Consider the following 72,089-nt stretch of genomic DNA (forward strand, 5'->3'; position numbering starts at 1 on the left):
GACAAAAGGAAATATCTGGAAATTGATTTCCAATACATAAAGTGATTTTTCTCACAGCTCCAATACCTTCAGAATTCAGACAGTAGCTTGGAATTGGACAGTCATCTACAAGCTCAGGAAGAGATAGAGAATTTGCACTACGTTTGTTCAGAATCTTACCCACTATGTCACGGAAAACACATGCATCTGGAGTCACAGAGCGTCATGGGATATCCTTAATAAGTTTTTTATATACTTTGACTCGTAATGAATGGTTCTTCGCCCAATAACCCTGGCGAGTCAGCTGCTTCAACTCCTGGTAATCTGTACAGTTAAGAACCTTAGGGCTTTGCTCCTGGCCCCCAATTTCCATCTTATCCCACTCCACAAAACTGCCATACTCACTGTCATCCATTATTTTGTAGCTTGCTTTCTTCTCTTAATAGTCAGACTGTGGCATTTCCTAATCATCAGCTGCTCTATATCCAAGTCCAAACCTTTCTTTCTATAACGGTCTTAAAGAGACCCTTCCACAACTCTTTTTGTGTAATTGATGATGTGATATGAGCAGGAGCTAGCAGTCACTGCGATTTCACAATGGGGAAAATTGATCAAACAGAGAACTTGTCTGCCTGCAGACATCACTTGCAATGCTCTATTGCTAGGCGAAATATAAAATTGCAATCCTACCCCCTGCACAATCAATCCCGTAAATGCCGGACCTGTCAATCACCCAGAACAAGCAAGTTTTGGCTGTTTCATTTCTGCCACCTCTGAGGTGGCGGAGACGATTAAAGGCAGAAACTGCCCCTTAGATTTGTGGTTGTGACAATTTCCATGATTTTCATTTATAAATAATCGGGTGTTTGGATCAGCAATTTCATTTTGATCTATCAAATAACTGAAGGACACAGTAATATTTCAGTAGTGAAATGAGGTTTATTGTATTAACAGAAAATGTGCAATATGCATCAAACGAAACTAGACAGGTGCTGAAATTTGGTCACCCTTGTCATTTTGTTGATTTGAATACCTGTAACTACCTAGCACTGATTAATTGGAACACACAATTGGTTTGGTGAGCCCATTAAGCCTCAGACTTCATAGACAGGTGCATACAATCATGAGAAAAGGTATTTTAGGTGGCCAATTGCAAGTTGTTGTTCTCTTTGACTCTCCTCTGAAGAGTGGCAACATGGGGGCCTCAAAACAACTCTCAAATTACCTAAAAACAAAGATTGTTTAACATTATGGTTTAGGGGAAGGCTAAAAAAAGCTATCGCAGAGATTTAAGCTGTCAGTGTCCACTGTGTGGAACATAGTGAGGAAATGAAAGACCACAGACACAGTTCTTGTTAAGGCCAAAAGTGGCAGGCCAAGTAAAATATCGGAAAGGCAAAGGATGGTGAGAACGGTCAAAAACAGCCCACAGACCACCTCCAAAGACCTACAACATCATCTTGCCGCAAATGGTGTCACTGTGCATCGTTCAACAATTCAGCGCACTTTGCACAAGGAGAAGCTGTATGGGAAAGTGATGCCACGCTACAAACAGTACGCACATTTGGACAAGCCAGCTTCATTGTGGAAGAAGGTGCATTGGACTGATTAAACAAAGATTCAGTTATTTGGTAATAACAAGGGGTGTTATGCATGGCCGCAAAAGAACACAGCGTTCCAAGACAAACACTTGCTACCCACAGTAAAATTTAGTGAATGTTCCATCATGCTGTGGGGCTGTGTGGCCAGTGCTGGTACTGGGAATCTTGTTAAAGTTGAGGGTCGCATGGATTCCACTCAATATCAGCAGATACTTGAGAATATTGTTGAGGAATCAGTCACAAAGTTGAAGTTACTCTGGGGCTGGATATTTCAAAAAGACAACGACCCAAAACACTGCTCAAAATCTACTCTGGCATTTATGCAGAGGAACAAGTACAATGTTCTGGAATAGCTATCCCAGTCCCCAGACCTGAATATCATTGAAAATCTGTGGGGTCATTTGAAGCGGGCTGTCCATGCTCGCCAACCATCAAACCTAATTGAAATTGAGATGTTTTGCAAGGAGGAATGGTCCAAAATACCTTCATCCAGAATCCAGACACTCATTACAGGCTTGAGGAAGCGTCTAGAGGCTGTTATTTCTGCTAAAGGAGGCTCTACTAAATATTGATGCAATATTTCTGTTGGAGTGCCCAAATTTATGCACCTGTCTAATTTAGTTTTGATGCAAATTGCACATTTTCTGTTAATCCAATAAACCTCATTACACTACTGAAATATTACTGTGTCCTTCAGATATTTGATAGATCAAAATGAAATTGCTGATCCAAACACCCAATTATTTATAAATTAAAATCATGGAAATTGTCAGGGGTGCCTAAACTTTCACATACAACTGTATATATGTGCATTGGAGCCCTTTGCAGTCAAGTAGCTGAAAACATGAGAAATCCTATTCATGCAATATTAATTTTTTAATAACGTGTTTAACTATGTATGTACCATAAATATTTCACATTCCAATGTTCTTCACATAAGGGAATATGTCTAAGTATTTCTTAATAATAAACCTATATATATATATATCTGTATATGTCTATACATTTATATATTTAATCTTATATATATATATGTATATATATATAAGAATAGATATATATTTTACCAGATATATAGAAACATGGTTTTAAGAATAAATAAAACATATTCTGCTATATGAAGAACATTGGAATGATAAATATAAAAGTAGTTTCTAATGGTTGTTTATTTATCGCGTGCCTGTAAACGTGCAAATTTTCCCCGTTTAGGGCACACGATAAATTAGCGCTCCACTTGTTCTCTAGCCCTTATACATTTTTGGCTAAGGTCAGATTTCAGGACAGTCCCCTTTCAGAGAGGGTCAAGTAATGGAGCCATCAAGCTATAGAAAATATAAAATACATTATAATTTGTTACAGGTACGTTTAGTAATAATCCATTTAAAAGGTTTAAGAACCCCCCAAAATATATTTTTTGATTCAGACACAGAATACAATTTTAAAAAAGTTTCCAATTTAGTTCTATTATCAAATTTGTTTCGTTCCCATGTCATTTTTTGTTAAAGAGATACTTAGGTAGGCTTCTAGAGCACTACATAGCAGGACATATTGCTGCCCTCTAGTGCTCTTGCGTAAACGCTTCTCATCTTTTTTCTGCAAAAGATACCAAGAGAACAAAGAAAAAATGATTATAGAACAAATTAGAAAGTTTCTTACAATTGCATGCTCTATCTGAATCATGAATCATGAAACAAAGAATGACAAATTGGGTTTAAGGTCTCATTAAGCTTGAAACCATGTGATTATTTTCATATCGGACATGACGTGTCTGACACATTTGGTTGCCCATTCATACAAAATAATGAAAACGTATCCTGAGATATCCTAGTCTAAAATATTGCCAGGATGTGTTCTTGATTATACCTTTTGACTTAAAGGGACAGTCTACTCCAGAATGTTTTTTTTTTGTTTAAAGATAGATAATCCCTTTATTACCCAATCCCCAGTTTTGCATAACCAATATATTAATATACTTTTTACCTCTGTGATTACCTTTTATCTAAGCCTCTGCATACTGCCCCCTTAGTTCAGGTCTTTTGACTAGCTGTGAAAAACTGGCAAAATGCACTGAGATAAGAGGCGGCCTTCAAGGGCTTAGAAATTAGCATATGCGCCTACCTAGTTCTAGCTTTCAACAAAGAATACCAAGAGAACAAAGCTAGTGTGATGATAAAAGTAAATTGGAAAGTTGTTTAAAATTGCATGCCCTACCTGAACCATGCAAGTTTTATTTTGACTAGACTGTCCCTTTAACAGTTTTAAAACACTTCTTTTGGACAGTACTGGGCCAAAAATCCTGTCCAGTGATGAAAATAAATTTCCCCCAAGCAATAAATGTTTCTCAAGCCACAATTTTACATTGCTCATCTCACATTTGTTATAGAAATTTATATCCACTTAAGCAATTTAGAGAAACTTCACTTTTAAACTAAAATACTTGTTATAGCAGGATATTAGCATGACACAGAGTTACTCACAGTGCAGGCACCTATCCAGCTCCCGTCCGTGTATGAGTGATCTGCTGGCCTGGAAGTCCCACTCATGTTATCATGGTTTTGTTCTGTAGCAATAATGTCATGTTTGCATTGACCTTTGGCATTTTGCTAATTTGTGTGTGTGTGTATATATGTATATAATATGTGTACATGTAAATTTATACCCAGACATAAAGTTTAAATTGATGCATACCAAATATTTTGAAAATGTGCCTGTTCTTCAGTGATATAAAGATTTTCAAATGATTGGCACTGCTGAGGTCAAGTCATCTAAAACTAGGATTTTGCGTTTTGCATTTATGTTTGAATTGTTTTTATTATTAAATCAATAAATATAAACAACTGACAACATATCTGAACAGCAAAAAGAAGAAAAAATTACAAGAATATAATGGCAAGACATTCCAGTTATTGACCTCTTCGTAAAGCAGCAAATCTAGCAGTCACTGAACTTAGAGTGCTCATATATCACCTAATATCCCAGTGCAATATATGGTCTGAAGTCAGATATATCTCATTATAGGGATTTAGGTCTTCTCGCCTTCTTCTCATTTTTGTAAACTTATAAGAGAGAGAAATAAAGAAAAGACAAAAAGGAGGAGAGGAAAAGAGGAAGGAGAGAGAAAGAAAGAAAAAATCTGTAACCTGTGTTAACCATTAATTGTAAACATCATAGTAGTCAAAAATCATGAACATTAACTTTTGGTATATTTGGTTGTTAGTTGTATGTCTGAGAATGGGTAGACAATCAAGTTGGTGAAAAATTGAAACCATTTCTGTAGATCCAGTAGAACCAAATTTCATTGTTAGTGTTTTTGGTACCCAGAGACCAAGCTGCTTGATCATACATATTATATGTGTACTGTATTTTGCATTTGATTTCCTGCCATGTCGGTGTACCTGTTTTCCAATGTTTTGCAATGCTCGTTCTCACCACTGTGCATAGAATTCTGATGAAAGTGTTAATCGGCCTATTGTATTTAGGTATATATTCGTGTAGTAGAGCTTGAGCCATGCTTATCTGTACCTGTTCGTCTAAAAGGTGGCTTACAAGGGATGATAAAGATTTCCATAAGGTCTGGACCCCAGTGCAGTCCCAAACCATATGTCGGAAGTTGCCCAGCTTCCCGCATCCTCTATAACATAACCTTGAGCTAGTTTGTGACATATGTGACGTCCTAAGGGGCGTTAGGTACCACCTGAATATTGTCTTCAGGGTGTTTTCTCTTAAATCCACACTCAACAGGCCTCTGGTAGCTGCTGCAAAAGTCGTGTACCAAGTGTCTGGTTCTAGGCTAGTCTCTAGGTCTGTTTCCCATTTGAGCATGAGCGGTGTTTTAATCATAGTATTTGGTGTTTGTATGTCTAAATATATTCTGGAGATAGAATGTTTTGGCCTGGTTGGAGATCTACATATATGTTCTAGGATGGATTTACCTCTAGGTTGGGTCGATTGTAGAAATGTATGTACGGATGAGGTTAATTGGAGATATAGATACCAAGGAACTGTAACAGGATATAGTTTGTCGTTTAGTTGGGCTTGGGTCATAATTTTATTTTGTATGAAAAGGTCTGCCACACGATACAATCCCTTGTTCTCCCACTTATTGATTTCTCTTTGTAAGTCTTCATTTAAGAGGTATCTGATAGGTCGCAGTGTTGAGTCTCTGGGGCACATCCCCTTTTTGTATGCCAGTTCTGACCATATATGTTGGGTAGTATCAGTTGTGATTGGTTGGTCCCACAATATCCCGTCCAAACCCCTCCTGCCCTCCATATCTGATTCTAGTTGTATCCAAAGGGCCTCCTCCCTAGCTCTAAGTATTAGTGTATCCTGGGCGAGCCTAGCGGCTTTGTAATAATCGATTAGGTTGGGTACCCCCAAGCCTCCAAAATTTCTATGTTTAGTCATGGTCCGTCCTGCTATCCTGGTCAATTTTTTACCACGGATAAACGCTAGAATCTCCGCCTGGAGCTTCTCTAGGTCTGGGCGTATAATGCGTATGGGTAGGGCTCTAAAGAGGTAGAGCAGTCGGGGGAATACAGTCATCTTTACCGCTGACATCCTCCCCACCCAGGAGAAGTTATGTTGTCTCCAATTTTGAAGATCTTTTCTAATGGATTTGTATAGCGGCAAATAATTTGCTTTATATAGATCCTGTGTCTGAGCTGTCACTCCCACCCCCAGATATTTCATAGAATGTTTAGATTCTCTTAGTTCGAAGTTTATTTCTATTAATTTCTTCGTATGTGGAGGGATACCCAAAGGCAGCATCTCACACTTATGCGTGTTGATGCGGTAGCCTGAGATTAGTGAGAACTCCCCAAGAGTTTCATATAGGCTGGGCAGTGACAGCATGGGTTTGGTTAGGGTGAGCAATATGTCATCTGCAAAGAGGTTAATTTTGTATTCTATGTTTCCCACCCGAACTCCCACTATATCAGGGTTGGCTCTTATCTTATTTGCTAGGGGTTCGATGCACAGCGCAAATAATAAGGGGGACAATGGGCACCCCTGTCTTGTACCATTCAAAATTGGGAAGGGTCTAGATCTATACCCATTGGAGGATACATGTGCCATTGGGCCAGTATAGATGGCCTTGATAGCATCCATAAAAGGACCGTCAAAGTTCATCTGTGTTAGAGTTTTAATCATATACCCCCAGTCTATTCTGTCGAACGCCTTCTCCGCATCCAACGAGAGGAGCAGGGAAGGCGTTCGACTGTCGCATAAATGGTGAACCGTATCTATAATGCGTCTGATATTGTCTGGGGCCTCCCTATCCTTAATGAATCCCACCTGGTCTCTGTGTATTAGTTTGGGCAAAATGTGGGACAATCTATTGGCGAGGATTTTAGTAAAGATTTTTAAATCCTGATTGATTAGGGAGATAGGACGATAGCTAGGGCATTTTTTTGGGTCTTTGCCTGGTTTAGGTATTACCACGATTTTCGCCTGTAACAGCTCGGGGGGGATAGGGTAACCCTGCATAATGTGGTTGCAAAACTTTGTCAGATGTGGAATAAGTTCTTTACTGAAAAGCTTATAGTATTCCCCCGGGAAACCGTCTGGACCTGCAGCCTTACCTGGTTTCAGGGCTCTAATGGCAAGGATTATTTCTAGTGTTGAGATGGGTTCATTAAGTGTTTTTTTGTCCTCTTCTGTTATCTTGACCAGTGTGGGGGAATTTAGAAAGCTATCTGTGATGCGTTCCGTGGTTGGGCTGATTGTTACTTTATGACCGTCATATAGTTTAGCATAGAAGTCCCCAAAGGTGTTTACTATTTCTTGGGGATGGGTAGTCGTTGTGCCATTTGGTCTCTCAATAAGTGGGATATTTGCAGTCTTAAATTTTTCTCTAAGCTTATGGGCTAAGAATTTGTCAGGCTTATTGGCGTAGATAAAGTATTGTGATTTTAGTCTCATAATAGCTCTGTTGGCTTGGGCATTCAATATCTTGGTTATTGAGTCTCTTTTGGTTTGGAGCTTGACTAAAGTGGCAGGGTTCCCTGTTAACCTGTGTTGTTTTTCTAAGTGGGCTATGTCGTTGTGCATCTGTTGCAGGTCTTGTCTCGTTTGTCTGATGTGGGCAAATCTTTCTTTAATGAGCGTACCCCTAATTACAGCTTTGTGTGCTGCCCACACATGTGTAGGGTTATTAGTGGTGTCTGTATTAATATTCCAGTATTCATTGAGGTGTTGTAGAGTGGAAGCATGAACCTGTGGGTTTTTATGTAATGTTGCATCGTATGTCCAAGATCTAATTCTATTCGGATCATTCAGTCCACTCATACTGAGTGTCACTATTGAATGGTCCAACCAGACACAGGGGCATATGTCCGAGGAGTGAAACGTCGGTTGTAGGATTTGGCTAGTGAATATAAAGTCAAGTCGGGAGTACGTGTTGTGCGCTGCTGAATAGAACGTAGTGTCAGTGGTTTTCCCATTTAGTGTGTACCATGAATCTATTAGTGAGTGAGAGCTAAGTGAAACCTGAATTTTCTTTATTGTACTATTGCGTCTTAGCTGTTTGCTCGAAGCCGCTGCCGGCTTTGGGTCGTCTAGTGGTGTAATGGGGATATTGAAGTCCCCCGCCAGGATTATTCTGACTTGTGCCCACTGAGTAAGGATCTGCGAGATATTCGTAAAAAAAAACATGTTGCTGCTCGTTGGGTGCATAGACATTACATAGGATGGTGTCTACATTATCTAATTGGCCCTTTAGAAGTAAGTATCTACCGTCGGCGTCTGCAATAGTGGATTCGTGTACGTAGTTAACTGTAGAATGGATAAAAATTGAGACTCCTCTCTTTTTTGTCTTGGCCGTCGCATGAAAGTGTGTAGGGTATTTCTTGGTCGCATGAAAGTGTGTAGGGTATTTCTTGGTCCAGTAATAAGTTGAGGGGTGACAAAGTGTGTTTCTTGTAGAAACAAAATGTTGGCTTTGAGTGTAGTGTATTGTTTAAAAGCTAGTCTCCTTTTGATATCTGTATTCAAGCCCCTAACATTGTGTGTGATAATAGTTAGTTCACCTACCATGTTTGTGTATGTTGTGGGTTGTTAGCTTACCTTGTCTCGAATAGACCCCCCCATGTGTTCCACCCATCCATGATCCATCCCAACTTAGTATAAGTTTTTTGCTCGTCTTCTCGTTGAGCCCTAGTTGCAATGATGTCTCCCATTCGTCATCTTTAAACAAACAAAAAAACAGATAACAACTGTATACCTCGTCCACATGGAAAAACCAACAATGTGGACCTCTAGTTTTCTCCTTTGCAAGAGGAAGGAAGAAAAGAAAAGGAGGAAAAGAAATAAGGAAAAACATATTAAAGAGTTGCATAAGGTATAGTAACATAAACTTTAAATTGGGCTCGTCGCTTTAGCGACACTGAGCTAAATGTGGTTGAGTCAATAGTCCTATGCCAGGAAGTTAACCGTTGTGGCTAAACTCTGGAGCTGTAGCATCTAGCGTCATTGCTAGCGAAGAGTTGCAGCATCAGTAGAAGGGAAGCAAGCTTTCCCGCTCGCCTTGGTCTTCACAGTCCATGGTAATATTACCAAGTATGTCCATTAGTGAACTATAAGTCCAATTCAGGACCCGTAGGTGCCCAATGGAGAAACGGTCTCAACGAACCGTTGTATCTCATGTTAAGTCGTAACAAAGCAGTGTCAAATTTTTTGCTTCTTTCTAGATGCTTTGGACCATTGTGGTTTCGAGATCTGTTCAGCAGGTTTCACTGGCTGTTGTTGTGAAATTGAGATCGGTATGTTAGGCACCTCAAAGCCCAAAACCTGACAGACCTCTGGAATGTCAGATGGCTCCCTGAGAGTGATTGTTTTAGAATCTTTATTGATATAGAGGGCAAAAGGGAAGCCCCATTTGTATGGAACTTGGTGTTTCCTCAATAGCTGTGTCAACGGTCTCATGACTCCTCTATGTTGAAGGGTTCTGACACTGAGGTCTTGATAGAATTGTATCACGGACCCCTGAAACTTCAACGTGGGGTTTTTCTGTGCAGCTTGCAAGATCTTATCTTTATCCTGGAACAAAGCCATCCTGATGATTATATCTCTGGGAGGCATGCCTTCCTTGGGTTTGGGTTTGAGGGCTCTATGTGCTCTTTCGATCCCCATGTCGAAATCCCCGGCTCCCGCCGTCACGTGGTGAAAGAGCTGTGCTATATAGGAGAGGAGATCTTTATTAGGGATACTTTCTGGAACACCTTTCAGTCTAATATTGTTTCTCCTACTCCTATTTTCAAGATCCTCCAGCTTCTCGTGAATCTCAGATATTTCTTGGTGGTGAGAGGCTACTGATTGAGTCACATTGGTGATGTCCTCAACCAGGGTGTCTGTATGCTCCTCTAATGTATCCATCCTCCCTCCAAGTTCTGCGATGTCTGTTTTAATTGCAGATAGGCTATTGGCCATTGCTGTGTGCATGTTATTTATTTTATTCCAGAGCTTTTCAAAATTAGTGGTTATATCTTGCTTAGATACTAAGCCTTTCAAGTCTGCTTTGGTCACAGGGGTAGAATCTGAATTCGTGTCTGTCTGTTCTGTGTCTGATATTTCTTGTTCCCCTTCTTGTGGGTCATCTACAATGCTTGTTTTAGGGGTTGGGGTCATTTTGAAGAAATTATTGACAGAGGATGACTTGGGTATCTTGTCTCCTTTTGTTAAACGTCTGGCAGACATTGTTAGGATGATTGGTAAAGTGTCCCTTGTTGTAGGGGTAGTGGTAGGTCGTTACCCCTATGAGTCAGTGTCTCCGGAGGCCCTGACCGTTATTGTTTGCACCTAGGATGGCAGGGTGTTTGCAGCGGCCGTGTAGGTGTTTCACTTTTTAGTAGTGTTCCTGTGAGGTTGTCTCTCTGTTTCTCTCTGTACTTTGTCAGGATCCCTAGTGCACTATAGGGACTGTTGCTTAATCTGTTTACTTGTAAGCAAGAGGGGTATACTAGTGATCTACTGTCCCAGTATTAATAAAGTCTAATTCCACAGTGGGGCCCTTTAACTGTGTAGTTGAGGCAAATGTTTATATTCAAATCGGGTGTTACAGCTTTTCTATTGCAGGATGTGACAGTTATGCCATAATATGTTTGATAAAAATGTACCTCTATTTACTTGTTGTACTTCTCTTCATTTCTCATCCTGTGGTTACAGCCATGCGGGAGTTCCGTTTTCTAACTATTCATGCCGTCGGCGCCATCTTGGAAGCGCTCCAACTAACTTGTAAGTACTGCGTAGGGAAATTCCCTCTGTTGTTCTCTGAGTCCATCTCCCTCCGGTAATTATTGCATTCTGGCTGAAGTCGGGTGATCTGGTTGATGACCGTCGCTGGCAGTATAGTGTATTTTAGCAGCCGCGTGGCTTCCGAAGTTATCACCGCTTCCCATGCGGTCAGGAGCCCCAGAGTGTCCGCCAAGTGTTTGTGTTCAAACTTTAATCATTTACCCCTCTTGCGGTTGCTGAGTTCGGCTGGGCTAGGGTATTAGGTGTTCCTCCTTCTGTTTTATTGCAGATTGGCATCAGTTTAGGACTGTATATATAAAGTTTGCTCAGTGTGCTAAGCGGAGCTCTGTAATTAAACGTCCATTCCTCAGCTCGGTCAGGCCACGCCCCCCCTGCGTTTTGCATTTAAAGGGACAGTCTACTCCAGAATTGTTATTGTTAAAAAAGATAGATAAACCCTTTATTACCCATTCCCCAGTTTTGCATAACCAACACTGTTATAATAATACACATTTTAGCTCTGTAATTGCCTTGTATCTAAACATCTGCAAACTGCCCCCTTATTTCAGTTCTTTTGACAGACTTGCATTTTAGGCAATCAGTGCTGACTCCTAGGTAACTTCATGTGAGTGCGCTCAATATTATCTATATGACACACATGAACTAATGCCCTCTAGTTGTGCAAAGCTGTCAAATGTATTCAGATAAGAGGCAGCCTTCAAGGGCTTATAAATGAGCATATGAGCTTACTTAAGTTTAGCGTTCAACTAAGAATAACAAAGAGAACAAAGCAAATTTGATGATAAAAGTGAATTGGAAAGTTGTTTAAAATTGCATGCCCTATCTGAATCATGAAAGTTTAATTTTGACTAGACTGTCCCTTTAAGTAAGAAATTAAACTCTGGTGTGAACATAAGATTTTGCTATTAAGGAAAACAAAGTCCACCAGTCTCTCTGTATATCATTATCTTTCTTTCTTTCTTTCTTTCTTTCTTTCTTTCTTTCTTTCTTTCTTTCTTTCTTTCTTTCTTTCTTTCTTTCTTTCTTTCTTTCTTTCTCTCTCTCTTTCTTTCTCTCTCTCTTTCTCTCTCTCTCTCTCTCTCTCTCTCTCTCTCTCTCTCTCTCTCTCTCTCTCTCTCTCTCTCTCTCTCTCTCTCATTTTCTTTCTTTCTTTCTTTCTTTCTCTCTCTATCTCTATCTTTCTCTCTCTCTTTCTCTCTCTTTCTCTCTCTCTATCTTTCTCTCTGTCTGTCTCTCTCTCTCTTTTTCTCACTGTCTGTCTCTGTCTCTCTCTTCCTCTCTCTCTGTCTGTCTCTGTTTCTCTCTGTCTGTCTCTATCTTTCTCTCTGTCTGTCTGTCTCTCTATATCTCTCTCTCTTTCTTTCTCTCTCTCTTTCTCTATCTCTATCTCTCTCTCTCTTTCTCTCATTCTTTCTTTATCTCATTATTTTCTTCAATAATTTTTATTGAGGTATTACACAAATACTGAAATACAAGAATTGCCAATACACAGTAAAACATCAAATAAAATACACAGTTCTAATTGGCTTCTATATCAATATAAAACAGATATGACTGTAAAATTAACAAAAGAATAATACAAAAAACTGAGATGTTATTCAATTTAGATGACCTCCCATTATTCAAAGGGTCACTTGTAGATCCATGCTTTAAACATATCTTAGAATATACTGGAGGAGTTATAAAAAATCAAAGGACCACTTGTGGGCCTCACAGAGAAAAAGATGTTACACTCACTGAAGAGGGGATCTGGATATGGAGGAACAGTTGTACACCTTATAAATTCAACCCAGAAAATGCAACAGTTCAATATTCCCATCAACCAGGTTATACCTACAGGTCTCAAGGTAAATCCAACATTATTGCTAATATAATAAATCTGCAGCAAAGAGGAAAAGTATAATAATTGTATTTTCACAAAATCTTTCTCTCTCTTTCTTTCTCTCTTTCTTTTTTCTTTTTGTTTTTTTTTCATTTTTTTTTCATTCTCTTTTTCTTTCTCTTTCTTTCTCTGTTTGTTTTTTCTTTCTCTTTTTTCTTTCTTTCTCTTTTTTGATTTTTTTCTTTTTTCTCCTCTTTCTCTCTCTCTCTTTCTTTGTTTTTTTTGTTTCTTTCTTTCTCTTTCTTTCTCTCTGTTTCTCTCTCTCTCTCTTTCTCGTTCTTTCTTTCTCTTTCTTTTTTTGTTTTTTCTTTCTCACTTTCTTTTTTTCTCTCTCTCTTTCTTTCTTTTCTTTTCCTTTCTTTTCTTTTCCTTTCTTTTCTTTTCCTTTCTTTTCTTTTCCTTTCTTTTCTTTTCCTTTCTTTCTTTCTTTCTTTCTTTCTTTCTTTCCAAAACAGACATTTTGCGTTTTTTAAAAGTTGGTTTTGCACAAAAAGCTAAAGTAGATCTCTATGGCATATGTTTTTTATGTACACAAAGTTCAAAATATGAGCATTGCAACACACACTAGAATGTTTTATATCCAATTAACTCCTTTGTGCTGCACTACAACTTAGAAACAATTTATATGGCTCAATTTCCATTTTTTTTTAATCAAAAAGTTTTTGCATTTTAACAAAGATGTCTAGAGATTGTGAGAATAGATTAAAAAAATAATAAAAAAAGGCAAAATGTAGAATAGGTTTTATCACAAAGTACAAGAACATTTTAATTTAGTTGCACACAATTTTGGGTCTATTACAATAAAAATCAGACAGGGGATTTATCATGGGTGGCATTTTTTTATGTCTGTGTAATTACATCATGCTTAGTCCGATTCTCCCTCCCACAATATGAAGCCGACACAATAAAACTGTTGGTGAGACCCATAAAAGCAAGTCATTTGCATCTGGCCCTTTACAGCCTTATTGCATCCAGCTATTCTTTAAACCAACAGAGCCTACATATATATGTATTTTAGAAAATGTCGTTAAACAAGCATATGAGTTGCTAACCTACATTTTCACTTTCTTGCACTGTGATGTCTTTGGAAAGGTGCGCTGTGAAAACGTCAGGGCTGTTTTGGTGGCTTAACCCCTTAGTGACCACAGCCATTTTCTTCTAATTTTACATTTCTGCTGTGTTTGTGTTTAGCTGTAATTTTCCTCTTACTCATTTACTGTACCCACACATATTATATACCATTTTTCTCGCCATTAAATTGACTTTCTAAAGATATCATTATTTTCATCATATCTTATAATTTACTTTAAAAAAAAAAAAATATGATGAAAAAATGGAAGAAAAACACACTTTTTCTAACTTTAACCCCCAAAATCTGCTACACATCTACAACCACCAAAAAACACCCAAGCTTAAATAGTTTTTAAATTTTGTCCTGAGTTAAGAAATACCCAATGTTTACATGTTGTTTGCTTTTTTTGCAAGTTATAGGGCGATAAGTACAAGTAGCACTTTGCTATTTCCAAACCTTTTTTCCCCCCCAAAATTAAAGCTAGTTACATTGTAACACTGATATCTGTCAGGAATCCCTGAATAACCCTTCACATATGTATCATTTTATTTAGTAGACAACCCAAAGTATTGATCTAGGCCCATTTTGGTATATTTCATGCCACCATTTCACTGCCAAATGCGATCAAATAAAAAAAATCGTTCACTTTTTCACAAACTTTAGGTTTCTCAATAAATTATTTACAAACAGCTTGTGCAATTATGGCACAGATGGTTGTAAATGCTTCTCTGGGATCCCCTTTGTTCAGAAATAGCAGACATTTAGAATAATTAGAAGGCCGCTAAATGCCGCTGTGCATCACACTTGTATTATGCCCAGCAGTAAAGGGGTTAATTAGGGAGCTTGTAGGGTTAATTTTAGCTTTAGTGTAGTGTAGTAGACAACCCAAAGTATTGATCTAGGCCCATTTTGGTATATTTCATGCCACCATTTCACCGCCAAATGCGATCAAATAATTTTTTTTTTCACTTTTTCACAAACTTTAGGTTTCTCACTGAAATTATTTACAAACAGCTTGTGCAATTATGGCACAAATGGTTTTAAATGCTTCTCTGGGATCCCCTTTGTTCAGAAATAGCAGACATATATGGCTTTGGCATTGCTTTTTGGTAATTAGAAGGCCGCTAAATGCCGCTGCCCACCACACTTGTATTATGCCCAGCAGTTAAAGGGTTAATTAGGTAGCTTGTAGGGTTAATTTTAGCTGTAGTGTAGAGATCAGCCTCCCACCTGACACATCCCACCCCTTAATCCCTCCCTGACCCCCCTCAAACAGCTCTTTTCCCTCCCCCACACCTCAATTGTCACCGCCATCAGAAAGTCTGCCAGTACAAAAATAAAAGGCTTTTTTTTTATTTTATTGTTTTATTATATATTTTCTGCAGTGTAGGATCTCCCCTAAGCCCCCAACCTCTCTAACCCTTCCCCCTCTACCTATTTGCCGCCATCTTGGGTACTGACAGCTGTCTTCCAGTACCCAGTTTGCAACAAAATGTGCTTTTTTTATATAAATATAATAAACATTTTCTGTAGTGTAGCTGCCCCCCTCAATACTCTACCCCCTCCCAGATCCTATCCGCAAGCGCACACACCTATTTGCCTACCCTCTGCCGTTCACTCCCGGATCCGTAACTCCTCTCTAGTGTTGGGCCGCCCACCTGCCACCCTCATATCCCTCCCATGCCACCAACGATCAGCACCATTGGTGGCCCTCTCTGCATCGGTTTGCTTAAAAAAGGGTATTGCACAATGCCTCAATATTAAGGTATTGCTGCAATACCCTGAAAGCTGCTGGAAGTGATCAAGATAGCTTCCAGATCTTGAAACCCAAGAGGACATGCCAGGCACGTCCTTGGTCATTACCTGACACCCTTTGTAGGACGTGCCTGACACGTCCTTGGTCGCCAAGGGGTTAAATGGATACTAAACCCAATTTGTTTTATTTCATAATTCAGATAGGGCAGGCAATTTTATGAAACTTTCTAATTTACTCCTATTATCATTTTTTCTTCATTCTCTTGCTATCTTTATTTGAAAAGCAAGAATGTAAGCTTAGGAGCCAGCCCATTTTTGGTTCAGCACCTGGGTTGCGCTTGATGATTGGTGGCTTAATGTACCCAGCAATCAGCAAGCGCTATCCAGGGTCCTAAACCAAAAATGGGCCGGCTTAGATTCCTGCTTTTTAAAATAAAGAGAGCATGTGAATGAAGAAAAAATAATAATAGGAGTAAATTAGAAAATTGCATATACATATACACACATGTAGCATATTTTTAAAAATGAACATTTTACTCTGATGAGACATACAATGGAAGTGATTTCTGTTGATTCCCCTCTGGAGGAATGCCTTTTTAAACCTATCAATTTGTTTCTAGCATTCAGTGCAGATGTTGGTGATATCACCACTGTGAGCAATAGCTTTGTCTCCAGGGCGCTTGATTACTGCATTATGTTTTAAGGAACGTCCGTTAATTAACTGAGTGATTCTGGAGGCTATGTCTGGATAGAGGTGTAGAGCAGACGTGTTTAAGGCTGTCAAAAGTATTCCAAGGCATGGGCACAATGGGTTTGTCAAGTATATAAATACATACAAAGCTCCCTGAAAGATCTGCACTTAAAGGGGCCATGATACCCAAATGTTGAAACACTTGAAAGTGATGCAGCATAGCTGTAAAAAGCTGACTAGCAAATATCACCTGAACATTTCTATGTAACAAAGAAAGATATTGTACCTCAAAAATTCCTCAGTAGCCACATCCCATTGTAAATGACTTCTAAGCAGCAAATCAGTATGTCTGTCCCGGGAAAGCTAAGGGAGGGAGCTTACGTGCACACTCATCTTATTTCCCTATTCAGTTTAAAGGAGTTTACTATGAAATCTCATGAGAGTTAAAGGGACACTCAATCAAAATTAAACTTTCATTATTCAGATAGAGCATGCCATTTTAAACAACTTTCCAATTTACTTCCATTAAAAAAAATGTGCACAGTCGTTTTATATTTAAACTTTTTGAGTTACGAGCTCCTACTGAGCATGTGCAAGAATAAGTGTGTATGCATTTGTGAATGGCTGATGGTTGTCACATGGTACAGGGGGAGTGGAAAAAGTCATAACTTTTAAAATTGTCAGAAAAAAAAAATCTACTACTCATTTGAAGTTTAGACTAAGTGCTATTGCATTGTCTTGTTATCTTGCATTTGTTGATTATGCAAATGTACAATGTTGACTGGTCCTTTAAGTGAAATCTCATGAGATCATAGTAAAATAGTTCATGTCCTCAGCACTGCTGATGCTGATTGGCTGCTGTTCATTTCTTCATATTTTTTTTTTCCTGCAGCTGAGCAACAGCTGAAGTATATTTTTTTATACAGCACTTACTTTGCTGAGCTGAGGAGATTGTGAGGTAAAATATCTTCTTTTTTTACATAGAGATGCTCAGGTGATATTTTCCTGTCAGCTTTTTACAGTTATACTGCATCAGTTTCAAGTGATTTAGCATATGAGTATTATGTCCCTTTAAATGAAATATAAGGACACAATTCAGTGATATGTGATATTTGGTATCTTATTGTATCATTCATACTCGCTCTTTTTCTCTTTATCTCTCTCTTACATTCACATTCTCTCACACACACACATTCACACTCTCTCAGACTCTCATACACACACTCACTCACACTCTCTCAGACACACACACTTACACTCTCTCAGACACTCACATACATTCACACATACACTCTCACTCATACTCTCTCAGACACTGACATACATTTACTCGCACTCTCTCGGCACTCACACACATAATGACATAAAATGTCACATGCATACACTCATTTGCACTCTCTTAAGACTCATACACTCACTCACATGCTCAGATACACACACTTACACTCTCAGAAACTCACACACACTGTCACCCCCACTCTCTCACTCACAATCTCTGACACACTCACACACACTCTCACACTATTTTAGATGCTCACACAATCACATGCTCAAACACCCACTTATACTTTGATACACACACATACACACTCACTTACACTTAGCCTCCCACACACACACACTCTGACAAATATGCATACATGCTTTCACAATCACTCACACACACACACAAACACACTCACTTTCTCTCTCTCTCACACACACTCACACTATCTTCCACATATACTCACTCACACACACTCTTACTCACACTCTCAAAACTCTTAACGGGACATTAAACACTAAATAACTGCTAGATAGAATGATGCATTCAAAGAAAACATTAGTCTGAGAATAACAGGTAGATGTATTGTTAACGTTCCATTAGCTGTTTAAATATTGACAAAATAAGTATAAAGTTCTAGTGTCTATAAAACAATGGGAGCTGCCATGTTGTAACTTAGGTTACCTTATCTGCTGTGGCCAATTAGGGACAATTATAAATAGGTCACTAGAGTGTGTGCAGCCAATGGCTGATAGGAATATAACAGTGTTCTGTACTTCCATTTCTAACAGGAACTGAAATGCTCACAATTTCAGAATGGAATTACAGGAAAAGGGGACAAAATAAATATTGAAAGTATATTTGAGGTTTTTTTTTATATACTATTTATCATTTTATATTACCATCACAAAATGTTTAATGTCCCTTTAAAGTAACATAAAACCCCCCAAAATTATTTAATGATTCAGATAGAGTGTAATCATTCCAAATTAATTCTATTATCAAATGTACTTTGTTCTCTTGGTGTCCTCTGTTGAAAAGCAGGTAGGAGGGTCTCGGAGAGTGCATGTGATTGTAGCAATATATAACAGGAGATTTATAACTATATTATACATTTGCAAAAACAATAAATGGCAGCAGTGTTTCCTGTCATGTAGTGCCCCAGAAGTGTGCACACTACCAATGCAAATATGCTTTTAAAGGGACATGAAACCCACATTTTTCTTTAATGATTTAGAAAGAGCATGCAATTTTAAATTTTATAGCTTACTTCTATTATCTACTTTGCTTAATTCTCTTGATATCCTTTGCTGAAAAGCATATCTAGATAGCCTCAGTAGCTGCTGAATGTTGGCTACACATAGATATCTTGTGTGTTTGTAAGAAAAGAGAGATAGAAAGGTGCGCTAGGCCAAACTGATAACCAAACACCCCCTTAAAAGACAAATATCCCTGCAGTTGTCTAAAATAAGGTGACAGATAAAATAGTAATAAGGGAGGCGCTCAAAGCCAAAGGTATCAACACTTAAACAATTTTAATAAAAACATATAAGCATACAGTGGTACATATTTAAAGGGACGTCTCCCCAAACCTAAATAAAAACTACAATTCTAAAATATCTAATATGACTGATAAAACTTCCACAGGACTAAAAATCATACATTAATAATCAGCAGTCTTATTCAGTTCGTTGTGATAGGTACAAATGTTAATGTCTTTTCTCCATATAAAACAAAACTGAATCAGTAGTCAGCGTTCCGTTACTCAAAATACCACCAAGCTGCCAAAATGAGTTAAACCGTAGCTGCCAAATAAAGTGTCTAGAAATAGTACATATAAAATCCAAAGCTCTCTTACTGTGTAAGATATCTCTAAGCCAAAACCATTAAGCCGTGTACTTTACCAGATCTTTGTTCGTGGGGTAAAGGTCTTTCCCCCTCGCCCGGTCCTCACCTCGAGCGGGGCTGACTGAAACTTTTGGCATCTGACGTCACAGAAAGATGTTCCTGTTAGAAGAAGAGGCTGATTCTTGCGATCACTTCTATGCGCTGTGATCACAGTCCTCTTTGATGAGCCCTGCACTTAGTGCTAACACTATATGGTTTTAAGTTTTTTATATTCACTTTTAAGATCAAGCACTACTATGCACTTTATTATGGGACTCAAGTTATTTAATCTGTTAGCACATTTTATGGTATACACATTATTTAGAGTTTTGTTAGATAAATATTAGTTATGTGATCCAACCTGCAATTAACATATGATGTATATATATTTTGTATAATGATTAAATTATTGACTATACACATTAATTTTCCTTTGGAGATGTAAGAATAATAATTTAGGAGTATTTTATAAATACTTAAGGTCCTCATTTTTATACAATTGGGAGTACCTTTTATTAGTAAGATTGTTTGACTTCGTTCAAGGGTTAAAAGAGAGAAATACCACCTTAAAAAGAAGCTGTCATTAAAGTTAAATACCACCTTAAGATAATCTGCCAATTAAAACCACCACCAATCAGACTGAAAGATAACCCTTTAAATAAGGTCATTTACACTTGCCACCGCTATCTTGATAAAGCCCATAGGAGGGCGAAACGCGTCGTATGTGTTGGCGGTGTTGTTGTTATTACTTCTTTGACAACTATTCACATATCTTTGGATCCTCAATCAATAACCCGGGTTATACTTTTGGAACATTTCTTTTCTCAAAAGGAGCAAAGCATCTGTGTTTGGAATAAAGTCTGGGATATCTATCACAGTACCCAGTTATCCAGTCCCTTGCGTGCTATTAGCACTAAGTGCAGGGCTCATCAAAGAGGACCATGATCACAGCGCATAGAAGTGATCGCAAGAATCGGCCTCTTCTTCTAACCGGAACATCTTTCTGTGACGTCAGACGCCAAAAGTTTCAGTCAGCCCCGCTCGAGGTGAGGACCGGGCGAGGGGGAAAGACCTTTACCCCACGAACAAAGATCTGGTAAAGTACACGGCTTAATGGTTTTGGCTTAGAGATATCTTACACAGTAAGAGAGCTTTGGCTTTTATATGTACTATTTCTAGACACTTTATTTGGCAGCTACGGTTTAACTCATTTTGGCAGCTTGGTGGTATTTTGAGTAACGGAACGCTGACTACTGATTCAGTTTTGTTTTATATGGAGAAAAGACATTAACATTTGTACCTATCACAACGAACTGAATAAGACTGCTGATTATTAATGTATGATTTTTAGTCCTGTGGAAGTTTTATCAGTCATATTAGATATTTTAGAATTTTAGTTTTTATTTAGGTTTGGGGAGACGTCCCTTTAAATATGTACCACTGTATGCTTATATGTTTTTATTAAAATTGTTTAAGTGTTGATACCTTTGGCTTTGAGCGCCTCCCTTATTACTATTTTATCTGTCATCTTGTGTGTTTGGCTCTCCCATGTGCATTGCTATTTCTGCAACAAAGGATACATAAAGAATAAAGCAAATGAGATAATAGAAGTAAATTGGAAAGTTGTTTAAAATTGTTTTCTCTATCGGAATTACGAAAGAAAGATGTTGGGTTTAATGTCGCATTAAGTGTGACAAAATCTTACCTCTGCAGCATTCTGCACAGTCCTTGGCTAGAACAGAGCACAAACCTATTTACATCTGTCCCTAATCAACCACAGCAAATGCCAGGCAATTCAATTGGTATATCCCTGAATTGCTAGAAAACTTGTAAAGCCTTGTAAATTGTGCTAATAAAAAGACTAAAAGTTTTATATGATGAAAAAAAATATATTTTGTATACAGATTGTGTATATTGCTTAACCCCTTAAAGCAGGGTTCGACAAACTCAGGAGCCAGGGAGCCACTGACTCTAAGAGGCCGATTTATTAAAGTCCGGACGAACATGATACATATCATGTCCGCCGCACATCGATAAATGCCGACAGCATACGCTGTCGTCATTTATCATCGCACAAGCAGTTCTTGTGAACTGCTTGTGCAATGCAATCCCCTGCAGATTTGCGGCCAATCGGCCGCTAGCAGGGGGTGTCAATCAGCCCAATCGTATTAAATTGGGTTGATTTCTGTCCGTGTTCTCAGCGCAGGCAGACAAGTTATGGAGCGCAGTGATCTTTAGACTGCTGCTTCATAACTGCTGTTATGCCCCCGCGGAAACGGGGGCATCAAGTTCCATACGGAGCTTGATAATTCGCCACCCTAGAATTTTACCCCTGGCTTCTCACTTTTTGGCTTATTCTCCATATATATATATATATACAAATCCCACTGTATGGCTCCTAAACATTCTTACTGATTCCTAATTTTTAAACAGATTTGTCAAGCACTGCCTTAAAGGGACATAAAACCACAATTTTTTTCTTTCATGATTCAGATAAACAACTTTCCAGTTTATTTCTATTATCAAATTTTCTTTGTCTTCTTGTTATCCTTTGTTCAAAAGCAGGATGATAAGTTTAGGATTGTGCACGTGTCTGCAGCACTATATGCCAGCAGTTGTGCAAGAATGTTATATATTAGAAAAAGCATTGGAAGACAGCACTATTTCCTGTCATGTAGTGCGTCAGGCATGTGCACGTTGCCTATCTAGATATTTCTTCAACAAGAGAATAACGAGAACAAAGCACATTTGATAATTGTATTCTCTATTTGAACCATGCAAGAAAAATGTTCATGTCCCTTTAAGGACTGAGGTTGTTCCCAACTTCCATTCTTTATGAAATATATTATATACCGACAAGCACACCTTTCAAGTGATACTTTATATGGGTATATAAATTAGGAGTAAATTGGGAAAAAATGGGGGAAAAAGGCATATAACAATTTATACAAAACGTGTGCAGCTAAAGAAAAATACCGCCATATAGATTCATCATGTTGTCATGATTTTAGAAATACCCCATATGTATAAGTTTCCAAGTAATTTTTTGGAAATATAGGACAAATACTACAAATATGGAGTTATTGGTTTAGCGCTAACGTTTTCTATGCTTGGACAGTAAGGGTTCACCCAGTTCAAAACTGCTACAAAAAGTATATATTTGTAGAAGACACTCCAGGGTATATACCACTTTATGTTTAACACTTATGTTTTATTGCAGAGGACTTAAAATAAAAATTTAGGGGTTAAAAAAAACAACAACATTTTATTAAAATAAAATTATAAAAAATAAATAAATAAACAATGTATTAAAAAAAATACATAACACTTTATTAAAATAAAATTTACACTTTTTTTCACTGTATGTGTTTCCTGGGGGAGGGGCCAAGACGAGCCATTGTGACTGTCACAGTGATCACATAACCATGGGGCAGTTTTTTGGGCGTCACTTGACTGTCTTATTTTTGAGGCATCCAGTGATTGCTCAGCGAGTCTGATACGATAATGCATTGCATGTGTCTTTCACAGTAATTTTACACACAGTAACTGTAATTTTTGACAGTTGCTGTAATGCTGCTGGATAACATCACATGCAGGAATCCAGCAACAGCATGAGATGGTCACAGTTTGTATCTTATGTAATGGAAGTACCCCGCTGACGCATGTCACTCCTGAGGCATACAGAAATAGCACACCTGTCTCACTGCTGTCGGTGAGACTGCAATAACAATCAAGGACCCAGCGCACAGCCCGTATCCTTAAGAGCTAAACAACCGCCGTATTTCGCATGGCGCAGGTTGTTAAGAGGTTAATTACTATTATATAATACTGATTTAATATCCATTTAAAGCGACAGGAAAAATTAAACTTTTATGACTCAGATCACACATTTGTAAACAACGTCCCTAAATATTTGTTATCAAATTTGCTTTGTTCTCTTGGTATCCTTTGTCTAAAAGAATATATAGGTAGTTCAGGAGCAGCAGTGTACCACTGGGAGCTAGTTGGGGATTGGTGGCAACACAAAATATGCCTCTTGTCATTGGCTAACTAGATTTGTTCAGCTATCTCCCAGTATTGCACTGCTGCTCTATAATCTTAACCGAAGATACAAATAGAACAAAACAAATTACATAATAGACATGAATTGGAAAGTTATTTAAAATTGTTTTTTTTTTTTTTTACCACTATCCCTTTAACTTCAATTTACCTGTATTTTCTTAATTAGCGAACCTTACTGCCATTATTAAAAGGATATGAAACCCACATTTTTTTCTTTCATGATTCAGATAGAGCATGCGATTTTAAGCAACTTTATAATTTACTCTTACTATCAATTTTTCTTCGTTTTCTCGGTATCTGTATTTGAAAAGCAGCAGGAATGTAAGCTTAGGAGCCGGAACATTTTTGGTTCAGCATCTGGGTAGCTATTGTGTAAGGGGCCGAGTACATGACAATTTTGCACATCAAACAAGAACCGCTAACGACAACAACAAAACTTGGGAAACTCACTTAATATATATATATAAATGTTTCTAATTGCAACCTTTTTGCATTTCCAGTGTTCAACAAGGAAACAGTGCTTAGTAACAATATTCTTCAATGTACTTTATCGGCAGTATAGGGATTTTGAAATACTTCCACTCTAAATGAATATAAAGTGAACATCAACACTCATTTCTCTTGTGGGAAATAAAACTAGACCGTTATTATGAGGTCTGTTCTTTAGTATAAAACCAGTAGTAAGGAAGGTTTTGGTTCTAAAAGTTTTGAGGATTAAAAAACTCCATATATTTTCCAGCAGATTTCAGCAACTATTTATTAAGATACGGTTTTGCATTAAAGGGGCAGTCTACTCCAGAATTTTTATTCTATAACAAGATAGATAATCCCTTTATTATCCATTCCCCAGTTTTCCATAACTAACACACACCTAGATTACGAGTTTTGCGTTAGAAGCTGTGCGGTGCTAACGAGCAGTTTATGCTCACCGCTCACTTACAGACAGCGCTGGTATTACGGGTTTTTAGAAACCCGGCATTAACCGCAAAAAAGAGAGCGAAGAGCAAAATTTAGCTCCACATCTCACCTCAATACTAGCGCTGCTTACATTAGCGGTGAGCTGGTAAAACGTGCTTGTGCACGATTTTCCCATAGGAATCAATGGGGGAGAGCCGGCTGAAAAAAAACCTAACACCTGCAAAAAAGCAGCGTAAAGCTCCTAACGCAGCCCCATTGATTCCTATGGGGAAATAAAAGTTATGTCTACACCTAACACCCTAACATGAACCCTGAGTCTAAACACCCCTAATCTTACACTTATTAACCCCTAATCTGCCGCCCCAGACATCGCTGACACCTGCATTATGTTATTAACCCCTAATCTGCCGCTCCGGACACCGCCGCCACCTACATTATAATTATGAACCCCTAATCTGCTGCCACCAACATTGCCGAACCCTACATTATATTTATTAACCCCTAATCTGCCGCCCCCGATGTCGCCGCAACCTAACTACATTTATTAACCCCTAATCTGCCGCCCACAACGTCGCCACCACTATAATAAAGTTATTAACCACTAAACCTAAGTCTAACCCTATCCCCCCCCAACTTAAATATCATTTAAATAAATCAAAATAAAATTACTACAATTAACTAAATAATTCCTATTTAAAACGAAATACTTACCTATAAAATAAACCCTAAGCTAGCTACAATATAATTAATAGTTACATTGTAGCTAGCTTAGGGTTTATTTTTATTTTACAGGGAACTTTGTATTTATTTTAACTAGGTACAATAGTTATTAAATAGTTATTAACTATTTAATAACTACCTAGTTAAAATAAAGACAAATTTACCTGTAAAATAAAACCTAAGTTACACTAACACCTAACACTACACTATAATTAAATACATTAATTAAATTAAATACAATTAATTACAATTAAATAAAATTATTTAAAGTAAGAAAACCCCCCACTAAATTGCAGAAAATAATAAAATAATTACAAGATTTTTAAACTAATTACACCTACTCTAATCCCCCTAACAAAATAAAAAAGACCCCCAAAATATAAAAAGCCCTACCCTACACTAAATTACAAATAGCCCTTAAAAGGGCCTTTTGCGGGGCATTGCCCCAAAGTAATCAGCTCTTTTACCTGTAAAAATAAAGTACAAATACCCCCCAACATTAAAACCCACCACCCACACAACCAACCCAATCCCCCCTTAAAAAACCTAACATTAACCCCTTGAAGATCACCCTACCGTGAGACGTCTTCACCCAACCGGGCAGAAGTGGTCCTCCAGACGGGCAGAAGTCTTCATCCAACCGGGCAGAAGTGGTCCGCCAGACGGGTAGAAGTCTTCATCCAGACGGCATCTTATATCTTCATCCATCCGGCACGGAGCGGCTCCATCTTCAAGACATCCAACGCGGAGCATCCTCTTCATCCGGATTCTTCTTCAACAATGACGGTTCCTTTAAGTGACGTCATCCATCGTGGCGTCCCTTCAATTCCGATTGGCTGATAGAATTCTATCAGCCAATCGGAATTAAGGTAGGAAAAATCCTATTGGCTGATGTAATCAGCCAATAGGATTGAAGTTCAATCCTATTGGCTGATCCAATCAGCCAGTAGGATTGAGCTCGCATTCTATTGGCTGTTCCAATCAGCCAATAGAATGCAAACTCAATCCTATTGGCTGATTGCATCAGCCAATAGAATTTTTCCTATCTTAATTCCGATTGGCTGATAGAATTCTATCAGCCAATCGGAATTGAAGGGACGCCATCTTGGATGATGTCACTTAAAGGAACCATCATTGTTGAAGAAGACTCCGGATGAAGAGGATGCTCCGTGTCGGATGGCTTGAAGATGGAGCCGCTCTGCGCCAGATGGATGAAGATAGAAGATGCCGTCTGGATGAAGACTTCTGCCCGTCTGGAGGACCACTTCTGCCAGCTTTGTTGAGGACTTCGGCCCGGTTGGGTGAATACTTCTCAAGGTAGGGTGATCTTCAAGGGGTTAGTGTTAGGTTTTTTAAGGGGGTATTGGGTGGGTTTTAGAGTAGGGTTGGTTGTGTGGGTGGTGGGTTTTAATGTTGGGGGGGGAATTGTATTTTTTTTTTACAGGTAAAAGAGATGATTACTTTAGGGCAATGCCCCGCAAAAGGTCCTCTTAAAGGGATATTAAACCCAAACATTTTCTTTCATGATTCAGAAAGAGCATACAATTTTAAACAACTTCTTAATTTACTTCTATTATCTAATTTGCTTCATTCTCTTGATATTCTTTGCTGAAACGCATATCTAGATAGGCTCAGTAGCTGCTGATTGGTCGCTGCACATAGATGCCTTGTGTGATTGGCTCACCAATGTCTATTTCTATTTACTCAACAAACGATATCTAAAGAATGAAGCAAATTAGATAATAGAAGTAAATGAGAATATTGTTTAAAATTGTATTCTCTATCTGAATCATGAAAGAATTTTTGGGGGTTTAATGTCCCTTTAAGGGCTATTTATAATTTAGTGTAGGGTAGGGCTTTTTGTATTTTGGGTGGGCTTTTTTATTTTGTTAAGGGGATTAGATTAGGTGTAATTAGTTTAAAAATCTTGTAATTTGTTTATTATTTTCTGTAATTTAGTGGGGGGGGGGGGGTTTCCCGTATTTTAGATAATGTTTTTAAATTGTAATTAATTGCATTTAGTTTAGGTAATTAATTTAACTGTAGTGTAGTGCTAGGTGTAATTGTAATTTAGGTTAGGTTTTATTTTACAGGTAAATTTGTCTTTATTTTAACTAGGTAGTTATTAAATAGTTAATAACTATTTAATAACTATTGTACCTAGTTAAAATAAATACAAAGTTGCCTGTAAAATAAAAATAAACCCTAAGCTTGCTACAATGTAACTATTAGTTATATTGTAGCTAGCTTAGGGTTTATTTTATAGGTAAGTATTTAGTTTTAAATAGGAATAATTTAGTGAATTGTAGTCATTTTATTTAGATTTATTTAAATTATATTTAAGTTGGGGGGGTAGGTTTAGGGTTAGACTTAGGTTTAGGGGTTAATAACTTTATTATAGTGGCGGCGACGTTAGGGCTGGCAGATTAGGGGTTAATAATATTTAAATAGTGTGCGATGCGGGAGTGCAGCAGTTTAGGGGTTAATATATTTATTATAGTGGCGGCGATGTCCGGTTTGGCAGATTAGGGGTTAAAAATTGTATTTTAGTGTTTGCGATGTGGGGGGCCTCAGTTTAGGGGTTAATAGGTAGTTTATGGGTGTTAGTGTACTTTTTAGCTTTAGTTAAGAGTTTTATGCTACGGCGTTGTAGTGTAAAACTCTTAACTACTGTCTTTAAAATGCGGTACCAGGCTTGACAGGAGAGGGTCTACCGCTCACTTTTGGTCAGACTTGTAATACCGGCGCTATTCAAGTCCCATTGAAAAAAGAGGATACGCAATTGACGTGACTGGATTTGCGGTATTTCCAAGTCTGGCCAAAAAAGTGAGCGGTACACCTGTACCTGCAAGACTCGTAATACCAGCAGTCGTTAAAAAGCAGCGTTGGGACCGGCCAACGCTGCTTTTTAACCCTAACGTACAACTCGTAATCTAGCCAACTGTTATTTTAATATGCATTTTACCTCTTTGATTACCTTGTATTTAAGCCTCTGCAGACTGCCCCCTTATCTCAGTTCTTTTGACAGACTTGCATTTTAGCCAATCAGCCATAGTGAGCGTAATGTTATCTATATGACACACAGGAACTAGCAGTGTCTAACTGTCAAAAACTGTCAAAATGCACTGAGATAAGAGGCATTTTAACGGCTTAGAAATTAGCCTATGAGCCTACCTAGGTTTAGCTTTCCACAAAGAATAATAATAAAAAGAAATAGAACAATAGAAAGTTGTTTAAAATTGCATGCCCTACCTGAATCATGAAAGCTTAATTCTGACTAGACTGTCCCTTTAATGTCTTATAGAATTTGTGCTGATTGGCATCATTTTAAGGTGATTGCAGAGCAATATTTTTTTAGAGATGGGTTGGAGGGACTTTCCCTATATTTGACAAAAAAAAAAAATTGTTTAGACTCAAGTTCCCTTGTATCAAACCTACTGCATTTAAAGAAAGGGAAAATATTAAACCAGATGACTCATTTCGTACCTCAACATGGAAAGATTTTGAAATATCATTGGGTAAAAAAAAAAAAAAAAACCACATAATTTATTGCATCTGCGAGGAAAATGTATCTAAATTTTGTAATTGTTTCTCTATTTTTTGCAATATAAATACAGGTTTAAACATAGTATTCTGCTTGCTGTTTATTTTAACCCTTTCCTGCTGAGGATAAAGTGTTTACATCGGAACAACTGTTCCGATGTAGACAAATTGAAATTATGCGATCGTGCACAAGATCGCGAGATTTCAATTATTGGATCGGGTCTGGGGGACGTCCCTATAATGCTAGCAAAGCACTCCAGACCGCAACCAAATCCAGTAAGCTCAGAAGGCTTCAGGACAGCCTTTAGCTATGACGTTGTATTCCGTCATAACGGCGCTAAAGCCCAGCGCCGTTTGGACGAAATACAACTGCATAACAGCGGCAAAAGGTTAAAACCACCCAAATAAAATACTGATATCATTAAAATAAATTATCTTAATCTCTAAACCACTTCCCTTCCTAATCAATCCTGACTATGTAGGTTTTGTTCCAAACCGTGAGGGTCCTGACAACACTGGGCGCCACCTTAACATCTTCTGCGAATCTACCAGACTAAATAAGCCCTTCTCAGTTATCTCCTTAGATGCTAAGAAGGCATTTGACTGGGTCCGTTGGGAATATTTATGGAAAGTCCTGGAAACCTTTCAATTTCCAATTGAAATCCAAGTTGCAATATGCCCACAGCTACGGCTAGGGGTCTGGGCTTCTGCTCCCCATCCCTGCCCCCCCCCCTCCTTTTTGCTCTGGCCATTAAGCCACTGGCTGAACAAATTGGGACAGATAGAAACATGGATGGAATTAAACTTTTAAATTACGTTGTTTGCAGACGACATTACCGTCTTTTCTGCCACACCCGCAAAAACAATCCCTAAATTAGACATTAGAGTCACTTGGAAAAATTTCTTTCCACAAACTAAACTATTCCAAGACTGAAATATACTATTGGGGCTTCCACCGTGACTTTCTACAACAGCTGCAATCTCAGTACCTTTTTGCATGTACTGGAGATTACATAACACATCTAGGAGTCAAACTCTATAACAGCATACCTCAAACAATTAAAGGCAACTTCCTCCCCTTGCTAAATGACCTGCCCTCCTTAAACATAGATGGAACTTTGAATCAGTCTCCTGGCTAGGCCAAATTACAGCCCTAAAGATGAACTTCCTGCCCAAGGTGACGTACTTATTTCGCTGCGTTCAGGTGGGTGATTTTACACATATTTGGTGGGAGTTCCCAAGCTCAAAGCCATATGGAACACCAATTTTCTCATCTTCTCTAGGATGGGAATCTCCCCAATTCACCTGCATCGGCCCTGCTACACATAGGTACACACTCTTTCCAAAAACACCATAGTTATTTCTCTGTTTACCTTTTGACAGCAGTAAAAGTGGAAAAGTGAACCCCCCCCATTGGCCCACAGTAATAAACACTATGGCCTATATCTACTCAATGGAAAAGAACATTTTTTTACTCCCTTGATCAATCAGACCTTTTTAAATTGACATGGGCTGATTGGGGGTCTAAATATAGCAGTCAATGGCTTCCCAACGTTAATACCCGACACTGTAATAAGAAACAAGATAGTTGTTTTCTCTTCTCCTATGGAGTTTACAGCCCCCCCCAATTCACTTCCCCCAAATATCTTTCCTTGCTCTACCTGCTTTATTCCTGTCTTTACTCTCTCTTTTATCTTAATCATTCTCTCCATGTAACCAACGTGAATTATGACTGTGCCAGGTCTATGATATTACCTGATTTCTTGTTTGTATTCTCAACAATGTCAGGGACCTGCGAGTCCCCTATTCACCTTCTCTTGTGCACTACTGAATGGTTGAATGTTATGTTGAGTATTAATTTAACAATAAAGACAATTGAAAATAAATAAATAAATAAAAATAAATTATCTTGTTTCATCTGAGTAGTATTCACCAATGAATACTGACTACTTTTATTGGAGCTGGACAGATATTTAGTCTTAAACCTCAGCTTTTCCCGTGGATAAAAGTCTTCTGTTCCTTTTACCGCATCTCTTTTTTAATTTGTTTATATTATAGATAGAGTTACCATTAGCCTCCATGCACTGATTGTCTAAGAACTTTTTCTGGAGAGCACATTTTTATATGTACATTGGGCAGTGTTAATGTTTTTATTATGGTTTATATTGTGTACATTGTTATATATGCTATAAGTAGATATGCAATTTTTTCTTCTATTGGAGGGTTTATGTTTTGGAACACATGCTGCTTTTATAGATCTTGGGCTTTTTTCGTTCTGGTATATTGACCTTGGCTGGCTGCAGGTGCTCTATTCAATATTTTAACTTTTTTTATTATTGTAATGATGCCTCTGTACAATTTCACCTTTTCCTTCTTAGCCTGTAATACATTTTTGCTTTTTGAATATTTCAGACAATGTAAAAAGAGAGTTTTGCCAGACTTCCCAAAAGTGTATGTACTAGATTAGATGCCTCATCCATAAAATAGGATTTTCCTTTAGTCTGTTTCTTCCATTCCATTTCTTCTTTTTGTTTCTCTGGAAGATTCATCATTATGAATTAGGCATAAAATTGTGCTGTGTGGGCTCAGAAGCCTTCAGATTAATTAACTGGACAAAATTAATAAAATTAACCTAAAAGTGTTCTTATTACACAGGACAATCACAAAGGTTGTGTCCCGACTCCCACCAAAGGCTGAATTATCAAATGGTTTGTTCCTTGCATCATCTCAATTTATTGTAAGCAAATTGCTAAATCCACTCCAAAACAATAATATACTATTATGACCTAGCGACACACATCTAGTGAGACAAAGAGGCATTTGTTTGTAGCCACCAATTACCTGCTAGCTCCCAATAGTGCGTTGTTGTTCCTGAACATATATAGATATACTTATCAACAAAATTAAAAAGTAAATTGAGAAAAGTTTTAAAATTACAAATTTAATTTGGTGTTTCATTCCTTTTTAATGCATATTTCAAAAATGCATTTTCAACTTCTTGGGCTGATGATTCATCCATCTTCTGAAAACGTGTAAATCAGCAGTGTGGATTCCTCACACATTTCTGAAGCACCATGATTTTGATTCTTGTTCCTCTGCAGATGTAAAATCTGCCTATTTTCAATGTGATTATAGGTGCATTTTCTTTTCCCCTGTGCATTCTCTTTTTTTATTAAATCTTCATTGGTAAATGCTACTTGGGTGAGCCAAAGATATTAAAGTGCCATAAAACATGTTGAGATCTGTGCATATCCTAAAAGGGCTAACTAAGTAAAAATAGTTTACATAAAAAATTGTTTAAAAACTGCTGGCAAGTATTTTAAAATAATTTTCAAAAATAAGCAAAATTACTTACATAGCCATGCTATCTGGAGTAGTCTGATCCACTCCCCTTTATCAGTGTTTAGCATCAGTTGAAATACAGCAGCTTATTTGCTTCTATGCATGCTCCAGCAGATGAGTGTTAAAGTCTTGCATTCTACCAAAGCAAAGATGGATATAGATGCAGCCATAGAAGGAATTGTGTGTGTGTGTGTGGGGGGGGGGGGGTAGTTAGAACTGTACAATGTGGAAACTTAAAAGAATGGGTTAATGGTGAGACACTGCAGTATAATTTTTCAGGTAAAGTAATTAAATTACATATTATTATATTTTGTCTCTATCCCAACTTGTTTTATGTCCCTTTAATTCATAAGATTTCTGAAGCACCGTGATTTTGATATCTGCTGATGTCTAATCTTGTGGGAAAGTTCTTCATTGTGTTCTGGTTTCTAAATAAAGCATGACTGTTTTTAGTATCATTATATGTCTTGGAGGTTTTTTCATATTCATCCCCATGACCCCTGTGCAGTTTCTTTTCACATGAAATCTTCACTGGTGAATGCTACTTTGGTGAGCCAAAAGGAACCGAAATGAAATCATACTTTCCATACTGGCACTTTACAAGCTTCCTTCTCTATCATTAATGTTTTTAACTAGCATTGTATGTTGCAGAAACCTGTAAAGGTAGAGTTTCAGGCTTTGGTTCTTTGTTTTTTCTTGTTGCCAAGTACAAATCGGTCATACGTTGTTGGCTTGGCGGTTTAAGCAACTGAGCCAAAATATTAACAATTTGGTTGGTATATTTTGATTTCAGGTTTTTTTTCTACTTTAAAGTGATTGTAAAGTTGAATGACTTAAAGCCCATTATTTAAAAATACTCTTAAAAACATGGACATTTTAAGTCATTAAACTTTATAATTGCACTTCTTTTTTTAAATTTCATACCTTTTTGTTACTGTAAACTTACCGCTGATCGCCCGCCCACATCTCCTTCAGTATTGAGCAGATCGATGACGTATCCGGCTTCCTCCAATCGTTGTGTGCCCCCTTTGGTATCCAGCTCATGAGGCACACAATGATTGGAAGAAGCTGGATCGTCATTGATATTCTAAATACTGAAGGAGATGCGGGTGGAGAATCGGCGATAAGTTTACAGTAACAAAAAGGTAAGTATTTTTAAAAAGAAGCGTAATTGTAAAGTTTAATGACTTAAAGTGCCTATGTTTTTAAGAGTATTTTTAAATAATGGCCTTTCAACTTTACAATCACTTTGATCTTAACATATTTTTAGGGAGATATATTAGATTTATAAAAGTATATTAATATCCACTAGAATATTAACTTGCTGTTTTTTTCTTATAGATTTAATTAAAGGGCCATAATACCCAAATGTTTAAACACTTGAAAGTGATGCAGTATAGCTGTAAAAAGCTGACTAGAAAATATCACCTGAACATCTCTATGTAAAAAAGAAAGATATTTCTTTCATGTAATTAGCAAGAGTCCATGAGCTAGTGACGTATGGGATATACATTCCTACCAGGAGGGGCAAAGTTTCCCAAACCTTAAAATGCCTATAAATACACCCCTCACCACACCCACAATTCAGTTTTACAAACTTTGCCTCCGATGGAGGTGGTGAAGTAAGTTTGTGCTAGATTCTACGTTGATATGCGCTCCGCAGCAAGTTGGAGCCCGGTTTTCCTCTCAGCGTGCAGTGAATGTCAGAGGGATGTGAGGAGAGTATTGCCTATTTGAATGCAGTGATCTCCTTCTAAGGGGTCTATTTCATAGGTTCTCTGTTATCGGTCGTAGAGATTCATCTCTTACCTCCCTTTTCAGATCGACGATATACTCTTATATATACCATTACCTCTGCTGATTCTCGTTTCAGTACTGGTTTGGCTATCTGCTATATGTAGATGAGTGTCCTGGGGTAAGTAAGTCTTATTTTCTGTGACACTCCTAGCTATGGTTGGGCACTTTGTTTATAAAGTTCTAAATATATGTATTCAAACATTTATTTGCCTTGACTCAGAATGTTCAACTTTCCTTATTTTTCAGACAGTCAGTTTCATATTTGGGATAATGCATTTTAATTTAACATTTTTTACCTTAAAATTCGACTTTTTCCCTGTGGGCTGTTAGGCTCGCGGGGGCTGAAAATGCTTCATTTTATTGCATCATTCTTGGCGCGGACTTTTTTGGCGCAAAAATTCTATTTCCGTTTCCGGCGTCATACGTGTCGCCGGAAGTTGCGTCATTCTTTGACGTTATTTTGCGCCAAAAATGTCGGCGTTCCGGATGTGGCGTCATTTTTGGCGCCAAAAAGCATTTAGGTGCCAAATAATGTGGGCGTCTTATTTGGCGCGAAAAAATATGGGCGTCACTTTTGTCTCCACATTATTTAAGTCTCATTTTTTATTGCTTCTGGTTGCTAGAAGCTTGTTCTTTGGCATTTTTTCCCATTCCTGAAACTGTCATTTAAGGAATTTGATCAATTTTGCTTTATATGTTGTTTTTTTCTTTTACATATTGCAAGATGTTCCACGTTGCAACTGAGTCAGAAGATACTTCAGGAAAATCACTGCACAATGCTGGAGCTACCAAGCTAAGTGTATCTGCTATAAACTTTTGGTATCTGTTTCTCCAGCTGTTATTTGTATTGCATGTCATGTCAAACTTATTAATGCAGATAAAATTTCCTTTAGTACTGTTACATTACCTGTTGCTGTTCCGTCAACATCTAATTTTCAGAGTGTTCCTGATAACATAAGAGATTTTATTTTTTAAATCCATTAAGAAGGCTATGTCTGTTATTTCTCCTTCTAGTATACATAAAAGTCTTTTAAAACTTCTCTTTTTTCAGATGAATTTTTAAATGAACATCATCATTCTGATACTGATAATGGTTCTTCTGGTTCTGAGGTTTCTGTCTCAGAGGTTGATGCTGATAAATCTTTGTATTTGTTCAAGATGGAATTTATTCGTTCTTTACTTAAAGAAGTGTTATTTGCATTAGAAATAGAGGATTCTGGTCCTCTTGATACTAAATGTAAACGTTTAAATAAGGTTTTTAAATCTCCTGTAGTTATTCCAGAAGTGTTTTATCTCCCTGATGCTATTTCTGAAGTAATTTCCAGGGAATGGAATAATTTGGGTAATTCATTTACTCCTTCTAGACGTTTAAGCAAATTATATCCTGTGCCATCTGACAGATTAGAGTTTTTTGGGACAAAAATCCCTAAGGTTATGGGGCTGTCTCTACTCCTGCTAATGTACTACTATTCCTACGGCAGATAGTACTTCATTTAAGGATCCTTTAGATAGGAAAATTGAATCCTTTCTAAGAAAAGCTTACTTATGTTCAGGTAATCTTCTTAGACCTGCTATATTTTTAGCGGATGTTGCTGCAGCTTCAACTTTTTGGTTAGAAGCTTTAGCGCAACAAGTAACAGATCATAATTTTATAGCATTATTTTTATTCTATAACATGCTAATAATTTTATTGGTGACACCATCTTTTGATATCATTAGAGTTGATGTCAGGTATGTGTCTCTAGCTATTTTAGCTAGAATAGCTTTATGGATTAAACTTGGAATGCTGACATGTCTTCTAAGTCAACTTTGCTTTCCCTTTCTTTCCAGGGTAAATAATCATTTTCGTTCCTTTCCTCACAAGGAACAAAAGCCTGATCCTTCATCCTCAGGAGCGGTATCAGTTTGGAAACTATTTCCAGTTTGGAATATATCCAAGCCTTATAGAAACCTATAGCCAGCTCCTAAGTACCTATGAAGGTGCGGCCCTTATTCCAGCTCAGCTGGTATGGGGCAGATTACGTTTTCTTCAAAGAAATTTGGATCAATTCCGTTCTTAATCTCTGGTTTCAGAAACATTGTTTCAGAAAGGTACAGAATTGGCTTCAAGTTAAGGCCTCCTGCTAAGAGATTCTTTTCTTTCCCGTGTCCCAGTTAACACAGCAAAGGCTCAGCATTTCTGAAATGTGTTTCAGATCTAGAGTTGGCTGGAGTATTTATGCCAGTTCCAGTTCTGGAACAGGGGCTGGGGTTTTATTTTATCTCTTCATTGTACCAAAGAAGGTCAATTCCTTCAGACCAGTTCCGGATCTATCATTATTGAATCGTTATGTTAGGATACCAACATTCAAGATGGTTTCTGTAGGACTATCCTGCCTTTTGTTTAGCAAGGGCATTATATGTCTACAATAGATTTACAGGATGTGTATCTGCATATTCCGATTCGTCCAGATCACTTTTAGTGTCTGAGATTCTCTTTTTAGACAAGCATTACCAGTTTTGTGGCTCTACCGTTTGGCTTAGCCTCAGTTCCAAGAATTCTTTTCAAAGGTTCTCGGTGCCCTTCTTTCTGTAATCAGAGAATAGGGTTTTGGTATTTCCTTATTTGGACGATATCTTGGTATTTGCTCAGTCTTCTCATTTTCGAAGAATCTCATACGAATCGACTTGTGTTGTTTCTTCAGTTTCTTCAGGATGGTTTAGATAAGGGTTTGTCCGCAAGTTCCTTGAAAGGTCAAATCTCTGCTCTTTCTGTTCTTTTTCACAGAAAGATTGCTATTCTTCCTGATATTCATTGTTTTGTACAAGCTTTGGTTCGTATAAAGCCTGTCATTAAGTCAATTTCTCCTCCTTGGAGTTTGAATTTGGTTCTGGGGGCTCTTCAAGCTCCTCCATTTGAACCTATGCATTCATTGGATATTAAATTACTTTCTTGGAAAGTTTTTTGTTCCTTTTGGCCATCTCTTCTGCCAGAAGAGTTTCTGAATTATCTGCTCTTTCTTGTGAGTCTCCTTTTCTGATTTTTCATCAGGATAAGGCGGTGTTGCGAACTTCTTTTGAATTTTTACCTAAAGTTGTGAATTCCAACAACATTAGTAGAGAAATTGTGGTTCCTTCATTATGTCCTAATCCTAAGAATTCTAAGGAGAAATCGTTGCATTCTTTGGATGTTGTTAGAGCTTTGAAATATTATGTTGAAGCTACGAAATCTTTTCGTAAGACTTCTAGTCTATTTGTTATCTTTTCCGGTTCTAGAAAAGGCCAGAAAGCTTCTGCCATTTCTTTGGCATCTTGGTTGAAATCTTTAATTCATCTTGCCTATGTTGAGTCGGGTAAAACTCCGCCTCAGAGAATTACAGCTCATTCTACTAGGTCAGTTTCTACTTCCTGGGCGTTTAGGAATGAAGCTTCGGTTGACCAGATCTGCAAAGCAGCGACTTGGTCCTCTTGGCACACTTTTACTAAATTCTACCATTTTGATGTATTTTCTTCTTCTGAAGCAGTTTTTGGTAGAAAAGTACTTCAGGCAGCGGTTTCAGTTTGAATCTTCTGCTTATGTTTTTCGTTAAACTTTATTTTGGGTGTGGATTATTTTCAGCAGGAATTGGCTGTCTTTATTTTATCCCTCCCTCTCTAGTGACTCTTGTGTGGAAAGATCCACTTCTTGGGTAGTCATTATCCCATACGTCACTAGCTCATGGACTCTTGCTAATTACATGAAAGAAAACATAATTTATGTAAGAACTTACCTGATAAATTCATTTCTTTCATATTAGCAAGAGTCCATGAGGCCCGCCCTTTTTTTGTGGTGGTTATGATTTTGTATAAAGCACAATTATTCCAATTCCTTATTTTATATGCTTTTGCACTTTTTTCTTATCACCCCACTTCTTGGCTATTCGTTAAACTGAATTGTGGGTGTGGTGAGGGGTGTATTTATAGGCATTTTAAGGTTTGGGAAACTTTGCCCCTCCTGGTAGGAATGTATATCCCATACGTCACTAGCTCATGGACTCTTGCTAATATGAAAGAAATGAATTTATCAGGTAAGTTCTTACATAAATTATGTTTTTACCTCAAAAGTTTCTCAGTAGCCACCTCCCATTGTAAAGGATTTCTAAGCAGCATATTAGTGTGTCTGTCCTGGGACAGCTTAGGGGTTGAACCTCGTGCACTCTAATGTTATTTCCCTATTCAGTTTAAAGGAAGTTTACAATGAAATCTCATGAGAGTTAAGTAAAATCTCATGAGATCAAGTGATTTAGCATATGAGTATTATGTCCCTTTAAGGGACCAACAACAACAAAAAAATATAATTTTATGTATTGGTTAATTTAAAACCATTTATGTCATGTACAGAAAATACAATTTCTAAAGATTTTGAAATTGAAAATTCACATTTCACCAATGTAATTACAACAAGAGCATATCCCAGTTGAAAAAAAAATCTCATCTGGGTGGAATCAGGGCAATATTTATTCTAAACAGCAGTTTGATGCCTGAGTTGATAGAGCACAATTATCTTTCTTTTTGGAAAGACTGCATTTGTTACAATGCATTTTAATCAAAATTGGGTTCCTCAGGGGCATATATAGTAGAGCAAGAATAATTCCACTGCATAAACACTACTTCTCACGACAAATCAAGATAATACAGGCACTTTGAAATCTTTTACTACATTTGCTTTTGATAATAGATCTTTAAATGTTTAGTCAAGGTTACCTCATTCATATGACTTAAGGGGTGCAATTTTGTGAGAGGTAGAGTTATTTCCTACACTTTTTCCCTGTGTTCCTCTGGAGTGTAGAGCTCCTTTTTTAGGCTTTTCCCCTCACACTGTAATATCATGGAGAACCAGTATAAAGGAAAAAACTTCACAACGAGCAGTACATTTATTAAAATATGGTACTTTATCAAAAGCTAAAAAAATATGTTAAAGATTAGAAAAAAAGACAATTTTTTTACTTGTCCATTATAATCTCCTACTTGTCATAGAGTAGTGAAAATGTTTATCCTCTCTGAGGAAGCGCATGTGCGAATGCAAGAAACGTGTCAGATGTTTTGGGAGCATTCCTATTATTTATATGTTCTACAGTGAATACAACTGGTACTGACATTTCATGGACTCTGCTTATTCTCTATTTTGATTGTGTGTATATATATATATATATATATATATATATATATATATATATATATATATATATATATATATATATATATATATATATATATATATATATATATATATATATAATAACAGGACAGAAGGATGCACTCTCCAGGATTTTCAATGTTACCCATTTAATGTAATGTTTTGGGGTGTTATCCCCTTCGTCAGACTGTACAAAATAACAGTGTACACCCTACCAGACACCGTGCTTTTTAAACTATGTTGAGTGTTACAGTTCCAGGTCACCACCTGTGTTGCCACTCCCACCTGTAGCAAACAACAGGTGAAGACCCCTCACTGTACTCCAAAGTGTATGTCTATCTACAATCTAAACACCCAAAATTGCTATATCACAAGATAAATACATCACATAGGGATCTGATCCCATAAAAGGAAAGGCCCACAGCATAATGTGATCCTAAATCTTTGAACAACCGTGTGTCTCAGATACAGTAGCAATAGGTTGTCATAGCAACCCTAAATAACAACTACGGCCCCCAGACCATGAGTATGGCACAACACGGCCAATCAAAGAACAGAAGAATGGAGGAGCGCCCCTCACCCAACCAATAACAGAACACCAAATGTAAAAACAACACAGATGCAATCATCAGTGTATAACAACATTTTTGTAGGTTACAATACATACAGTGATACATAAATGCATAGATGCAGGTCTCCTCAACAAACAAAGACATAATCTGACTGTATCGTAGTAGCGCACCGTAATCCACGCTAGATGCGTTGGCAACGGACCCCTCAGCTACAGAAAATGTAATCTACATAGAGGTGCAGTACTCGGATCTAATCAGATACTAGATACAAAAAGGCAGAGAGATATAGACATAAAAGAAACACTAGCCAGCTTACTCAAATGCCTGGGGTTGACAACCAGTTAGATAATAATGGCGCACCACAAAGAGGATAAAACCATAGATTCTCTTATGCAACGTGCCACGCCGTTCAGCTTAACGTGGGTGCAGCAGAATTAACCAATGGGAAGGGGAGACAATATAAATGCACAACAATACTAGTAGAGAGTGTGACAATAAAAATAGTATAGGGAGAGGCATTATATCTGAATCCCTGATATAGCAGAAACATACTAAATGGGCATAAGTTGAAAAGGTCAAGGACCTAGATAGTCCTCTAAAGGAAATACATAGAGGAAAGACGGGAGACAGACCTACAGGGAAGGAGAGGTACAACAACAATAACAACCAAACATGTATAAAAACAACTCAATGGGCGAGGCCCATTAGTACATCAATTTATAGGAAGCAATGCCAGTCTAAATGGGTATTTAATCCATTGGGGGTTAGGGTCCCCAGCCTGTGGGTCCACCTGGCTTCTCTTTGGAGAAGAACCTTACCCCTGTCCCCACCTCTAGGGAGGGGTGAGACATGATCAATGATGGTGTATTTTAAGTCAATCACAGTGTGTCCTCTTTGGATGAGGTGACTGGCCACCGGTTGGTCCAATGTGCCCTTCTGAATGGCCAACCGTATAGATGACCTATGGTTGGCCATTTGTGTCCTCAGGTCATCAGTCATTTTTCCAATGTAAAAAAAGCCACAGGTGCAGTGTAGTAGATAGACTATGTATGTTGTCGTACATTTCAGGCGATATTTTTGTTTATATTTCACTTTTTTCGTTGGGTGAGTAAAGTAAGGTCCTGTCTGTAAGGCACTGCAAGTGGTGCAGCCCAGGCATCTGAAGCAACCTGGCTTAGTGTTGTCCAAACTGGATTTCTTTTGATAACAAGGGCGGGGGTCAGTTTTCACCAGAATATCTCTCAGTGATGTAGCTCTGCGAAAGCCCATTCGAGGGGGTACTGTATTCCTAAACTGAAGTGTCGGGTCACTCTTCACAATGTCACAATGGTTGTTGAAAGTATCCCTCAAGTTTAATTTGTCACTTGTATAAGTGGTCACAAAGGTAAGTTGTTCCTGTGATTCGTTAACTTTGGGGGCATCCAATTCCATGAGCTGTTTATCCAGTACCTTCGATGGATAGCCTCTGTCCTGGAATCTTCTATACATCTCTTCCATTTGTAGTGATGCTTTTATCTCATCCGTGTTATTCCTTTGTACCCTTTTGAATTGGGATTTCGGCAGGGATCTTTTAAGTGAAGGTGGATGGCCACTGATAAATGAGAGTAGGGAGTTTCTGTCTGTGTTCTTTCTATATAGAGTACTGTTCAAGTGGCCTTCCTCCTTATACAGTTGTAAGTCCAAGAAGTGTATCATCCCAGAGTCTGTCTCCATTTTGAACTTGAGTGCCGGATTGGCATTATTCAAGCGTTGGAACCATTCATCCAGTGTCACCCTATTGCCTCTCAAGATCAACACCAGATCGTCAATGTAGTGTCTGAAGAATTGTATTTGCTCATCTTTAAATAGATCAGTGCCATAGGTTTCGAACTCCGCCATGTACAGGTTGGCGTATGATGGGGCTACATTGGACCCCATCTCTGTGCCCGTTTTCTGCAAATAGAAGTTATGTTCAAATCGGAAGTAGTTCATTGTAAGACAAATTTCCAGTAGGGTGATCAGGATCTCCACAGGGATACCTATAAACGGGTACTTCCCAAGTTGTCTGGAAATGGCTTGTGGGGAATCACAGTGTAGAGACTTGTCACATCAAGTGTGACAAGTAGGTCATCTTCTTTTAAAGGTGGCAGTCCTCTGATCATATTCAATAGTGACTGTGAGTCAAGAAGGAATGATTCCATATTTCTGACTGCTGGTTGTAGTATTCCGTCGAGATATGTTGCAATGGGTTGTAGTATTAAGCCTATTACCGATACAATAGGTCTGCCCTGGGGTTATATCAGGCTCTTGTGCACTTTCGTCAGGGTATAGAGTACCGGAGTTCTAGGAAATGGAGTAGTGAGGTACTCATATGTCATCTTGTCCAGATTCCCCTCCTTGTAAATGTCAGACAGTTAAGCGTCAATCCTTGTCTTGAAACTTTTCACTATATCCACTGCAATCCGTAAATAGGTATCAGTGTCCCCCAGTTGATTCATAATTTCTCCCCTGTAATCTTCATAGTTTAGAAGGACAATGGCGCCACCCTTATCTGCCTGGCGGATAACAGAATTCCGGTACTCTATACCTTGCAGAAAGTGCACAAGAGCCTGATATCACCCCCGGGCAGACCTATTGTATTGGCAATAGGCTCAATACTACAGCCCATTGCAACATATCTCGACGGAATACTACAACCAGCAGTCAGAAATATGGAATCATTCCTTCTTGACTCGCAGTCACTATTGAATATGATCAGAGGACTGCCATCTTTAAGAGAAGATGACCTACTTGTCACATTGTGACAAGTCTCTACACTGTGATTCCCCACAATGAGGGGCTACAAGCCGTTTCCAGACAACTTGGGAAGTACCCGTTCATAGATCCCCCTGTGGAGGTCCTGAACCCTACTGGAATTTTCTTGGGTGGTAACTAGCCATAGAGCAAGCTATTATGCTACTGTTCGTCCCCAGGTTGAGCGCTTCTCTCTTTTTATTTATGCAAATTATGACATTTTGGGAAGTCTCCCTAAGTGTGATGCGGGAATCCAGACGTGGACCCGTTGCTCAGTGTGCTTAGAGGGATATGGCTGCACCTCACTGACGAGGTCCACAATAGGCTGAAACGTACGTCTGGGGTTTTGCTGTTTCTCTCGTTCAGAGAGGGATTGCCTGGTATTTCGGGGCTGGACTGTACTGTTAAGTCAGAATCAGATTGATATGCTTCAGGAAAGTTCTCTGTGAAAGGCACATTTTGAGCAAAAAGAGGCTGCTTCTTGGGTGGTAACTAGCCATAGAGCAAGCTATTATGCTATTGTTCGTCCCCAGGTTGAGCGCTTCTCTCTTTTTATTTATGCAAATTATGACATTTTGGGAAGTCTCCCTAAGTGTGATGCGGGAATCCAGACGTGGACCCGTTGCTCAGTGTGCTTAGAGGGATATGGTTGCACCTCACTGACGAGGCCCACAATAGGCCGAAACGTACGTCTGGGGTTTTGCTGTTTCTCTCGTTCAGAGAGAGATTGCCTGGTATTTCGGGGCTGGACTGTACTGTGAAGTCAGGATCAGACTAATATGCTTCAGGAAAGTTCTTCTCTGTGAAAGGCACATTTTTAGCAAAAAGAGGCTGCTTCTTGGGTGGTAACTAGCCATAGAGCAAGCTATTATGCTATTGTTCGTCCCCAGGTTGAGCGCTTCTCTCTTTTTATTTATTCCTACTGGAATTTTGTCTTACAATGAACTACTTCCGATTTGAACATAACTTCTATTTGTAGAAAACGGGCACGGCGATGGGGTCCAATGTGGCCCCATCATACGCCAACCTATACATGCCGGAGTTCGAAACCTATGGCACTGATCTATTTAAAGATGAGCATATACTATTCTTCAGACGCTACATCGACGATCTGGTGTTGATCTGGAGAGGCAATAGGGTGACACTGGATGAATGGTTCCAACGCTTGAATAATGCCAATCCGGCACTCAAGTTCAAAATGGAGACAGACTCTGGGATGATACACTTCTTGGACCTACAACTGTATAAGGAGGAAGGCCACTTGAAGAGTACACTATATAGAAAGGACACGGACAGAAACTCCCTACCCTCTCTTTTATCAGTGGCCATCCACCTTCACTTAAAATATCCCTGCCGAAATCCCAGTACAAAAGGGTACAAAGGAATTACTCTGATGAGATAAAAGCATCACTACAAATGGAAGAGATGTATAGGAGATTCCAGAACAGAGGCTATCCAGCGAATGTACTGGATAAACAGCTCATGGAATTGGATGCCTCCAAAGTTAACGAATCACAGGAACAACTTACCTTTGGGACCTTTTATACAAGTGACAAATTAAACTTGAGGGATACTTTCAACAAACATTGGGACATTTTTAAGAGTGACCCGGCACTTCCGTTCAGGAATACATTACCCCCTCGAATGGGCTTTCGCAGAGCTATATCACTGAGAGATATACTGGTGAAAACTGACCCCCGCCCTTGTTATCAAAAGAAATCCTGTTTGGACAACACTAAACCAGGTTGCTTCAGATGCATGTGCTGCACCACTTGCAGTGCCTTACAGACAGGAACTTACTTTACCCACCCAACGAAAAAAGTGAAATATAAACACAAAAATCGCCTGACATGAACGACTACATACATAGTCTATCTACTACACTGCACCTGTGGCCTTTTTTATATTGGAAAAATGACCGATGACCTGAGGACACGAATGGCCAACCATAGGTCATCTATACGGTTGGCCATTCAGAAGGGCTTGAAATACTCTCCAATGTTTAGTTAGTATGGCCCTAATGTCATTCCATTTGTTGTTAAAGATAGATATAAATTTTATAGGATTAGTACCAGTGTCTATTTTATCTGTTTGATATAGAATCTCATCCCTTGATTTTTTATTTGCTCGCTGGTAGTTTTGCTTCAAATTCTTGCAAGAATATCCCCTATCTTTTAGCCGGTTCGTCAAATTCTGAGCATGTGATTTATATGACCTACTGGTTGAACAGTTTCTCTTACATCTTAGAAAAAAAAATTGAAGTAGACCCTATAGTAAGAAAAATAGTTGGAGACGTACCTCTTATGACACCGCGCAGGTCCCCTAACCTTTGCGACAAATTAGTACATAGTCATTTTTCTAACCCTACTCCTACCAATCCCTGGTTACAAAAATATAAACACAAAGATGGCAATTTTCCATGTGGCAAATGCAGCATTTTTAAGAACATTCATAAGGGGGACAAATTTCTTGACACTAGGGGCACCATCCATAGGACTAAAGGACATATTACATGTAGAAGTGAGGGAGTGGTGTATGCTATTTGGTGTACATGCCCAAAATTCTATGTAGGTAAAAGGGAATACAAGGAAAAGAGTAAAGGAACACAAAAGGGACATTAAAAATGATAACCTTAAAGATAGTAGTGTAGCTCAACATTTTTATACATATCATGGTAGTTCATCTATTGGTCTCAAAACAATGGGACTAGAACTGATTAATGTGCAGGTAAAGGGAGGTGACCTAGATAAATGTCTGCTACAAGCAGAATGTAAATGGATATATAATCTAGATAGATTAAAACCTAATGGACTCAATGAAGAGATAATTTTTGCCCCTTTTCTATGAAAATGTTATCACAGCTGCACACTTGTGTTTCTTTTATAGTAGAATTTATTGGATATTCCCCGTAATTGCCCCTGTCCCTTTCTTGCTGAAATAGGTACTATGCACACTACATTTTGCATTTAGTTATAGTATAGCATAGCAATATTTCTAAGCTGTGGGCTATTGAATGTACTAGGTTTCTGATGTGTTAAAGTCACTAAGTGATTGACAGGCTGCCTTACTCCCTGGGAAGTGTAATGTAAATAATGTTTTAGGATGTACAGAAAGATAAGGGATACACATAAGTGGCACTTTTGAATGAACATTATGGTAATATTAAATACCACCTTTACGATAATGTCCGACTAGACAGGAAGTTACTGCACTAGGAACTTTTGAATGAGCTTAAATTCCCGGGAGGGAGAACCACTAATGGGAAGTTACGCTTGAGAAAGCCGCAGATAATTCGCCAGGCGACGAAACACGTGTTGCGTATCTGCACTGTTTGTTGCAGGCTTGGTTAGGCAGACCGAGCTGTTCCAGCGCACCTTTAACCTTTGGAGGATCACAGTCTCGCATTATGCATATGAAGCCAGCATGAGGATACATTAAAAGCGAGGTATGGTACAGACAAGAGGCGTTTTCAGCACACAGATTGGACACACAAAGTAAGTTACACAGCAGCGGCGTGGATCCGCTATGAAGACTGGTGAGGAAATATTAGATACAAAATTTACTGAAGCAGAGCATGATCCCCTCCCTTTGGAGACTGGATCGCAGGGCAGTATTCCATCATGATAACGACCCCAAACACACCTCCAAGACAACCACTGCTTGGCTAATGAAGCTGAGGGTAAAGGTGATGGACTGGCCAAGCATGTCTCTAGACCTAAACCCTATTGAGCATCTGTGGGGAATACTCGAACGGAAGGTGGGGGAGCGCAAGGTCACTAACATCCATCAGCTCCGTGATGTCATCATGGAGGAGTGGAAGAGGACTCCAGTGCCAACCTGTGAAGCTCTGGTGAACTCCATACCCAAGAGGGTTAAGGCAGTGCTGGAAAATAATAGTGGCCACACAAAATATTGACACTTTGGGCCCAATTTGGACATTTCCACTTAGGGGTGTACTCACTTTTGTTGCCAACGGGTTAGACATTAATGGCTAAGTGTTAAGTTATTTTGAGGGGACAGCAAATTTACACTGTTATACAGGCTGTACACTCACTACTTTACATTGTAGCAAAATGTCATTTCTTAAATGTTGTCACATGAAAAGATATAATAAAATATTTACAAAAATGTGAGGGTGTACTCACTTTTGTGGGATACTGTATATGTATATATAAATATATGTATATATGTATATATATATACATATATATATGTGTATATATATATATATATATATATATATATATATTTTTTTTTTAAACATTTATTCAAATCAATAGTTAAATTAATTATTTTAGTGATAACAATGAAACTATATTTCTTTCATGTAATTAACAAGAGTCCATGAGCTAGTGACGTATGGGATATACATTCCTACCAGGAGGGGCAAAGTTTCCCAAACCTTAAAATGCCTATAAATACACCCCTCACCACACCCACAAATCAGTTTTACAAACTTTGCCTCCAAGGGAGGTGGTGAAGTAAGTTTGTGCTAGATTCTACGTTGATATGCGCTCCGCAGCAAGTTGGAGCCCGGTTTTCCTCTCAGCGTGCAGTGAATGTCAGAGGGATGTGAGGAGAGTATTGCCTATTGAATGCAGTGATCTCCTTCTACGGGGTCTATTTCATAAGGTTCTCTGTTATCGGTCGTAGAGATTCATCTCTTACCTCCCTTTTCAGATCGACGATATACTCTTATATTTACCATTTCCTCTACTGATTCTCGTTTCAGTACTGGTTTGGCTTTCTACAAACATGTAGATGAGTGTCCTGGGGTAAGTAAGTCTTATTTTCTGTGACACTCTAAGCTATGGTTGGGCACTTTATTTATAAAGTTCTAAATATATGTATTCAAACATTTATTTGCCTTGTCTCAGAATGTTCAACTTTCCTTATTTCCAGACAGTCAGTTTCATATTTGGGATTATGCTTTAATTATCATATTTTTCTTACCTCAAAAATTTGACGTTATTTTGCGCCAAAAATGTCGGCGTTCCGAATGTGGCGTCATTTTTGGCGCCAAAAGCATTTAGGCGCCAAATAATGTGGGCGTCTTATTTGGCGCCAAAAAATATGGGCGTCGCTTTTGTCTCCACATTATTTCAGTCTCATTTTTCATTTGCTTCTGGTTGCTAGAAGCTTGATGTTTGGCATTTTTTTCCCATTCCTGAAACTGTCTTATAAGGAATTTGATCTATTTTGCTTTATATGTTGTTTTTTCTCTTACATATTGCAAGATGTCTCACGTTGCATCTGAGCCAGAAGATACTACAGGAAAACCTCTGCCTGCTGGATCTACCAAAGCTAAGTGTATCTGCTGTAAACTTTTGGTAGCTATTCCTCCAGCTGTTGTTTGTATTAAATGTCATGACAAACTTGTTAATGCAGATAATATTTCCTTTAGTGATGTACCATTGCCTGTTGCAGTTCCCTCAACATCTAAGGTGCAGAATGTTCCTGATAACATAAGAGATTTTGTTTCTGAATCCATAAAGAAGGCTTTGTCTGTTATTTCTCCTTCTAGTAAACGTAAAAAGTCTTTTAAATCTTCTCTCTCTACAGATGAATTTTTAAATGAACACCATCATTCTGATTCTTTGGACTCTTCTGGTTCAGAGGATTCTGTCTCAGAGATTGATGCTGATAAATCTTCATATTTATTTAAGATGGAATTTATTCGCTCTTTACTTAAAGAAGTACTAATTGCTTTAGAAATAGAGGATTCTAGTCCTCTTGATACTAATTCTATACGTTTGGATAAGGTTTTTAAAGCTCCTGCGGTTATTCCAGAAGTCTTTCCTGTTCCTAATGCTATTTCTGCAGTAATTGCTAAGGAATGGGATAGATTGGGTAATTCATTTACTCCTTCTAAACGTTTTAAGCAATTATATCCTGTTCCGCCTGACAGATTAGAATTTTGGGACAAAATCCCTAAAGTTGATGGGGCTATTTCTACCCTTGCTAAACGTACTACCATTCCTACATCAGATGGTACCTCGTTTAAGGATCCTTTAGATAGAAAAATTGAATCTTTTCTAAGAAAAGCTTATCTATGTTCAGGTAATCTTCTTAGACCTGCTATATCATTGGCTGATGTTGCTGCAGCTTCAACTTTTTGGTTGGAAACTCTAGCGCAACAAGTAACAAATCGTGATTCTCATGATATTATTATTCTTCTCCAGCATGCTAATAATTTCATCTGTGATGCCATTTTTGATATTATTAGAGTTGATGTTAGATTTATGTCTCTGGCTATCTTAGCCAGAAGAGCTTTATGGCTTAAGACTTGGAATGCTGATATGGCTTCTAAATCAACTCTACTTTCCATTTCTTTCCAGGGAAACAAATTATTTGGTTCTCAATTGGATTCTATTATTTCAACTGTTACTGGTGGGAAAGGAACTTTTTTACCACAGGATAAAAAGTCTAAAGGTAAAAACAGGGCTAACAATCGTTTTCGTTCCTTTCGTTTCAACAAAGAACAAAAGCCTGATCCTTCGTCCTCAGGAGCAGTTTCAGTTTGGAAACCATCTCCAGTCTGGAATAAATCCAAGCCTGCTAGAAAGGCAAAGCCTGCTTCTAAGTTCACATGAAGGTACGGCCCTCATTCCAGTTCAGCTGGTAGGGGGCAGGTTACGTTTTTTCAAAGAAATTTGGATCAGTTCTGTTCACAATCTTTGGATTCAGAACATTGTTTCAGAAGGGTACAGAATTGGTTTCAAGATGAGACCTCCTGCAAAGAGATTTTTTCTTTCCCATGTCCCAGTAAATCCAGTGAAAGCTCAAGCATTTCTGAATTGTGTTTCAGATCTAGAGTTGGCTGGAGTAATTATGCCAGTTCCAGTTCCGGAACAGGGGATGGGGTTTTATTCAAATCTCTTCATTGTACCAAAGAAGGAGAATTCCTTCAGACCAGTTCTGGATCTAAAATTATTGAATCGTTATGTAAGGATACCAACGTTCAAGATGGTAACTGTAAGGACTATATTGCCTTTTGTTCAGCAAGGGAATTATATGTCCACAATAGATTTACAGGATGCATATCTGCATATTCCGATTCATCCAGATCATTATCAGTTCCTGAGATTCTCTTTTCTAGACAAGCATTACCAATTTGTGGCTCTACCGTTTGGCCTTGCTACAGCTCCAAGAATTTTCACAAAGATTCTCGGTGCCCTTCTGTCTGTAATCAGAGAACAGGGTATTGTGGTATTTCCTTATTTGGACGATATCTTGGTACTTGCTCCGTCTTTACATTTAGCAGAGTCTCATACAAATCGACTTGTGTTGTTTCTTCAAGATCATGGTTGGAGGATCAATTTACCAAAAAGTTCTTTGATTCCTCAAACAAGGGTAACCTTTCTGGGTTTCCAGATAGATTCAGTGTCCATGACTTTGTCTTTAACAGACAAGAGACGTCTAAAATTGATTACAGCCTGTCGAAACCTTCAGTCTCAATCATTCCCTTCGGTAGCCTTATGCATGGAAATTCTAGGTCTTATGACTGCTGCATCGGACGCGATCCCCTTTGCTCGTTTTCACATGCGACCTCTTCAGCTCTGTATGCTGAACCAATGGTGCAGGGATTACACGAAGATATATCAATTAATATCTTTAAAACCGATTGTTCGGCACTCTCTAACGTGGTGGACAGATCACCATCGTTTAATTCAGGGGGCTTCTTTTGTTCTTCCGACCTGGACTGTAATTTCAACAGATGCAAGTCTCACAGGTTGGGGAGCTGTGTGGGGATCTCTGACGGCACAAGGAGTTTGGGAATCTCAGGAGGTGAGATTACCGATCAATATCTTGGAACTCCGTGCAGTTTTCAGAGCTCTTCAGTTTTGGCCTCTTCTGAAGAGAGAATCGTTCATTTGTTTTCAGACAGACAATGTCACAACTGTGGCATACATCAATCATCAAGGAGGGACTCACAGTCCTCTGGCTATGAAAGAAGTATCTCGAATTTTGGTTTGGGCGGAATCCAGCTCCTGTCTAATCTCTGCGGTTCATATCCCAGGTGTAGACAATTGGGAAGCGGATTATCTCAGTCGCCAAACGTTGCATCCGGGCGAATGGTCTCTTCACCCAGAGGTATTTCTTCAGATTGTTCAAATGTGGGGGCTCCCAGAGATAGATCTGATGGCCTCTCATCTAAACAAGAAACTTCCCAGGTATCTGTCCAGATCCCGGGATCCTCAGGCGGAGGCAGTGGATGCATTATCACTTCCTTGGAAGTATCATCCTGCCTATATCTTTCCGCCTCTAGTTCTTCTTCCAAGAGTAATCTCCAAGATTCTGAGGGAATGCTCGTTTGTTCTGCTAATAGCTCCGGCATGGCCTCACAGGTTTTGGTATGCGGATCTTGTCCGGATGGCATCTTGCCAACCATGGACTCTTCCGTTAAGACCAGACCTTCTGTCTCAAGGTCCTTTTTTCCATCCGGATCTGAAATCCTTAAATTTAAAGGTATGGAGATTGAACGCTTGATTCTTGGTCATAGAGGTTTCTCTGACTCCGTGATTAATACTATGTTACAGGCTCGTAAATCTGTATCTCGAGAGATATATTATAGAGTCTGGAAGACTTATATTTCTTGGTGTCTTTCTCATCATTTTTCTTGGCATTCTTTTAGAATACCGAGAATTTTACAGTTTCTTCAGGATGGTTTAGATAAGGGTTTGTCCGCGAGTTCTTTGAAAGGACAAATCTCCGCTCTTTCTGTTCTTTTTCACAGAAAGATTGCTATTCTTCCTGATATTCATTGTTTTGTACAAGCTTTGGTTCGTATAAAACCTGTCATTAAGTCAATTTCTCCTCCATGGAGTTTGAATTTGGTTTTGGGAGCTCTTCAAGCTCCTCCGTTTGAACCTATGCATTCATTGGACATTAAATTACTTTCTTGGAAAGTTTTGTTCCTTTTGGCCATCTCTTCTGCTAGAAGAGTTTCTGAATTATCTGCTCTTTCGTGTGAGTCTCCTTTTCTGATTTTTCATCAGGATAAGGCGGTGTTGCGAACTTCTTTTGAATTTTTACCTAAAGTTGTGAATTCCAACAACATTAGTAGAGAAATTGTGGTTCCTTCATTATGTCCTAATCCTAAGAATTCTAAGGAGAAATCATTACATTCTTTGGATGTTGTTAGAGCTTTGAAATATTATGTTGAAGCTACGAAATCTTTCCGTAAGACTTCTAGTCTATTTGTTATCTTTTCCGGTTCTAGGAAAGGCCAGAAAGCTTCTGCCATTTCTTTGGCATCTTGGTTGAAATCTTTAATTCATCTTGCCTATGTTGAGTCGGGTAAAATTCCGCCTCAAAGAATTACAGCTCATTCTACTAGGTCAGTTTCTACTTCCTGGGCGTTTAGGAATGAAGCTTCGGTTGACCAGATCTGCAAAGCAGCAACTTGGTCCTCTTTGCATACTTTTACTAAATTCTACCATTTTGATGTATTTTCTTCTTCTGAAGCAGTTTTTGGTAGAAAAGTTCTTCAGGCAGCGGTTTCAGTTTGAATCTTCTGCTTATGTTTTTTGTTAAACTTTATTTTGGGTGTGGATTATTTTCAGCAGGAATTGGCTGTCTTTATTTTATCCCTCCCTCTCTAGTGACTCTTGTGTGGAAAGATCCACATCTTGGGTAGTCATTATCCCATACGTCACTAGCTCATGGACTCTTGTTAATTACATGAAAGAAAACATAATTTATGTAAGAACTTACCTGATAAATTCATTTCTTTCATATTAACAAGAGTCCATGAGGCCCACCCTTTTTTGTGGTGGTTATGATTTTTTTGTATAAAGCACAATTATTCCAATTCCTTATTTTATATGCTTCGCACTTTTTTTCTTATCACCCCACTTCTTGGCTATTCGTTAAACTGATTTGTGGGTGTGGTGAGGGGTGTATTTATAGGCATTTTAAGGTTTGGGAAACTTTGCCCCTCCTGGTAGGAATGTATATCCCATACGTCACTAGCTCATGGACTCTTGTTAATATGAAAGAAATGAATTTATCAGGTAAGTTCTTACATAAATTATGTTTTTCTGGTCAGGATATTTTGCAATAAATATGTTTGCGCATCCCCTATAAATACGGTTTTCATTATGTGACTACAATACTGGTTAGTTCATGCATGCTAAAACGCATTGGGTACCAATACATCAGTAATCCATGAATTGACTTCTGCTAAGTGTCATAATTCAGACTAAATAAGTACACTGCTATATTTTCTGACCTTTTTGTTTCATGATGTTTGCAGAGTACGAGATATTCTAAACAAACCTCTGCTTCACCTTTTTGCTTGAAGCGAGACACCTTGTTTTGATGTTTCGGCTTCATAGAATGGTTCATTGCTGTAATAACGGAAACTACAAAAAAAATTATAAGCTTGACTACTATCTGCAAGTCGGCACTTGTCCAGGGAGTTTCAAAGAGATGCTTTATTGATTTTGTAATTGCACTCAGTAGAAATGGACAAACTGAACCTGCACCCTGGGGCAAGAAAAACCCCTTCAATTAATTGCATCTGTAGTATTTATATTGTGCTTTAACCCTATCTCGACTGGCTTGATTTTCAGTTTCACTTTTTAAATTGTCTTTTAACTCATCCTCCTTATAAACTGAATTAAACTATGGAAAGTGACGATGTTTAAAGTGAGTTTGCGATGATTTCTAAAATGTGACACTTCAAAACATCCCTGTCTAGCTAGAATTATAATTTCAGACAGACAGACAAATTGCATGGATTACAGCCTATTAATTGCAAGTATTTAGAGAAAAAATCAAAATATTATGTTAAATGCAGGGTGAAAACGCAGTGGAATGCAAAGGGTGGGTGATTTTTAAAAAAAAAAATATTGTTATTTATTGTTGTGGTGCATTTATGTATGCATTTATATATGTATGTATTTATATATATATATATATATATATATATATATATATATATATATATATATATGTATTTATTTATTTGGTTTCCATTAATCACAATCCAGTTGTGCTTTTATCATTTATAGAAAAAGTATGTGTTCTTTATTCGCAAGATAAAAAAACCTGCTCTAGAAATCCACAAATCATGTTATCTAATAAATCCTACTAAGTCTTCTAGCCCCATAAATCCTCCTCTTTTTGAAGAGCTTCCAACGTTTAATAGGAACTCCCTCCGTCAAGCAGAACTCTGGTAAAAATCCACTATCTTTTTTTATTTATATCGTACTTATTATGTTACCCATGTAAAGTAGTCACCTGCGTATGTGACAGTGCTTGATATTTATATACAACTGAGCCCACGTACACACGTACTTCTAAAATTCCAAATGTTTGCTGAAGAAGACACCATCTTAGTTTTACAAATAATATCTCTGCTGATGTCAAATGTATATGTGTCCCTGTTTAGTCTCCTGACTTGGTGGTAGGTAAAGCCACATATTAAAGGGATATTCTACAGTCTAGTCAAAATTAACCTTTCATGAATCAGATAGAGCATGCAATTTTAAGCAACTTTCTAATTTTCTCCTATTATCAATTTTACTTCGTTCTCTTGGTATCTTTATTTGAATGTAACCTTAGGAGCCGGCTCCTTTTTGGTTCAGGACCTGGGTAGCACTTGCTGATTGGTGGCTACATTTAGACACCAATCAGAAAGTGCTACCCAGGTTCTGAACCAAAAATGGGCCAGCTCCTAAGCTTACATTCTTGCTTTTTCAAATAAAGATACCAAGAGTACAAAGAAAATGTGTTAATAAATGTAAATTAAAAAGTTGCTTAAAATTGCATGCTCTATCTGAATCAGGAAAGTTTAATTTTGACTAGTTCCTTTAAGTCCTAGATTCAATAACCCCTATTTGTGAAGCTAGTGGAAGAAAACGCTCTGCAATATTAAAATATTTCGACCTGCCCCTCTCACATCAGCGAGTCGCGTGTGACTCTTCATTATAATAAAAGGAGGAGCATCTCCCAATCACAACTGAAAAATGCTTCCGGTAGGACCACAGTCTCGTTTCAAACACCTCTCATTTCTCAGTGCAGACATGCAAATATTTTACCCTTACAAACATTTACATTTGCTGTATTTTAGGTGTTTTTCCGAAATTGTTGAGGTTCTCATTGTTTTAACAGCTTAGCAATGTTTTTTTGTTTTGTGTGTGCAAAATCATTTATTGAGCACCTAATGCAACTATAGATGCTAATTTTAGGAAAATCCCACTGATGATACGCTCAGAATGCTAAATTAATTTGGAGCATAGTGATGCACCGAAATGGAAATTCTGGACCGAAACCGAACCCGAAAATCCAGGATGCACTTGGCCGAAACCGAAAATGTATTTTTTTTTTCAAATTATTTTAAAATATTTTGTAGGGTTTTTTTTTGTTTTGTTTTTTTGCATAATTAGACTATTTAATGAAAGAATCTGAATTGAAAAACTGCAAGCAAATAAAATAACCACACTTTTATTAAAAGTAACACACTAAATTTGGACAAAAAAGATCTTAAAACTATAATATGCTACACAATAATTTTACCAAGAAAAAAAAAATGAAAAAAAAAAATCATAATGCCATTTTCGGCCAAAATGTTTCTGCATCCCTACTTAAGACAATATTAAATATCAATATACTGTTTTATTCTGTATTTAGTTCTGTGTAACAGAATCAGATTTAACAGGTATTTTGTTTTTTTACCAGTTATCCAAATAATGTATAGTCCTAGAAAACTATTATTATATGCAAAACAGTAAGTCAAGTATTGAACTCAAACAGCAGCTCTAGGCTAGCATCAAATCTGAAATATGCAACACAATAATGTTACCGAAAATAACAGGCAAAATAAACCCAAAACCGGAATAACCGAAAATGCCATTTTCGTCCGAAATGTTTCTGCGGCCAGAATTTCGGTGCATCCCTAATAAGCTCATCTTTACAAGGAGGCTTGATGGCTATTTCAGTAACATCTAAGAGGCATATTAATCAAAGTGCTAGCAGACATGATACGATGTAGCGTATCATATCCACTGCATATTGATAAATGCAGACAGCATATGCTATCGGCATTTATTATTGCACAAGCAGTTCACCAGAACTGCTTGTGCAATACCGCCCTCTGCAGATTTGTGGGGGTTGTCAATCAACCCAATCGTATTCAATCGGGTTAATTTTTGTCGGTCGCCTCAGATCAGACGGACAAGTTATGGAGCAGCGGTCTTCATACTCGCCGTAAACAAGGGGCATCAAGCTCCATTCTGAGCTTGATAATTTGGCCCCTAAGTGCCTTACCCGTTATATGAATTGACCATTCTATTCTATCTAGTGTGTTCATTGAAACACCCTGATATTTCACAGTGGCAAAAGTGGGGTACATTTTTGCTAACAAAATAAGTGTTAAATGCTTTTAGGAATATTTATTCTGTATATTTAGAATTTAGTGACTCATTTCATATGTGTATGTATGTGTGTGTGTGTGTGTATATATATATATATATATATATAGTATATATATATATATATATATATATATATATATATATATATATATATATATATATACAAACAAAACTATTTAATGTATTTTTAAACAAAGTATAACAATGATGAATGAGGGGCAAACATAAAAAATAAACAAAAAAACTTATTCTGCCAGTATGTTTTTAGCAAGTTGGATACTACAGCACTGTATCAATTGAACAAGTAACATTATGTGTACAAGTTCCTTACCAGAGGAACCTTAAATGTTTATCAAAGTAGACCACTTCCTTTAACCTCAATCATAAACACATACAGTAACACCAAAGATAAGAATGTACAGTATGTACTTATGATTTGATACATTACAACGCAGGCTTCCTGTTCTAGTATTGAGAATATGCATCCAGAATTGTTTTAAACAAAAGTGTACTACTAAATTCTACTTGTAATTCCTCCAAACTATTGGAAATTACTGTGCAAATTAAAAAATAAATTATTGTTGTGTTAAATAAAAAAGAAAAAAAGTTATTAGTAAATACAAATGTTTAGCTTTCTAGGATTAGCTACAAGTGTAACAAAATTGTTAAATACAGTTTGATTTACATGTCTGGTGCTATGGAAGAGATGTTTAACTACAAATGTACAAACTGGCAAAGGTAGCATCCTATGACAATCGACCACTTTGTAATGTTTACATGTGGAAACTGTCTCCAATAAATAAGGTCATTGTAAAGTCCTCAGTGAGACCAGTACTTATATATGTTATAAAGTGCAACCTTTTTTTAAGTGTGAATTGAGTTCTTTAAAATTAATTTAAAAAAAAAGGTTTTATAAAAGTTATTTTATAAACTAAATTCTGTACAAGGTTCTCATACCAAAAGTCTGATTTGCTTTTTAACTGGGTTCCTTAAAGGGACACTCAAGTCAAAATAGATAGAGCATCAGTTTTAAGACACCTTCCAATTTCATTCCATTATCACATTTTGCATAGTTTTTTTATATTCACACTTTCTGGTGAACCAGATCCTACTGAGCATGTGCACAAGCTCACAGGGTATACGTATACTAGTCTGTGATTGGCTGATGTCAGTCCTATGACACAGAGGGACGGAAAATGGGAGGAAAAAACGAATGTTTATTTGAAGTTCAGAGAAAGTGTAATTGCATTGCCTTTTTATTATGGACATGTAAATTATGCAGTTCTACTGCATTGAGTGGTCCTTTAATCTCAGCGCTTGTATACAGATTATTCTCAAGGTTACTGCTGACCATTCTCTTTATCAATAAATAAGTCTATATTAAGTCCCCACTATATGATGTTTTATGCCTTGTATCATTGAGGTATATGAAATTTGTCTTTTATGTGGTCTGCAAAGATAATTTAAAATACATGCTTACTGTGTTAGATATGGAGGGATATTTATCAAGCCGTCAACCGCAAATACGCTGGAATTCTGCAGCGTAATTGTGGCGAGCCTGATTCGACCCATTTATCAAAGCCTACAGACCGGCAAAAGTTGAAATTTGTGACGTAACATACGATCCGCCGGTCTCAATCCGACACAGATCGATGCTTATGTCATTACAGATATCCCAAATACAAATTCGGCACTATCTGACAACTTTTGCTATTTATCAACCTTCTAACAGGTACGCTCGCGGCTATTCGGCCCAGCATACCTGCTTTTCAATTCGCCACCCTGGAGGCTGCGGATGCCATAGGAATCAATGGGAGTCTGAAAGCAGCTGCCAGATATCCCATTGATTTCTATGGTAGAAAACAAATTACGTTTACACCTAACACCCTTACATAAGCCCCGAGTCTAAACACCCCTAATCTGCCACCCCCGACATTATGTTATTAACCACTATCCCTCCGCTCCCGGAGCCCACCGCAACTATATAAATGTATTAACCCCTATCCCGCAGCTTCCAGACCCCTCTGCAACTAAATAAATTTATTAACCCCTAAACCCTTGGCCTCCCACATCACTACCACTTACTAAACCTATTACCCCCTAGACCGCCAGCCCCCCACATCGCCATAAACTAAATTAAGCTATTAACCCCTAAACCTAACAACCCGCTAACTTTACATTAAATATTAAATCATCCCTGTTTTATAATAAATTTAAACTTACCATTAGAATTAAAATAAACTATATTAAACTATTAATTAACCTACCCTAACTATTATCCTACAATTACATTAAACTATATTAAACTATTAATTAACCTACCCTAACTATTGCACTAAAATTACATTAAACTATATTAAACTATTAATTAACCTACCCTAACTATTATACTCAAAATACATTAAACTAAAAATTAAATTAACTATATTACATATTTAAAAACCTAACCCTACTCAAGTTATTTAAATCTGCTATTAAAATTTACTAAGTTACAAAAAAAAATAACAACTAAGTTACAAAAAATAAAAAACAGTTACACAAAATAAAAAATAAATTATCAAATTTTTAAACTAATTACTCCTAATCTAATAGCCCTATCAAAATAAAAAAGCCCCCCAAAATAAAATAAAAAAACCTAGCCTACACTAAACTACCAATGGCCCTTAAAAGGGCCTTTTACGGGGCATTGCCCCAAAGAAATCAGCTCTTTTACCTGTTAAAAAAAATACAAACAACCCCCCAACAGTAAAACCCACCACCCACACAACCAACACCCCAAATAAAAACCTATCTAAAAAAACTAAGCTCCCCATTGCCCTGAAAAGGGCATTTGTATGGGCATTGCCCTTAAAAGGGCATTCAGCTCTTTTACTGCCCAACGTCCCTAAGCTAAAATTAAAACCCACCCAATAAACCCTTAAATAAACCTAACACTAACCACCGACGATCCACTTACAGTTTTCGAAGACCAGATATCCATTCTTATCCAAGCGGCAGAAGTCCTCAGCGAAGCCGGCAAAAGTCTTCGTCGAAGCGGGCAGAAGTCTTCATACAGACAGCATCTTCTATCTTCATCTATCCGGCTCGGAGCGGCTCCATCTTAAAGACATCCGGCACTGAGCAACCTCTTCTTATGAAGTCTCTTGAAGAATGAATTTTCCTTTAAATCAGCCAATAGGATTGAGCTTGCATTCTATTGGCTGATTGGAATAGCCAATAGAATGCAAGCTCAATCCTATTGGCTGATTGGATCAGCCAATAGGATGAAAGCTCAATCCTATTGGCTGACTGCAACAGCCAATAGGATTTTTCCCCTTTAATTCAGATTGGCTGATAGAATTCGGAATGTAAGAGACGCCAATCGGAATGTAAGAGATGCTATCTTGGATGACGTCATATAAAGGAAACTTCATTCTTCAAGAGACGTCGTAAGAAGAGGATGCCCCGCGCCGGATGTCTTGAAGATGGAGCCGCTCCGCGCCGGATGGATGAAGACTTCGGCCCGCTTGGATGAAGACTTCTGCCGGATTCGCTGAGGACTTCTGCCGCTTGGATGAGGATGGATGTCCGGTCTTCGAAAACTGTAAGTGGATCGTCGATGGTTAGTGTTAGGTTTTTTTTAAGGGTTTATTGGGTGGGTTTTAATTTTAGGTTAGGGACTTTGGGCAGCAAAAGAGCTGAATGCCCTTTTAAGGGCAATACCTATACAAATGCCCCTTTCAGGGCAATGGGGAGCTTAGGTTTTTTTAGATAGGTTTTTATTTGGGGGTGTTGGTTGTGTGGGTGGTGGGTTTTACTGTTGGGGGGGTATTTGTATTATTTTTTTTTAACAGGTAAATGTGCTGATTTATTTGGTGCTATGCCTCGCAAAAGGCCCTTTTAAGGGGTGCAAGTAGTTTATTGTAGGCTAGGGTTTTTTTATATTTGGGGGGGGGGGCTATTTTGATAGGGCTATTAGATTAGGTGTAATTAGTTTAAATCTTTGCTAATTTATTTTTTATTTTGTGTAACTTAGTGGGGGGGGTTTGTAACTTAGTGTTTTTTAATTTTTGTAACTTAGTGTTTTTTTTGTGTGTAACTTAGTTGTTATTTTTTGTAACTTAGTCATTTTAATAGTAGATTTGTATAACTTGAGTAGGGTTAGGTGTTTAAATATGTAATATAGTTAATTTAATTTTTAGTTTAATGTAATTTTAGAATAATAGGGTGGGTTAATTAATAGTTTAATATAGTTTATTTTAATTCTAAAGGTAAGTTTAAATTTAATATAAGATAGGAATGAGTTAATATTTAATGTAAAGTTAGCGGGTTGTTAGGTTTAATGTTTAATAGCTTAATTTAGCGATGTGGGGGGCTTGCGGTTTAGGGGTTAATAGGTTTAGTAAGTGGTAGTGATGTGGGAGGACAGGGTTTTAGGGGGTAATACATTTATTTAGTTGCGGAGGGGTCCGGGAGCGGGTGGATAGGGGTTAATAACTTTATTAGAGTTGCGGTGGGCTCCAGAAGCGGCAGAATAGGGATTAATAACTTTATTATAGTTGCGGTGGGCTCCGGGAGCGGCGGGATAGGGGTTAAACATTTTAGTATAGTGGCGGTGTTTAGTGACAGGGTATAAATAAAGTTGGGAAAAAGCCGAATAGCAGCAAGATCGATGACTGTTAGTTAACAACAGTCCGCTGCTCATCGCCCCGCACTTGGTGCGCGGCTTTTTGACAACTTTTTTTTTATAAATAAGGAGAGTGTATTCAGGTCCGCGGCCGCGATGTTAGGCGAGCGTATTGGTGCCGTCGAATGCAGCATAGTAACGGCTTGATAATTCGGCCTCCTTTGTTCTTCCCTGTTGTGAGCTTAAAGGGGCAGTAAAGTCATAATTAGACATTTATGATTAAGATAAAACATACAACTTTAAACAAAGTTCAAATTTACTTCTATTTTTTAATTTGCTTCCTTCCCTTGTTATTCTTAGTTGAAGACTTTATTTAGGTAAGCTCAGGAGCAGCTGCTGATTCGCAGCTGCATTTATATATATATACAGTATATATATATATATATATATATATATATATATATATATATATATATATATATATATATATATATATATATATATATATATATGCCTAATGTCATTGGCTCACCTCATGTGTCAGTTAGCAACCAGTAGTGCATTGCTGCTCCTTCAACAAATGATACCAAGAGAATTTGATAATAGAAGCAAACTGGAATTTAGTTTAAACGTGTTTGCTCTACATAAAGGGACAGTCTAGTCAAAATTACACTTTCATGATTCAGATAGGGCATGCAATTTTAAACAACTTTCCAATTTACTTTTATCATAAAATTTGCTTTGTTTCCTTGGTGGTATTTTTGAAAAGCTAAACCTAGGTAGGCTCAAACTGATTTCTAAACCGTTGAAAACCGCCTCTTAGCTCAGAGCATTTTAAAAGTTCACTCCGATGGAGTTATTTAGGAGTCTACACTGATTGGCTAAACTGCATGTCTGTCAAAAGCACTGAGATAAGGGGGCAGTCTGCAGAGGCTTAGATACAAGGTAATTACAGAGGTAAAAACTATATTAATATAACAGTGTTGGATATGCAAAACTGGGGAATGGGTAATAAAGGGATTATCTATCTTTTTAAACAATAACAATTCTGGTGTAGACTGTCCCTTTAAAGGGACATGCAACCCAAAATTTTGCTTTCATGATTCAGATAGAGAATACAATTTTAAACAACTTTCCGATTTACTTCTATTATTTATTTTTATATTTTATTATTTATTTGCTTCATTCTTCAGATATCCTTTGTTGAAGAAATAGCAATGCACATGAGTGAGCCAATCACACTAGACATCTATGTGCAGCCACCAATTAGCAGCTACTTAGCCTATTTAGATATGCCTTTCAACATAGGATGTTAAGAGAATGAAGCAAATTAGATAATAGAAGTAAATTGGAAAGTTGTTTAAAATTGTAAGCTCTTTCTAAACCGTTAAAGAAAAATGTGGATTTCATGTCCCTTTAAATCATGAAAGAAAGATTTTGGGTTTCATCTCCTCACTTGTTTTCCATAATGCTTGGAAATATATTGCTCGTATGATCCTATTGTTTGCTTCTCCTACACATTTTCCTTTGTGTTCAAGTGGTTTCTAATGTTTTTATCTGCTTTGTGAATGCATGGGAGAATTTACTTGTGCAGAAGGCCCGAAGGAAGTCACTGTCACTGTGTTAATAATTAACATATATTTTTATACATTGTTATCACTTAGTATTTATTAAGCTGTTTGATGACTTATTATTTGAGCCAGTGATTCTTACAGCGAAACTCTATTATAAACGTTGTTTCCCCTTAAAGGGATGTTAAACAGTATTTTTCATTGTTGTTATAAAAGAAAGCACTAAGCAGTTGCTTATACTTAAAATTAAGTCATTGCAATATGTATTATTTATTTATTTAAATTGATTTGACCTTTTATTTATTTTTTACACTACATTTGTGCTTTCTGTCACAGCGCAACAAGGAGGAGGAGCCTCTACAGGAAGTTTTATCTTAGCCTGATGACATAAAACTTCTAGGCTAGAGAATAGACTAGATAACAGGGAGTCAGATTTGCTTATGCCCAGAACTGACAGAATAAAAACTTTGGTTTTGAAAATCCTCTGATCTTAAAACACTGAGGGCAGCGGCTACACTGAGAATTTCTAAGTGATCATTTGTTTTTGTTTTTTTACACAATCTTTTTCTATTTCTATCTTTTTCTATTTACTTTGATTTGGTTTACCTAAGGGAGCACTGTTAAATATCCATTTAATGTGTTCCAAATGGCTTGGTTCCTTCATGTTTATTTTTTATTTGAAATGGCATGTGTAAAAGGTTTTTTTTATTCTTATTAAACTGATCACCTGTAGTTCTGAAGAAAATGCTTATAAAGTGGGCTAAGTCTGCAGATAAAGCAGATCTGCTAATATTATGTATATCTAAATTATTATTATCGGTTATTTGTAGAGCGTCAACAGATTCCGCAGCGCTATAAACATTTGATATGGGAATTTGCATGTGTCGGGTTGCGCTCGTATTAAAAGGTGAAAAGTTTGTGCGTGATCGTGAACCTGTCTTGTACTAAAATTATCGCAACCACGTTAACTTCTTCTCCCGTAGAAGTCAATGGATAGCGAAAACTTCAAAAAACACCCATTCTCACGCACTAACACAACTGCAAATATTCAGGAGCGCAAAACCCGACATGAAATATTAATATTTCACATTTCATTGATCTTTACAAATAGCAGAATATGTTCTATTTATTCTTAAATAATTATTTTTACATATATGTGTATATACCTATATCTATTCCTATAGATATATAGGTATAGATATGTATTTTACAGCAACGGTATCAGATATATATAGAAATACACATTTAATAAAAAGTAGAATATTTTCTATGTGAAGAACATAGAAATGTAAAATATGTTTTTTACACATTGTGTTTTACTATTTAACTGCTGTCAGATTAGCGCACATGAAAATGTAGCATTCCTAAAACGCGTTATTGAAATATTACATATAAACATTTTAAAAAACTGTACTATAAAATATATAGATATATTCTATGGATTATTTTGAATATTTTACAGTATGTTTAATAAATGATATATATATTTTTTTAATATTTGATATGTAATATTTTAAGAATGTGCTTTATTCATAGACAACATTTAGTGGCTTTGTCACCTGTTTTATATACAGCCTTAAATTAACCTCTGCAGTGCTGTAGCTGCACATTAAAGGGTCCACACATATATAATCCAATGTGGATTTAAACAGTGTACCTTAAAAATAAATAAATATATATATATATATATATATATATATATATATATATATATATATACAGTATATATATAAATTGAAAAAGGGGATAAAGGAAGAATCAATTTTAAGTATAAGCTCAGATTTTCAAATGCTTATCACATGCAGCAGATCATACAATCTGCACAAAAAATTATATATATATACATATATATATGTGATTTTATATATATATATATATATATATATATATATATATATATATATATATATATATATACATATATATAATATCATATTAAAGAAAAATAACATTTATTTATGAATTTATATTGCTCGATACAAGCAATATACATTTTATGCCTAGAACAAATATTTGCACCTTTTAGCCGACAAAATTCCAGTAGCTGTTCTTTCTTTTGACTCACTCTCCTCAACACAGTGGATTTTTGGTTGAGTTTGTTCTAAGTGATAATATTGATGAGTGATCGTCACCCAGGGCTAACAGTTCTGGTTCTTGGGAAGTAGCCCTTCATTACTTTTGAGTTTGGTTACTATGGGCTGTATTTATCAAGCCCTTCGCCTCTCTGTGACTGCAAGTTCTCACAAGGGAACCTGCAGCTACGATATATTAAGCAGCGGTCATCAGACCGCTGTTTCCTAGCCACTTCTCCAACTCTTAGGTGGAACATTTTAATCTCCCCGGTCTCGTCTGACTGGGGAGATTGAGAGTTCCTGCCCGTGCGTGATTGGCCCTATGTGGTGCATGCTTATGCATACTTAGAATTGTTTCTGACCATTGGTCTTTGTCTTTCAACTGCTGGTTGTATGTGTTGTTGATAGAAAAGCCAATATCAATGCAAAAGACCATACCCATATTGCAAAACTATACCATATATTTAGAAGAAAAATAAAAAGAAAGAGTTTGTTTCTACTTTAAAAGTTTTACAAATATTCAACAGATGTATCTATGTATTCATTACTTAATTAAATACATTTTATACATCTAGAAGTTAGATTAAAAACTGGAATCTGCCATATTGCGGAGATGGAAAAAAAAAACTCAACACGTTACCTAAAAGAATTGCAATCTGTTATCTCACTGCAAGCAAACATCAATTCTGCCTTGTTTGTTTATTTGTGTCTTGGGGGGAGGAGGGGGAGGATGGAAGAATATGGCTCATCTGAATATTGAAGGCAACGTCTGATTACTAGGTTGGATCAGATGCCAGATGAAACAGATGCAGAAGGAAGAACCTAGCGTTCCCGGTGTCAAAATGCCAGTTTATTTCTGTGAAAGTTGGCACTGTTGTTAAAGCAAGTAAAGGATAGTACATTATGCTGATTATTTTAGGAACTTGAATTAATGCAAAAAACCCTGAGATTTTAGAATATATTAAAGTAATGGTGTGTGTTCTCTTAACTGTGTTGATTTACTTCAAGTTGATATTTGAAAGCACTTCTATCAAAAGCCAATACAAATATAAAACCCGGATGTAAAAAATATGGTGTTTTTCATTCTACAAGGGCTTCATTCTACAAGGGCTTCATTCTACACAGGCTTCATTCTACACGGGCTTCATTCCACACGGGCTTCATTCCACACGGGCTTCATTCCACACGGGCTTCATTCCACACGGGCTTCATTCCACATGGGCTTCATTCTACATGGGCTTCATTCTACATGGGCTTCATTCTACAAGGGCTTCATTCCACACGGGCTTCATTCCACACAGGCTTCATTCCACACAGGCTTCATTCTACATGGGCTTTATTCTACAAGGGCTTCATTCTACAAGGGCTTCATTCTACAAGGGCTTCATTCCACACGGACTTCATTCCACACGGACTTCATTCCACACGGGCTTCATTCCACACAGGCTTCATTCCACACGGGCTTCATTCCACACGGGCTTCATTCCACACGGGCTTCATTCTACACTGGCTTCATTCCACACTGGCTTCATTCTACACTGGGTTCATTTCACATGGGCTTCATTCCACTTGGGCTTCATTCTACACTGGCTTCATTCCACATGGGCTTCATTCTACACTGGCTTAATTTCTGTGAAAGTTGGCACTGTTGTTAAAGCAAGTAAAGGATAGTACATTATGCTGATTATTTTAGGAACTTGAATTAATGCAAAAAACCCTGAGATTTTAGAATATATTAAAGTAATGGTGTGTGTTCTCTTAACTGTGTTGATTTACTTCAAGTTGATATTTGAAAGCACTTCTATCAAAAGCCAATACAAATATAAAACCCGGATGTAAAAAATATGGTGTTTTTCATTCTACAAGGGCTTCATTCTACAAGGGCTTCATTCTACACAGGCTTCATTCTACACGGGCTTCATTCCACACGGGCTTCATTCCACATGGGCTTCATTCCACATGGGCTTCATTCCACATGGGCTTCATTCTACATGGGCTTCATTCTACATGGGCTTCATTCTACAAGGGCTTCATTCCACACGGGCTTCATTCCACACGGGCTTCATTCCACACAGGCTTCATTCCACACAGGCTTCATTCTACATGGGCTTTATTCTACAAGGGCTTCATTCTACAAGGGCTTCATTCTACAAGGGCTTCATTCCACACGGACTTCATTCCACACGGACTTCATTCCACACGGGCTTCATTCCACACAGGCTTCATTCCACACGGGCTTCATTCCACACGGGCTTCATTCCACACGGGCTTCATTCTACACTGGCTTCATTCCACACTGGCTTCATTCTACACTGGGTTCATTTCACATGGGCTTCATTCCACTTGGGCTTCATTCTACACTGGCTTCATTCCACATGGGCTTCATTCTACACTGGCTTAATTCCACACTGGCTTCATTTCACATGGGCTTCATTCCACATGGGCTTCATTCTACACTGGCTTCATTCTACACAGGCTTCATTCCACATGGGCTTCATTCTACACTGGCTTCATTTCACATGGGCTTCATTCCACGTGGGCTTCATTCTACACTGACTTCGTTCCACATGGGCTTCATTCCACATGGGCTTCATTCTACACAGGCTTCATTCTACACGGACTTCATTCTACAAAGGCTTCATTCTACACGGGCTTCATTCTACACAGGCTTCATTCTACACGGGCTTCATTCTACATGGGCTTCATTCTACACTGGCTTCATTCCACATGGGCTTCATTCTACACTGGCTTCATTTCACATGGGCTTCATTCAACATGGGCTTCATTCCACATGCGCTTCATTCTACACAGGCTTCATTCCACATGGGCTTCATTCTACACTGGCTTCATTTCACATGGGCTTCATTCTACACTGACTTCATTCTACACTGACTTCATTCTACACTGACTTCATTCTACACAGGCTTCATTCTACAAGGGCTTCATTCTACAAGGGCTTCATTCTACACGGGCTTCATTCTACACTGGCTTCATTCCACACGGGCTTCATTCTACACGGGCTTTATTCTACAAGGGCTTCATTCTACACTGCCTTCATTCTACACTTCCTTCATTCTACACAGGCTTCATTCTACAAGGACTTCATTCTACAAGGGCTTCATTCTACACTGGCTTTATTCTACACAGGCTTCATTCTACACGGGCTTCATTCTACACTAGCTTCATTCTACACTGGCTTCATTGTACATTGGCTTCATTCTACACTGGCTTCATTCTACACGGGCTTCATTCCACATGGGGTCTTCATTCTACACGGGCTTCATTCTACATGGGGGATTCACTCTACATGGGGGATGCACTCTACATGGGAATGAGTTCCACAACTTAGTGAAATGTTCCGTTTGTGAATTCTGCCTCAAAGTCCATTCCCCTTGCTAAAACTTTGGATCCACCCTAGCTCTACATCGAAACTCCGGCCAGAGACCACAAAGGTAGTGCCTCCAAAACCCTTGGTTCTGCCAAAGTACAACCCAGACTCTGCTTGGGCAACCCGAATCTGCCCTTGGCTGCCTAAACTCTGCCAACCTTGTCACTCAGCTGGTGTTTTTCAGACATGGATGGTACTTTTAAAGTTTAGATACATGTGGATATATATAATATATATGAAAACAAAGGTCTTGCTTTGGTGAAACTTTTTCAAAATGTGTTGGGATCTAGTTGTAAACAAATAATCATTTTTGTATATTTGCTGTATAATAATGTATGCAAATTAGCATAGCCTGGTATCCTTTGATGAAGGAGCAACAATGCACTACTGTGAGCTAGCTGAACTTATCTGGCGAGACAAAAATGTACAGCCACCAATCAGCAGCTAGTTTCTATAGTGCATTTCTGCCTCTGAGCAGGTTTGATTCTCTTATACACATTATAACATAATTAAAGCAATAACATTTATTAAACTTATAAAAATTGGGGGAAATGAAATGAAAGGGAAAATGAAACCCCAAAATTTTCATGATTCAGATAGCGTATACAATTTTAACAGTTTTCCAATTTACTATAAAGGTAGGCTCAGGAACTGGTAGCTAGCTGCTGATTGGTGTCTGCACATATATGCCTCTTATCGTTGGCATACGGATGCTCAGCTAGCTCCCAGTAGTGCATTGCTGCTCCTTCACAAAAAGGATACCTAGAGAATGAAGCAAAATTGATAAGAGAACTAAATTGGAAAGTTGTTTAAAATTCTATGCTCTATTGTAATTGTGAAAGAAAAATATTGGATTTTATGTCCCTTTAAACGTTCATAAGTTTTGCTTTAATTATCTTATAATATGTTAAGGGAACCAAGCATATATTGAAAACATTGCAAGCATTTTTTCCCAGTACCTGTTTAATGTGTAGTGTTATGTTACTATTTTCTGCACCTTTTTGTTTTTGCTTGGTGAAAGTCGTTGGTGTGACCTTGAACAAATGAACACAAAGATAAACAGATGACATAGTGTACACTTGGCATACATTATGGCACATTTGACATTTGAGTAGGTTTGATGTGAATAATTATCTTCCTAATATGTTTTTTTCACTTTCAGATTTACTCATTTTGTGGTTACCATTTTGGATATAAATAGCACATTTTCCGCAGAAATTAAATGACTCCTTACACCTCATAATGTGTTTTTGTGATTCTTGGTTGTTTTGTGTTTTGTTAGTCAAGTTCCACCTACAGTATGGTGGAAAAGATGGAGAAACTATTTTTAGATGGACATTCTGATCAACAAATTATATCCTTTTATTTGTCAGGGCAACTGATTATTTGTATTATTGATTTCAGCTTACTATGGGCTACATTACAAGTGTAAACTTCACTAGAAGTAAGCTTTTTTGCACATGTTGGGTAGTGCTCATATTACAATTTGAAAGTAAAAAGTTTGCTTGTGAGAGAAACCTGATGGGCGCTAACTTTTGTTCTTCGACCATTGCGACCATCTTAACACATTCTCCCTATAGACAATGGAGCGCGCAGAAGAAACAAACCTAACACTTATCCCTCGCTCGCTAACTTGACATGAGTTATTAATATTTTGCATTCCAATGTGCAGGATAATGTTATTTTTTATTGTAAATATATATATATATATATATAAATTCATATACCTGTATATCTATTCCTATAGATATATAGGTATGGATATATATTTTACATTAACAATATCAGATATTTATAGAAATACATATTTAACCCTTTAATGACCACAGCACTTTTCCATTTTCTGTCCGTTTGGGACCAAGGCTATTTTTACATTTTTGCGGTGTTTGTGTTTAGCTGTAATTTTCCTCTTACTCATTTACTGTACCCACACATATTATATACCGTTTTTCTCGCCATTAAATGGACTTTCAAAATATACCATTATTTTCATCATATCTTATAATTTACTATAAAAAATATTATAAAATATGAGGAAAAAATGGAAAAAAAACACACTTTTTCTAACTTTGACCCCCAAAATCTGTTACACATCTACAACCACCAAAAAACACCCATGCTAAATAGTTTCTAAATTTTGTCCTGAGTTTAGAAATACCCAATGTTTACATGTTCTTTGCTTTTTTTGCAAGTTATAGGGCCATAAATACAAATAGCACTTTGCCATTTCCAAACCACTTTTTTTCAAAATTAGCGCTAGTTACATTGGGACACTAATATCTTTCAGGAATCCCTGAATATCCATTGACATGTATATATTTTTTTTTAGAAGACATCCCAAAGTATTGATCTAGGCCCATTTTGGTATATTTCATGCCACCATTTCACCGCCGAATGCGATCAAATAAAATTTTTTTTTTACTTTTTCACAAATTTTTTCACAAACTTTAGGTTTCTCACTGAAATTATTTACAAACAACTCATGAAATTATGGAATAAATGGTTGTAAATGCTTCTCTGGGATCCCCTTTGTTCATAAATAGCAGACATATATGGCTTTGGCTTTGCTTTTTGGTAATTAGAAGGCTGCTAAATGCCACTGCGCACCACACGTGTATTATGCCCAGCAGTGAATGGGTTAATTAGGGAGCATGTAGGGAGCTTCTAGGGTTAATTTTAGCTCTAGTGTAGTGTAGTAGACAACCCCAAGTATTGATCTAGGCCCATTTTGGTATATTTCATGCCACCATTTCACCGCCAAAAGCAATCAAATAAAAAAAAATTGTTCACTTTTTCAAACTTTAGGTTTCTCACTAAAATTATTTACAAACAGCTTGTGCAATTATGGCACAAATGGTTTTAAATGCTTCTCTGGGATCCCCTTTGTTCAGAAATAGCAGACATATGTGGCTTTGGCGTTGCTTTTTGGTAATTATAAGGCCGCTAAATGTTGCTGCGCATCACATGTGTATTATGGCCAGCAGTGAAGGGGTTAATTAGGTCGTTTGTAGGGAGCTTGCAGGGTTAATTTTAGCTTTAGTGTAGAGATCAGACTCCCACCTGACACATCCCACCCCCTGATCCCTCCCAAACAGCTCTCTTCCCTCCCCCACCCCACAATTGTCCCCGCCATCTTAAGTACTGGCAGAAAGTCTGCCAGTACTAAAATAAAAGGTATTAAAAAAAATATATATAATTTTTTTTTAGCATATTTACATATGCTGCTATGTAGGGTCCCCCCTTAGCCCCCAACCTCCCTGATCCCCCCAAAATAGCTCCCTAACCCTCCCCCTCTGCCTTATTGGGGCCATCTTGGGTACTGGCAGCTGTCTGCCAGTACCCAGTTTGCAAATAAAAATGTTTTTTTTATTATTTTTTTTGATTTGTTTCTGTAGTGTAGCTTCCCCCCCACAGTCCAATATCCCCCCAGCCAAACCGATCAACAAACAAATACATAAACCCCTTTGATCCCCACTTATAAGATAAAACTTTCTGTAGCGTAGTGGTTCCCACCCGCTCCCTCCCCGTGCACGCGCCCGCCCGGCCTCCCCGTGCACGTGCGCGCGTCCGTGCGCGTCCCCCCCGGTCGTCCCCGCCCCCGATCCCGCCCCCCTCCGCATCACAAAGGCCATCGATGGCCGCCACCCACCTCCCACACCGGCTCCCACCCACCAACGAACATAGCCGTTAATGTCCGGTGCAGAGAGGGCCACAGAGTGGCTCTCTCTGCACCGGATGGCTAAAAATGGTTATTGCAGGATGCCTCGATATCGAGGCATCACTGCAATAACCGGAAAGCAGCTGGAAGCGAGCAGGATCGCTTCCAGCTGCTTTCCACACCGAGGACGTGCAGGGTACGTCCTCAGGCGTTAACTGCCTTTTTTTTGAGGACGTACCCTGCACGTCCTCGGTCATTAAGGGGTTAACTATAAAATTTTAAAAAAATTCTAAGTGAAGAACATAGGAATGTAAAATATGTGTAAAACGATTAATGTTTTGCACTTTAGGTCTAACACTGTGTCGTTTTAGCGCACATGAAGAATTAGTCATCTTAAAGCACGTTCTTTATATATTAATTTAAAAAAAAATAATAATTAAAAATTATTATAGATAATGTGTGTGTATGTGTGTATATATATATATATATATATATATATATATATATATATATATATATATATATATATTATATGCTGTGTGTGTGTATGTGTATATATATATATATATATATATATAATATATGCTGTGTGTGTGTGTGTATATATATATATATATAATATATGCTGTGTGTGTGTATGTGTATATATATATATATATATAATATATGCTGTGTGTGTGTGTATATATATATATATATATATATATATATATAATATATGCTGTGTGTGTGTGTATATATATATATATAATATATGCTGTGTGTGTGTGTATATATATATATATATATATATATATATATATAATATATGCTGTGTGTGTGTATATATATATATATAATATATGCTGTGTGTATGTGTGTATATATATAATATATGCTGTGTGTGTGTATGTGTATATATATATATATATATATATATATATAATATATGCTGTGTGTGTGTATGTGTATATATATATATATATATATAATATATGCTGTGTGTGTGTATATATATATATAATATATGCTGTGTGTGTGTGTGTATATATATATATATAATATATGCTGTGTGTGTGTGTATATATATATATAATATATGCTGTGTGTGTGTGTATATATATATATATATATATATATATATATATATAATATATGCTGTGTGTGTG

The 72,089-nt window shown here is 37.6% G+C and overlaps 1 pseudogene; it reads right to left on the minus strand.

The window, feature by feature from the left end:
- Nucleotides 1-394, minus strand: part of LOC128666355 (TBC1 domain family member 24-like) — a 1,680-nt pseudogene extending 1,286 nt beyond the window's left edge.
- Nucleotides 395-72,089: the final 71,695 nt, after the last annotated feature.

The sequence above is a fragment of the Bombina bombina genome, chromosome 7, assembly GCF_027579735.1.
Source record: "Bombina bombina isolate aBomBom1 chromosome 7, aBomBom1.pri, whole genome shotgun sequence".
NCBI classification, from domain to species: Eukaryota; Metazoa; Chordata; class Amphibia; order Anura; family Bombinatoridae; genus Bombina; species Bombina bombina.